This window comes from Oncorhynchus gorbuscha, unplaced genomic scaffold, assembly GCF_021184085.1.
Source record: "Oncorhynchus gorbuscha isolate QuinsamMale2020 ecotype Even-year unplaced genomic scaffold, OgorEven_v1.0 Un_scaffold_2396, whole genome shotgun sequence".
Classification (NCBI taxonomy): Eukaryota; Metazoa; Chordata; class Actinopteri; order Salmoniformes; family Salmonidae; genus Oncorhynchus; species Oncorhynchus gorbuscha.
The window spans coordinates 1999-74087 of record NW_025746921.1 but is presented as its reverse complement, the minus strand read 5'-3'; the positions used below and the strand labels follow the sequence as shown (position 1 = coordinate 74087).

The 72089-nt window shown below is 46.0% G+C and overlaps 3 protein-coding genes and 1 long non-coding RNA gene across 4 annotated transcripts in view; 3 read left to right on the top strand and 1 right to left on the bottom strand.

Moving 5' to 3' along the window:
* Nucleotides 1-9043, top strand: part of LOC124025736 (proto-oncogene vav-like) — an 11814-nt gene extending 2771 nt beyond the window's left edge. The window contains exons 3-7 of the mRNA XM_046339070.1: nucleotides 1-41; nucleotides 184-271; nucleotides 5422-5545; nucleotides 6072-6223; nucleotides 8226-9043. The exon at nucleotides 1-41 is cut by the window's left edge and continues 70 nt beyond it. Of these exons, the coding sequence (XP_046195026.1) occupies nucleotides 1-41; nucleotides 184-271; nucleotides 5422-5545; nucleotides 6072-6223; nucleotides 8226-8279 (459 nt within the window). The 3' untranslated portion in view covers nucleotides 8280-9043. The remainder of the gene's footprint in view (nucleotides 42-183; nucleotides 272-5421; nucleotides 5546-6071; nucleotides 6224-8225) is intronic.
* A 9199-nt stretch (nucleotides 9044-18242) lies between these two features.
* LOC124025733 (ubiquitin-like protein 5) lies at nucleotides 18243-27713 on the bottom strand (the record flags this gene model as incomplete). Its single annotated transcript, XM_046339068.1, has 3 exons — nucleotides 18243-18441; nucleotides 22933-22970; nucleotides 27547-27713. Coding segments are annotated over 3 exons (249 nt in total), but the record flags the coding sequence as incomplete, so codon positions are not given.
* A 2171-nt stretch (nucleotides 27714-29884) lies between these two features.
* Nucleotides 29885-43217, top strand: LOC124025734 (peptidyl-prolyl cis-trans isomerase NIMA-interacting 1-like). The gene is given in 6 exon segments (XM_046339069.1): nucleotides 29885-30268; nucleotides 31607-31669; nucleotides 37354-37439; nucleotides 37441-37489; nucleotides 42400-42510; nucleotides 43042-43217. Coding segments are annotated over 6 exon segments (483 nt in total). The 5' UTR covers nucleotides 29885-30204; the 3' UTR covers nucleotides 43152-43217.
* Nucleotides 43218-54460: 11243 nt separating this feature from the next.
* Nucleotides 54461-56862, top strand: LOC124025732. The gene is made up of 3 exons (XR_006837215.1): nucleotides 54461-54572; nucleotides 56082-56275; nucleotides 56745-56862. It is a non-coding gene; the product is annotated as an uncharacterized LOC124025732 (long non-coding RNA).
* The last annotated feature ends 15227 nt before the right edge of the window (nucleotides 56863-72089 follow it).

Below are 72089 nucleotides of genomic sequence, written 5' to 3'. Positions count from 1 at the left end.
GTCCGCCAGAAAGACGGAGGAGAGTTCGCAATCAGCCTCAAGTGAGCCTGCCTCTTTTCTGGCCAATCAGAAAGGAGATGTCTAACAACTGGCAATCTTCCTCTCTCACACACACACACACACACACATTCTTACTCTCTCACACACACACACACTGATTCTCATTCACTCTGTCTCCTCCAGGTTTAACATGGACATCAGACACATCAAGATCACGTCAACAGAAGGCCTCTACCGCATCAACGAGAAGAAAGCATTCAAAGGGTTAATCGTACGTCATTCCCCTTCTTTCTCTCCTCGTCTCTCTGTCTACCCTCCTCATCTCTGTCTACCCTCCTCATCTCTCTCCCTCTTCCTCCCATCTCTCTGTCTACCCTCCTCGTCTCTCTGTCTACCCTCCTCGACTCTCTGTCTACCCTCCTCATCTCTGTCTACCCTCCTCATCTCTCTCCCTCTTCCTCCCATCTCTCTGTCTACCCTCCTCGTCTCTTTCCCTCTTCCTCCCATCTCTCTGTCTACCCTCCTCATCTCTCTGTCTACCCTCCTCGACTCTCTGTCTACCCTCCTCGTCTCTCTGTCTACCCTCCTCCTCTGTCTACCCTCCTCGTCTCTCTGTCTACCCTCCTCGTCTCTCTGTCTACCCTCCTCGTCTCTCTGTCTACCCTCCTCATCTGTCTACCCTCCTCGTCTCTCTGTCTACCCTCCTCGTCTCTCTGTCTACCCTCCTCGTCTCTCTGTCTACCCTCCTCGTCTCTCTGTCTACCATCCTCATCTCTCTATCTACCCTCCTCGTCTCTCTGTCTACCCTCCTCGTCTCTGTCTGCCCTCCTCGTCTCTCTCCCTCTTATCTCTCTGTCTGCCCTCCTCGTCTCTCTCCCTCTTATATCTTTGTCTTCCCTCCTCATCTCTCTCCCTCTTATCCCTCTGTCTACCCTCCTTGTCTCTCTCCCTCTTATCTCTCTGTCTACCCTCCTCGTCTCTCTGTCTACCCTCCTCGTCTCTCTTTCTACCCTCCTCGTCTCTCTCCCTCTTATCTCTCTGTCTACCCTCCTCCACTCTCTCCCTCTCATCTCTCTGTCTACCCTCCTCGTCTCTCTGTCTACCCTCCTCATCTCTCTCCCTCTCATCTCTCTGTCTACCCTCCTCGTCTCTCTGTCTACCCTCCTCGTCTCTCTTTCTACCCTCCTCGTCTCTCTTTCTACCCTCCTCGTCTCTCTCCCTCTCATCTCTCTCCCTCTTCCTCCTCGTCTCTCTGTCTACCCTCCTCATCTCTCTTTCTACCCTCCTCATCTCTCTCCCTCTCATCTCTCTGTCTACCCTCCTCGTCTCTCTCCCTCTTATCTCTCTGTCTACCCTCCTCATCTCTCTTTCTACCCTCCTCGTCTCTCTTTCTACCCTCCTCATCTCTCTCCCTCTCATCTCTCTGTCTACCCTCCTCGTCTCTCTGTCTACCCTCCTCGTCTCTCTTTCTACCCTCCTCATCTCTCTCCCTCTCATCTCCCTGTCTACCCTCCTATTCTCTCTGTCTACCCTCCTCGTCTCTCTCCCTCTTATCTCTCTTTCTACCCTCCTCGTCTCTCTCCCTCTCATCTCTCTCCCTCTTCCTCCTCGTCTCTCTGTCTACCCTCCTCGTCTCTCTCCCTCTTATCTCTCTGTCTACCCTCCTCATCTCTCTCCCTCTTATCTCTCTTTCTACCCTCCTCGTCTCTCTTTCTACCCTCCTCGTCTCTCTCCCTCTCATCTCTCTCCCTCTTCCTCCTCGTCTCTCTGTCTACCCTCCTCGTCTCTCTTTCTACCCTCCTCGTCTCTCTCCCTCTCATCTCTCTGTCTACCCTCCTCGTCTCTTTCCCTCTTCCTCCTCATCTCTCTGTCTACCCTCCTCGTCTCTTTCTCTCTCCCTCTTATCTCTCTGTCTACCCTCCTCATCTCTCTCCCTCTTATCTCTCTGTCTACCCTCCTCGTCTCTTTCCCTCTTCCTCCTCATCTCTCTGTCTACCCTCCTCGTCTCTTTCCCTCTTCCTCCTTATCTCTCTGTCTACCCTCCTCGTCTCTCTCCCTCTCATCTCTCTGTCTACCCTCCTCATCTCTCTCCCTCTTATCTCTCTGTCTACCCTCCTCATCTCTCTCCCTCTTATCTCTCTGTCTACCCTCCTCATCTCTCTCCCTCTTATCTCTCTGTCTACCCTCCTCATCTCTCTCCCTCTTATCTCTCTGTCTACCCTCCTCCACTCTCTCCCTCTTATCTCTCTGTCTACCCTCCTCATCCCTCTCCCTCTTATCTCTCTGTCTACCCTCCTCACCTCTCTCCCTCTTATCTCTCTGTCTACCCTCCTCATCTCTCTCCCTCTTATCTCTCTGTCTACCCTCCTCATCTCTCTCCCTCTTATCTCTCTGTCTACCCTCCTCGTCTCTCTCCCTCTCATCTCTCTGTCTACCCTCCTCATCTCTGTGTCTACCCTCCTCGTCTCTCTTTCTACCCTCCTCGTCTCTCTTTCTACCCTCCTCGTCTCTCTCCCTCTCATCTCTCTCCCTCTTCCTCCTCGTCTCTCTGTCTACCCTCCTCGTCTCTCTCCCTCTCATCTCTCTGTCTACCCTCCTCGTCTCTCTGTCTACCCTCCTTATCTCTCTGTCTACCCTCCTCATCTCTCTCCCTCTTATCTCTCTGTCTACCCTCCTCATCTCTCTCCCTCTTATCCCTCTGTCTACCCTCCTCCACTCTCTCCCTCTTATCTATCTGTCTACCCTCCTCATCTCTCTCCCTCTTATCTCTCTGTCTACCCTCCTCGTCTCTCTCCTCTTATCTCTCTGTCTACCCTCCTCGTCTCTCTCTCCCTCTTATCTCTCTGTCTACCCTCCTCATCTCTCTCCCTCTTATCTCTCTGTCTACCCTTCTCGTCTCTCTCCCTCTTATCTCTCTGTCTACCCTCCTCGTCTCTCTCCCTCTTATCTCTCTGTCTACCCTCCTCATCTCTCTCCCTCTTATCTCTCTGTCTACCCTCCTCGTCTCTCTCCCTCTTATCTCTCTGTCTACCCTCCTCGTCTCTCTCCCTCTTATCTCTCTGTCTACCCTCCTCATCTCTCTCTCCCTCTTATCTCTCTGTCTACCCTCCTCATCTCTCTCCCTCTTATCTCTCTGTCTACCCTCCTCGTCTCTCTCCCTCTTATCTCTCTGTCTACCCTCCTCATCTCTCTCCCTCTTATCTCTCTGTCTACCCTCCTCGTCTCTCTCCCTCTCATCTCTCTGTCTACCCTCCTCATCTCTCTGTCTACCCTCCTCGTCTCTCTGTCTACCCTCCTTATCTCTCTTTCTACCCTCCTCGTCTCTCTTTCTACCCTCCTCGTCTCTCTCCCTCTCATCTCTCTCCCTCTTCCTCCTCGTCTCTCTGTCTACCCTCCTCGTCTCTCTCCCTCTCATCTCTCTGTCTACCCTCCTCGTCTCTCTGTCTACCCTCCTTATCTCTCTGTCTACCCTCCTCACCTCTCTCCCTCTTATCTCTCTGTCTACCCTCCTCGTCTCTCTCCCTCTTATCTCTCTGTCTACCCTCCTCATCTCTCTCCCTCTTATCTCTCTGTCTACCCTCCTCGTCTCTCTCCCTCTCATCTCTCTGTCTACCCTCCTCATCTCTCTGTCTACCCTCCTCGTCTCTCTGTCTACCCTCCTTATCTCTCTTTCTACCCTCCTCGTCTCTCTTTCTACCCTCCTCGCTCTCTCCCTCTCATCTCTCTCCCTCTTCCTCCTCGTCTCTCTGTCTACCCTCCTCGTCTCTCTCCCTCTCATCTCTCTGTCTACCCTCCTCGTCTCTCTGTCTACCCTCCTTATCTCTCTGTCTACCCTCCTCATCTCTCTCCCTCTTATCTCTCTGTCTACCCTCCTCATCTCTCTCCCTCTTATCCCTCTGTCTACCCTCCTCCACTCTCTCCCTCTTATCTATCTGTCTACCCTCCTCATCTCTCTCCCTCTTATCTCTCTGTCTACCCTCCTCGTCTCTCTCCCTCTTATCTCTCTGTCTACCCTCCTCGTCTCTCTCCCTCTTATCTCTCTGTCTACCCTCCTCATCTCTCTCCCTCTTATCTCTCTGTCTACCCTCCTCGTCTCTCTCCCTCTTATCTCTCTGTCTACCCTCCTCGTCTCTCTCCCTCTTATCTCTCTGTCTACCCTCCTCGTCTCTCTCCCTCTTATCTCTCTGTCTACCCTCATCTCTCTCCCTCTTATCTCTCTGTCTACCCTCCTCGTCTCTCTCCCTCTCATCTCTCTGTCTACCCTCCTCATCTCTCTCCCTCTTATCTCTCTGTCTACCCTCCTCATCTCTCTCCCTCTTATCTCTCTGTCTACCCTCCTCGTCTCTCTCCCTCTTATCTCTCTGTCTACCCTCCTCATCTCTCTCCCTCTTATCTCTCTGTCTACCCTCCTCGTCTCTCTCCCTCTCATCTCTCTGTCTACCCTCCTCATCTCTCTGTCTACCTTCCTCGTCTCTCTGTCTACCCTCCTTATCTCTCTTTCTACCCTCCTCGTCTCTCTTTCTACCCTCCTCGTCTCTCTCCCTCTCATCTCTCTCCCTCTTCCTCCTCGTCTCTCTGTCTACCCTCCTCGTCTCTCTCCCTCTCATCTCTCTGTCTACCCTCCTCGTCTCTCTGTCTACCCTCCTTATCTCTCTGTCTACCCTCCTCATCTCTCTCCCTCTTATCTCTCTGTCTACCCTCCTCATCTCTCTCCCTCTTATCTCTCTGTCTACCCTCCTCGTCTCTCTCCCTCTTATCTCTCTGTCTACCCTCCTCGTCTCTCTCCCTCTTATCTCTCTGTCTACCCTCCTCGTCTCTCTCCCTCTTATCTCTCTGTCTACCCTCCTCGTCTCTCTCCCTCTTATCTCTCTGTCTACCCTCCTCGTCTCTCTCCCTCTTATCTTTCTGTCTACCCTCCTCGTCTCTCTCCCTCTTATCTCTCTGTCTACCCTCCTCATCTCTCTCCCTCTTATCTCTCTGTCTACCCTCCTCGTCTCTCTCCCTCTTATCTCTCTGTCTACCCTCCTCATCTCTCTCCCTCTTATCTCTCTGTCTACCCTCCTCGTCTCTCTCCCTCTTATCTCTCTGTCTACCCTCCTCGTCTCTCTCCCTCTTATCTCTCTGTCTACCCTCCTCATCTCTCTCCCTCTTATCTCTCTGTCTACCCTCCTCGTCTCTCTCCCTCTACCTTTCATCCCTTTTTCTTGTAAATGTAAACATGTTTAACTTTTTTTTGTAAAGCACTTTATATCTTAATCTCTCCCTCTCTCCCCCCATCTCCCCCCTCTGTCTCCCCTTCCCGCATCTCTCTCTCCCCTCCCCCATCTCCCCCTCTCTCTCCCCCTATCTCTCTCTCCCCCATCTCCCCCTCTCTCTCCCCCTTCCCCTATCTCTTTCTCTCTCCCCTCATCTCTCTGTTAGGAGATGGTTCAGTTCTACCAGCAACATTCATTGAAGGAGTATTTTAAGGATGTGGACACCACCCTCCAGACCCCCTTCAACCAGCCTGAACAGAGTGGTACACCCTTCAACACACCCTCCCCAGGTACACATACACTCACCACCCTCCAGACCCCCTTCAACACACCCTCCCCAGGTACACATACACACACCACCCTCCAGACCCCCTTCAATCAGCCTGAACAGAGTGATACACCCTTCAACACACCCTCCCCAGGTACACATACACACACCACCCTCCAGACCCCCTTCAATCAGCCTGAACAGAGTGATACACCCTTCAACACACCCTCCCCAGGTACACATACACACACCACCCTCCAGACCCCCTTAAGTCAGCCTGAACAGAGTGATGCACCCTTCAACACACCCTCCCCAGGTACACACACACACACACACACACACACACACACACACACACACACACACACACACACACACACACACACACACACACACACACACACACACACACACACACACTCTCAAGACTTCCTAATAACCTCAACTTATATCCTTCCATAACCTCAAATATAAGTACTCTCAAATACTGTCTGTTTCAGCACACACATACCCACGCTCACCTCTCTCCCTCTCTCTCTCTCCTCCAGGTGGCAGTATGCGTTCGTTCGGCACAGCGAGGGCCAGGTATGACTTCTCAGCCAGAGACCGTACAGAGTTGTCTCTGAGAGAAGGAGACACAGTCAAGGTCCTGTCTAAGAAAGCTCACAATGGATGGTGGAAAGGAGAGGTCTATGGACGGGTGAGGAGCAACACACACCGTCCCACACACAGTACACACACACACACACACACACACAGTACACACACACACACACACACCGTCCCACACAGTACACACACACACAGTACACACACAGTACACACACACACAGTACACACACAGTACACACACACAGTACACACACAGTACACACACAGTACACACACACACGCAGTACACACACACACACACACGCACTACATACACACGCAGTACACACACACACACACACACACACGCGCAGTACACACACACACACACACACACGTAGTACATACACACACACACACACGCAGTACACACACACACAAGCAGTACACACACACACACACAGTACACACGCAGTACACACACACACGCAGTACACACACACACAGTACACACACACACACCGTCCCACACACAGTAAACACACACACACACCGTCCCACACACAGTACACACACACGGTACACACGGTACACACGGTACACACATACACACACGCACACACAGTACACACAGTACACACACACACACACACACACAATCAACACATTCACATATGCAGCACATGCAGTAGGATCCTCACACACCTGTCAACATGTTCACATGCAGTAGGATCCTCACACACCTGTCAACATGTTCACATGCAGTAGGATCCTCACACACCTGTCAACATGTTCACATGCAGTAGGATCCTCAAACACCTGTCAACATGTTCACATGCAGTAGGATCCTCACACACCTGTCAACATGTTCACATGCAGTAGGATCCTCACACACCTGTCAACATGTTCACATGCAGTAGGATCCTCACACACCTGTCAACATGTTCACATGCAGTAGGATCCTCACACACCTATCAACATGTTCACATGCTGTAGGATCCTCACACACCTGTCAACATGTTCACATGCAGTAGGATCCTCACACACCTGTCAACATGTTCACATGCAGTAGGATCCTCACACACCTGTCAACATGTTCACATGCAGTAGGATTCTCACACACCTGTCAACATGTTCACATGCAGTAGGATCCTCACACACCTGTCAACATGTTCACATGCAGTAGGATCCTCACACACCTGTCAACATGTTCACATGCAGTAGGATCCTCACACACCTGTCAACATGTTCACATGCAGTAGGATCCTCACACACCTGTCAACATGTTCACATGCAGTAGGATCCTCACACACCTGTCAACATGTACGGTCAGTTTGGACACACCTCCTCATTCAAGGGCTTTTCTTTATTTCTACATTGTAGAATAATAGTGAAGACATCAAAACTATGAAATAACACAAAAGTGTTAAACAAATCAAAATATATTTTAGATTCTTCAAAGTAGCCACCCTTTACCTTGATGACAGCTTTGAACACTCTTAGCATTCTCTCAACCAGCTTCACCTGGAATGCTTTTCCAACACACAAATTGTTAAACACTCCTCTCTCTGTCTGTAGGTCGGTCTGTTCCCAGCTAACTCCTGTCTCTCTGTCTGTAGGTCGGTCTGTTCCCAGCTAACTCCTGTCTCTCTGTCTGTAGGTCGGTCTGTTCCCAGCTAACTCCTGTCTCTCTGTCTGTAGGTCGGTCTGTTCCCAGCTAACTCCTGTCTCTCTGTCTGTAGGTCGGTCTGTTCCCAGCTAACTCCTGTCTCTCTGTCTGTAGGTCGGTCTGTTCCCAGCTAACTCCTGTCTCTCTGTCTGTAGGTCGGTCTGTTCCCAGCTAACTCCTGTCTCTCTGTCTGTAGGTCGGTCTGTTCCCAGCTAACTCCTGTCTCTCTGTCTGTAGGTCGGTCTGTTCCCAGCTAACTCCTGTCTCTCTGTCTGTAGGTCGGTCTGTTCCCAGCTAACTCCTGTCTCTCTGTCTGTAGGTCGGTCTGTTCCCAGCTAACTCCTGTCTCTCTGTCTGTAGGTCGGTCTGTTCCCAGCTAACTCCTGTCTCTCTGTCTGTAGGTCGGTCTGTTCCCAGCTAACTCCTGTCTCTCTGTCTGTAGGTCGGTCTGTTCCCAGCTAACTACGTAGAAGAGGATTACTCTGAATACTGCTGATGTCGCCTCACACCTTCACCTGTGTGACTACTGCTGATGTCTCCTCACTGTCACACCTGTGTGTGAAAGAGACAGTGTGTCCCAATTCAATCCCTACCCCTTCCAATGCCCCTAACCGGTGCAGTCAAAAATGTGATTTTACTGTTTAGTTAAAAAAATATATATCTCCACACTATGAGGTTTAAGTAACACTCTGAAATTGTATTTTTTTTATTTTGAAATCAATGCTTGGAATTTCAGCCTGTTCAGGTGGGATGGAGTTTTTGACCCACAGCATGACATCACAATCTGATCAGATTTTTCTGACCAATGACCAGTCATCTTTTATTTGCATATGTCTCCACCTACTTTGAAGGGGTAAGCAGGGTAGGCTCTAGTGCAGAGATGGGCAACTCCAGTCCCACTGTTTCCCTAGCAAACACAGCTGATTAGACTGGCTGTGTTCTGAACTGAAGAACGTGATCATTGCATTACTGGAGTCAGGTGTCTTAGCTGGGGCTGAAGTGTGACACCAATCAGGCCCCCGAGGACTGGAGTTGCCCATCCCTGCTCTAGAGTCTAGACAATCCTATCCGCCAATCAGAGCTGTGCATGTAAATATATTTACATTTTTATCAACACACCGACAGAGCATTCCGATGGCTGAAGGAGGCTCAGGGAAATAAATTATAAAACATTTATTTGAAGTTATTTTCATGAAGTAAACACAGTGATTTATTAGACATCCAGTGATGATTTAAAAAAATAAAAAATAAAAGACTGCGTGGAGGCGTTAAATGTTTGATCTGCAAGATAGAGGCAATATGGTGGAAGCTTTACCACCACCATAGAGAATGATAGAGGCTTTACCACCACCATAGAGAATGATAGAGGCTTTACCACCACCATAGAGAATGATAGAGGCTTTACCACCACCATAGAGAATGATAGAGGCTTTACCACCACCATAGAGAATGATAGAGACTTTACCACCACCATAGAGAATGATAGAGGCTTTACCACCACCATAGAGAATGATAGAGGCTTTACCACCACCATAGAGAATGATAGAGGCTTTACCACCACCATAGAGAATGATAGAGGCAATATGGTGGAAGCTTTACCATCACCATAGAGAATGATAGAGGCAATATGGTGGAAGCTTTACCACCACCATAGAGAATGATAGAGACTTTACCACCACCATAGAGAATGATAGAGGCTTTACCACCACCATAGAGAATGATAGAGGCTTTACCACCACCATAGAGAATGATAGAGGCTTTACCACCACCATAGAGAATGATAGAGGCTTTACCACCACCATAGAGAATGATAGAGGCTTTACCACCACCATAGAGAATGATAGAGGCAATATGGTGGAAGCTTTACCACCACCATACCACCACCGTAGAGAATAATAGAGGCAATATGGTGGAAGCTTTACCACCACCATAGAGAATGATAGAGGCAATATGGTGGAAGCTTTACCACCACCATAGAGAATGATAGAGGCTTTACCACCACCATAGAGAATGATAGAGGCTTTACCACCACCATAGAGAATGATAGAGGCTTTACCACCACCATAGAGAATGATAGAGGCTTTACCACCACCATAGAGAATGATAGAGGCTTTACCACCACCATAGAGAATGATAGAGGCAATATGGTGGAAGCTTTACCACCACCATAGAGAATGATAGAGGCTTTACCACCACCATAGAGCATGATAGAGGCTTTACCACCACCATAGAGAATGATAGAGGCTTTACCACCACCATAGAGAATGATAGAGGCTTTACCACCACCATAGAGAATGATAGAGGCAATATGGTGGAAGCTTTACCACCACCATACCACCACCGTAGAGAATAATAGAGGCAATATGGTGGAAGCTTTACCACCACCATAGAGAATGATAGAGGCAATATGGTGGAAGCTTTACCACCACCATAGAGAATGATAGAGGCTTTACCACCACCATAGAGAATGATAGAGGCTTTACCACCACCATACAGAATGACAGAGGCTTTACCACCACCATAGAGAATGATAGAGGCTTTACCACCACCATAGAGAATGATAGAGGCTTTACCACCACCATAGAGAATGATAGAGGCTTTACCACCACCATAGAGAATGATAGAGGCTTTACCACCACCATAGAGAATGATAGAGGCTTTACCACCACCATAGAGAATGATAGAGGCTTTACCACCACCAAAGAGAATGATAGAGGCTTTACCACCACCATAGAGAATGATAGAGGCTTTACCACCACCATAGAGAATGATAAAGGCTTTACCACCACCATAGAGAATTATAGAGGCTTTACCACCACCATAGAGAATGATAGAGGCAATATGGTGGAAGCTTTACCACCACCATAGAGAATGATAGAGGCAATATGGTGGAAGCTTTACCACCACCATAGAGAATGATAGAGGCAATATGGTGGAAGCTTTACCACCACCATAGAGAATGATAGAGGCTTTACCACCACCATAGAGAATGATAGAGGCTTTACCACCACCATAGAGAATGATAGAGGCTTTACCACCACCATAGAGAATAATAGAGGCTTTACCACCACCATAGAGAATGATAGAGGCTTTACCACCACCATAGAGAATAATAGAGGCTTTACCACCACCATAGAGAATGATAGAGGCAATATGGTGGAAGCTTTACCACCACCATAGAGAATGATAGAGGCAATATGGTGGAAGCTTTACCACCACCATAGAGAATGATAGAGGCAATATGGTGGAAGCTTTACCACCACCATAGAGAATGATAGAGGCTTTACCACCACCATAGAGAATGATAGAGGCTTTACCACCACCATAGAGAATGATAGAGGCTTTACCACTACCATAGAGAATGATAGAGGCTTTACCACCACCATAGAGAATGATAGAGGCAATATGGTGGAAGCTTTACCACCACCATAGAGAATGATAGAGGCTTTACCACCACCATAGAGAATGATAGAGGCTTTACCACCACCATAGAGAATGATAGAGGCTTTACCACCACCATAGAGAATGATAGAGGCTTTACCACCACCATAGAGAATGATAGAGGCAATATGGTGGAAGCTTTACCACCACCATAGAGAATGATAGAGGCAATATGGTGGAAGCTTTACCACCACCATAGAGAATGATAGAGGCAATATGGTGGAAGCTTTACCACCACCATAGAGAATGATAGAGGCAATATGGTGGAAGCTTTACCACCACCATAGAGAATGATAGAGGCAATATGGTGGAAGCTTTACCACCACCATAGAGAATGATAGAGGCTTTACCACCACCATAGAGAATGATAGAGGCAATATGGTGGAAGCTTTACCACCACCATAGAGAATGATAGAGGCTTTACCACCACCATAGAGAATGATAGAGGCTTTACCACCACCATAGAGAATGATAGAGGCTTTACCACCACCATAGAGAATGATAGAGGCTTTACCACCACCATAGAGAATGATAGAGGCTTTACCACCACCATAGAGAATGATAGAGGCTTTACCACCACCATAGAGAATGATAGAGGCTTTACCACTACCATAGAGAATGATAGAGTCTTTACCACCACCATAGAGAATGATAGAGGCTTTACCACCACCATAGAGAATGATAGAGGCTTTACCACTACCATAGAGAATGATAGAGGCTTTACCACCACCATAGAGAATGATAGAAGCTTTACCACCACCATAGAGAATGATAGAGGCTTTACCACCACCATAGAGAATGATAGAGGCCTCTAGTGGCCAAAAGGTTGTATTAGCACGGGGCAGCACCATTGAGGGCTTCCACCATTTCAATGTAGTCAACTGGCTGGGACTTCCAACTTCATTGGCTGATCCCTACTGGTGACCCAGTTGGGAGTCATGTGCAGCCCGGGTCATCAGGAGGTATCAGCCAATCGTGGAGAAGAAAATGGGACTACTTCAAAATGGCCTCAATGGCACTGCCCATGATGTCACAGACGCCGTAGTGGGACGGATACAATGGCGCTGCCCATGATGTCACAGACGCCGTAGTGGGACGGATACAATGGCGCTGCCCATGATGTCACAGATGCCGTAGTGGGACGGATACAATGGCACTGCCCATGATGTCACAGACGCCGTAGTGGGACGGATACAATGGCGCTGCCCATGATGTCACAGACGCCGTAGTGGGACGGATACAATGGCGCTGCCCATGATGTCACAGACGCCGTAGTGGGACGGATACAATGGCGCTGCCCATGATGTCACAGACGCCGTAGTGGGATGGATACAATGGCGATGCCCATGATGTCACAGACGCCGTAGTGGGATGGATACAATGTGATACGGCCTCTTTACAATCTCTATGACCCCCCACTACACTACACACAGATACAGCCCTGGTCAGACGTGTTAACGTGGAGGGACCCCTGGCTTCCTCCTGTGTGTAGAACTCAATGCACCGATTCAATGTTTCTGCTGTGAATAAAACCTCTGACGCACCACGTGGTCTGTCTCTGTCATGTGAGGGCTTCCACCATTTCAATGTAGTCAACTGGCTGGGACTTCCAACTTCATTGGCTGATCCCTACTGGTGACCTTGTTGGGAGTCATGTGCAGCCCGGGTCATCAGGAGGTATCAGCCAATCGTGAAGAAGAAAATGGGACTAATTCAAAATGGCCTCAATGGCACTGCCCATGACCACCATAGAGAATGATAGAGGCAATATGGTGGAAGCTTTACCACCACCATAGAGAATGATAGAGGCTTTACCACCACCATAGAGAATGATAGAGGCCTCTAGTGGCCAAAAGGTTGTATTAGCACGGGGCAGCACCATTGAGGTCTTCCACCATTTCAATGTAGTCAACTGGCTGGGACTTCCAACTTCATTGGCTGATCCCTACTGGTGACCTTGTTGGGAGTCATGTGCAGCCCGGGTCATCAGGAGGTATCAGCCAATCGTGAAGTAGAAAATGGGACTACTTCAAAATGTACAATGAGCGAATGCCTTTTTAAAAGCAACACGTCCCTTTGAAAACAGATACGAGTCAGTTATTATAGTGTCTAGATGGACTACAACGTGTACAGAGGATCATTATAGCTATAAAGTCAGGCTTGTCTAAGACGGAGTGTCACAATTGGTAAATGAAGGTTGTGTTTTGATTTGACAATGCCCCGTTCTCCCACTAACATGGGGTGAACCGCTGCGGTGACAGCTCTCTATCCAATGGCATAGATGGACCTGCCCAGCAGACAGACTTTGTGTACTTAAGACAACACGTCGCAATTTTTGTTACGAAATACTGCACCAAACACCTTCACGTAAAATTGCACTAAACTAAAACATCCCCAGCAAAAATGTACAAAATACAGATTTGTTTGAGTTGTCTTCAATTAATTCGGAGGATTTGACACAGGCTTCCGTGTGTACAGTATCTCATGGGGGACAAACCTCAATAAAACCAAACGCGGAATTGGTCAGGAAACACCTCCAAGACTGAATCTCGTTTTTCAAACGAGCAAAAGGGGAAAAAAAGACACGTGCCATTCGGCGTGTTCAATATTTAAACTCTGAAATGACGCTGCTACGAGCAGCAGCGCAGCTGAGACGAGCGAGATGGAAGTCTTCTCTCTCAGACAATCACACAGAGCAACGGTCACGGTCTCTACACGTACAACGCGGGAGCGAGACAGCAGAGAAGTGGAGCCTCGCTTCAACGCTTTTAGCTGATGCGGAAATGGACCCACTATGCCGTTTACTTTGTGAATCTTCGCCACATCGCTGAGTCTACCTTTAACATCGTTGCAGTTAATATTGTCTAATATTCAGAGGGTCTGTCCCAAATGGCACAGAACAGAGTCTGGTCTATAGTAGTGCACTATATAGGGAACCTCTTACCTAGACAGAACAGAGTCTGGTCTATAGTAGTGCACTATATAGGGAACCTCTTACCTAGACAGAACAGAGTCTGGTCTATAGTAGTGCACTATATAGGGAACCTCTTACCTAGACAGAACAGAGTCTGGTCTATAGTAGTGCACTATATAGGGAACCTCTTACCTAGACAGAACAGAGTCTGGTCTATAGTAGTGCACTATATAGGGAACCTCTTACCTAGACAGAACAGAGTCTGGTCTATAGTAGTGCACTATATAGGGAACCTCTTACCTAGACAGAACAGAGTCTGGTCTATAGTAGTGCACTATATAGGGAACCTCTTACCTAGACAGAACAGAGTCTGGTCTATAGTAGTGCACTATATAGGGATCTGGTCTATAGTAGTGCACTATATAGGGAACCTCTTACCTAGATGGAACAGAGTCTGGTCTATAGTAGTGCACTATATAGGGAACCTCTTACCTAGACAGAACAGAGTCTGGTCTATAGTAGTGCACTATATAGGGAACATCTTACCTAGACAGAACAGAGTCTGGTCTATAGTAGTGCACTATATAGGGAACCTCTTACCTAGACAGAACAGAGTCTGGTCCATAGTAGTGCACTATATAGGGAACCTCTTACCTAGACAGAACAGAGTCTGGTCTATAGTAGTGCACTATATAGGGATCTGGTCTATAGTAGTGCACTATATAGGGAACCTCTTACCTAGATGGAACAGAGTCTGGTCTATAGTAGTGCACTATATAGGGAACCTCTTACCTAGACAGAACAGAGTCTGGTCTATAGTAGTGCACTATATAGGGAACCTCTTACCTAGACAGAACAGAGTCTGGTCTATAGTAGTGCACTATATAGGGAACCTCTTACCTAGACAGAACAGAGTCTGGTCTATAGTAGTGCACTATATAGGGAACCTCTTACCTAGACAGAACAGAGTCTGGTCTATAGTAGTGCACTATATAGGGAACCTCTTACCTAGACAGAACAGAGTCTGGTCTATAGTAGTGCACTATATAGGGAACCTCTTACCTAGACAGAACAGAGTCTGGTCTATAGTAGTGCACTATATAGGGAACCTCTTACCTAGACAGAACAGAGTCTGGTCTATAGTAGTGCACTATATAGGGAACCTCTTACCTAGACAGAACAGAGTCTGGTCTATAGTAGTGCACTATATAGGGAACCTCTTACCTAGACAGAACAGAGTCTGGTCTATAGTAGTGCACTATATAGGGATCTGGTCTATAGTAGTGCACTATATAGGGAACCTCTTACCTAGATGGAACAGAGTCTGGTCTATAGTAGTGCACTATAGGGAACCTCTTACCTAGACAGAACAGAGTCTGGTCTATAGTAGTGCACTATATAGGGAACCTCTTACCTAGACAGAACAGAGTCTGGTCTATAGTAGTGCACTATATAGGGAACCTCTTACCTAGACAGAACAGAGTCTGGTCTATAGTAGTGCACTATATAGGGAACCTCTTACCTAGACAGAACAGAGTCTGGTCTATAGTAGTGCACTATATAGGGATCTGGTCTATAGTAGTGCACTATATAGGGAACCTCTTACCTAGATGGAACAGAGTCTGGTCTATAGTAGTGCACTATATAGGGAACCTCTTACCTAGACAGAACAGAGTCTGGTCTATAGTAGTGCACTATATAGGGAACCTCTTACCTAGACAGAACAGAGTCTGGTCTATAGTAGTGCACTATATAGGGAACCTCTTACCTAGACAGAACAGAGTCTGGTCTATAGTAGTGCACTATATAGGGATCTGGTCTATAGTAGTGCACTATATAGGGAACCTCTTACCTAGACAGAACAGAGTCTGGTCTATAGTAGTGCACTATATAGGGAACCTCTTACCTAGACAGAACAGTCTGGTCTATAGTAGTGCACTATATAGGGAACATCTTACCTAGACAGAACAGAGTCTGGTCTATAGTAGTGCACTATATAGGGAACCTCTTACCTAGACAGAACAGAGTCTGGTCTATAGTAGTGCACTATATAGGGAACCTCTTACCTAGACAGAACAGAGTCTGGTCTATAGTAGTGCACTATATAGGGATCTGGTCTATAGTAGTGCACTATATAGGGAACCTCTTACCTAGATGGAACAGAGTCTGGTCTATAGTAGTGCACTATATAGGGAACCTCTTACCTAGACAGAACAGAGTCTGGTCTATAGTAGTGCACTATATAGGGAACCTCTTACCTAGACAGAACAGAGTCTGGTCTATAGTAGTGCACTATATAGGGAACCTCTTACCTAGACAGAACAGAGTCTGGTCTATAGTAGTGCACTATATAGGAACCTCTTACCTAGACAGAACAGAGTCTGGTCTATAGTAGTGCACTATATAGGGAACCTCTTACCTAGACAGAACAGAGTCTGGTCTATAGTAGTGCACTATATAGGGAACCTCTTACCTAGACAGAACAGAGTCTGGTCTATAGTAGTGCACTATATAGGGAACCTCTTACCTAGACAGAACAGAGTCTGGTCTATAGTAGTGCACTATATAGGGAACCTCTTACCTAGACAGAACAGAGTCTGGTCTATAGTAGTGCACTATATAGGGAACCTCTTACCTAGACAGAACAGAGTCTGGTCTATAGTAGTGCACTATATAGGGAACCTCTTACCTAGACAGAACAGAGTCTGGTCTATAGTAGTGCACTATATAGGGATCTGGTCTATAGTAGTGCACTATATAGGGAACCTCTTACCTAGATGGAACAGAGTCTGGTCTATAGTAGTGCACTATATAGGGAACCTCTTACCTAGACAGAACAGAGTCTGGTCTATAGTAGTGCACTATATAGGGAACCTCTTACCTAGACAGAACAGAGTCTGGTCTATAGTAGTGCACTATATAGGGAACCTCTTACCTAGACAGAACAGAGTCTGGTCTATAGTAGTGCACTATATAGGGAACCTCTTACCTAGACAGAACAGAGTCTGGTCTATAGTAGTGCACTATATAGGGATCTGGTCTATAGTAGTGCACTATATAGGGAACCTCTTACCTAGATGGAACAGAGTCTGGTCTATAGTAGTGCACTATATAGGGAACCTCTTACCTAGACAGAACAGAGTCTGGTCTATAGTAGTGCACTATATAGGGAACCTCTTACCTAGACAGAACAGAGTCTGGTCTATAGTAGTGCACTATATAGGGAACCTCTTACCTAGACAGAACAGAGTCTGGTCTATAGTAGTGCACTATATAGGGAACCTCATACCTAGACAGAACAGAGTCTGGTCTATAGTAGTGCACTATATAGGGAACCTCTTACCTAGACAGAACAGAGACTGGTCTATAGTAGTGCACTATATAGGGAACCTCTTACCTAGACAGAACAGAGTCTGGTCTATAGTAGTGCACTATATAGGGAACCTCTTACCTAGACAGAACAGAGTCTGGTCTATAGTAGTGCACTATATAGGGATCTGGTCTATAGTAGTGCACTATATAGGGAACCTCTTACCTAGATGGAACAGAGTCTGGTCTATAGTAGTGCACTATATAGGGAACCTCTTACCTAGACAGAACAGAGTCTGGTCTATAGTAGTGCACTATATAGGGATCTGGTCTATAGTAGTGCACTATATAGGGAACCTCTTACCTAGACAGAACAGAGTCTGGTCTATAGTAGTGCACTATAAAGGGATCTGGTCTATAGTAGTGCACTATAAAGGGATCTGGTCTATAGTAGTGCACTATATAGGGATCTGGTCTATAGTAGTGCACTATAAAGGGATCTGGTCTATAGTAGTGCACTATAAAGGGATCTGGTCTATAGTAGTGCACTATAACGGGATCTGGTCTATAGTAGTGCACTATAAAGGGATCTGGTCTATAGTAGTGTTCTATAAAAGGGATCTGGTCTATAGTAGTGCACTATAAAGGGATCTGGTCTATAGTAGTGCACTATAAAAGGGATCTGGTCTATAGTAGTGCACTATAACGGGATCTGGTCTATAGTAGTGCACTATAAAGGGAATAGGGTGCTGTGTGGGACACTTCCAGATAAAGCCAGTTAGAGATGGAGACAAATTAAACTAATATAAATATTTGTTTTTATTTCCAAACAATATCAAAACATTTCATCACTAGAACATCATCAATGTCTCCGCAAAACCCTGATCCAATGATCAACAAACTCAAGCCTTGTTAATACATAGGTGTGTGTGTGGTGTGTCCTCAGTCTTCTACTGGTAGTACAGCTCCAGGTTCTGCCCATCATGGATCTCATCTGCAGACAGGTGAGTTAAGGAGGAGAACAGTGGTGGTGGTGGTGATGATCAATAGTCCCACATAAACACCATCCATATGCCAGATGTACCGTGTGTGTGTGTGTTTGTGTGTGTGTCAAATGTCTCGAGTTGCACAACCAAATCATTTCCCCGAGTTTCCCTCAATATAATGAACTAAACCAGGAAACTCCTCACTTTCAAGGCAATACTTCACCAACAGCATTTCTCAATAACAAAAACGTTGCTTACATGTAGAAACCCACTCTGACAATAACCATCAGATAAAGTGAGGAGGAGACATTCAAATGTTGCGGTTTGTTTCTCTCTCCTTACTATATCTAACAGTAGCAAAGCCTGGAAGGAAAGCAGACATGTTGGCTCAGTATCACCCAGTTTACAGATTCCTCCCTGGTCAGAGTGAAACTGCTGTTCTAAGGGCTCAATAGTGTTCTATTTCCTCTTGGTTAAACGGCTGTTTCAGCATTCTCCGTCATGAATGCTGTTCTAAGGGCTCAATAGTGTTCTATTTCCTCTTGGTTAAACAGCCGTTTGAGCATTCTTAGTCATGAATGTTGTTCTGGAGGCACCTCTACAGTGCTCACTAGCTGGCACAGCCACAAAGTCCTCCAATCTGATTTCACACTTAACCACCCTGTTGAACCTAATGCCTAACCAAACTGTTGAACCTAATGCCTAACCCTAACCACCCTGTTGAACCTAATGCCTAACCAAACTGTTGAACCTAATGCCTAACCCTAATTTAAAACACACTGTTGAACCTAATGCCCAACCCTAATTTAACCACACTGTTGAACCTAATGCCTAACACACTGTTGAACCTAATGCCTAACACACTGTTGAACCTAATGCCTAACACACTGTTGAACCTAATGCCTAACACACTGTTGAACCTAATGCCTAACACACTGTTGAACCTAATGCCTAACACACTGTTGAACCTAATGCCTAACACACTGTTGAACCTAATGCCTAACACACTGTTGAACCTAATGCCTAACACACTGTTGAACCTAATGCCTAACACACTGTTGAACCTAATGCCTAACCAAACTGTTGAACCTAATGCCTAACCACCCTGTTGAACCTAATGCCTAACCAAACTGTTGAACCTAATGCCTAACCCTAACCACCCTGTTGAACCTAATGCCTAACCAAACTGTTGAACCTAATGCCTAACCCTAATTTAAAACACACTGTTGAACCTAATGCCCAACCCTAATTTAACCACACTGTTGAACCTAATGCCTAACACACTGTTGAACCTAATGCCTAACACACTGTTGAACCTAATGCCTAACACACTGTTGAACCTAATGCCTAACACACTGTTGAACCTAATGCCTAACACACTGTTGAACCTAATGCCTAACACACTGTTGAACCTAATGCCTAACACACTGTTGAACCTAATGCCTAACACACTGTTGAACCTAATGCCTAACACACTGTTGAACCTAATGCCTAACACACTGTTGAACCTAATGCCTAACCAAACTGTTGAACCTAATGCCTAACCAAACTGTTGAACCTAATGCCTAACCAAACTGTTGAACCTAATGCCTAACCCTAACCACACTGTTGAACCTAATGCCTAACCCTAATTTAACCACACTGTTGAACCTAATGCCTAACCAAACTGTTGAACCTAATGCCTAACACACTGTTGAACCTAATGCCTAACACACTGTTGAACCTAATGCCTAACACACTGTTGAACCTAATGCCTAACACACTGTTGAACCTAATGCCTAACCAAACTGTTGAACCTAATGCCTAACCACACTGTTGAACCTAATGCCTAACCCTAATTTAACCACACTGTTGAACCTAATGCCTAACCAAACTGTTGAACCTAATGCCTAACCCTAACCACCCTGTTGAACCTAATGCCTAACCAAACTGTTGAACCTAATGCCTAACCCTAATTTAAAACACACTGTTGAACCTAATGCCCAACCCTAATTTAACCACACTGTTGAACCTAATGCCTAACACACTGTTGAACCTAATGCCTAACACACTGTTGAACCTAATGCCTAACACACTGTTGAACCTAATGCCTAACACACTGTTGAACCTAATGCCTAACACACTGTTGAACCTAATGCCTAACACACTGTTGAACCTAATGCCTAACACACTGTTGAACCTAATGCCTAACACACTGTTGAACCTAATGCCTAACACACTGTTGAACCTAATGCCTAACACACTGTTGAACCTAATGCCTAACACACTGTTGAACCTAATGCCTAACCAAACTGTTGAACCTAATGCCTAACCAAACTGTTGAACCTAATGCCTAACCCTAACCACACTGTTGAACCTAATGCCTAACCCTAATTTAACCACACTGTTGAACCTAATGCCTAACCAAACTGTTGAACCTAATGCCTAACACACTGTTGAACCTAATGCCTAACACACTGTTGAACCTAATGCCTAACACACTGTTGAACCTAATGCCTAACACACTGTTGAACCTAATGCCTAACACACTGTTGAACCTAATGCCTAACACACTGTTGAACCTAATGCCTAACACACTGTTGAACCTAATGCCTAACACACTGTTGAACCTAATGCCTAACACACTGTTGAACCTAATGCCTAACACACTGTTGAACCTAATGCCTAACACACTGTTGAACCTAATGCCTAACACACTGTTGAACCTAATGCCTAACACACTGTTGAACCTAATGCCTAACCAAACTGTTGAACCTAATGCCTAACCAAACTGTTGAACCTAATGCCTAACCAAACTGTTGAACCTAATGCCTAACCCTAACCACACTGTTGAACCTAATGCCTAACCCTAATTTAACCACACTGTTGAACCTAATGCCTAACCAAACTGTTGAACCTAATGCCTAACACACTGTTGAACCTAATGCCTAACACACTGTTGAACCTAATGCCTAACACACTGTTGAACCTAATGCCTAACCAAACTGTTGAACCTAATGCCTAACCAAACTGTTGAACCTAATGCCTAACCCTAACCACACTGTTGAACCTAATGCCTAACCCTAATTTAACCACACTGTTGAACCTAATGCCTAACCAAACTGTTGAACCTAATGCCTAACACACTGTTGAACCTAATGCCTAACACACTGTTGAACCTAATGCCTAACACACTGTTGAACCTAATGCCTAACACACTGTTGAACCTAATGCCTAACACACTGTTGAACCTAATGCCTAACACACTGTTGAACCTAATGCCTAACACACTGTTGAACCTAATGCCTAACACACTGTTGAACCTAATGCCTAACACACTGTTGAACCTAATGCCTAACACACTGTTGAACCTAATGCCTAACACACTGTTGAACCTAATGCCTAACACACTGTTGAACCTAATGCCTAACACACTGTTGAACCTAATGCCTAACACACTGTTGAACCTAATGCCTAACACACTGTTGAACCTAATGCCTAACACACCGTTGAACCTAATGCCTAACACACCGTTGAACCTAATGCCTAACACACCGTTGAACCTAATGCCTAACACACTGTTGAACCTAATGCCTAACACACTGTTGAACCTAATGCCCAACACACTGTTGAACCTAATGCCCAACACACCGTTGAACCTAATGCCCAACCCTAATTTAACCACACTGTTGAACCTAATGCCTAACACCCTGTTGAACCTAATGCCTAACACCCTGTTGAACCTAATGCCTAACACACTGTTGAACCTAATGCCCAACACACCGTTGAACCTAATGCCCAACCCTAATTTAACCACACCGTTGAACCTAATGCCTAACACCCTGTTGAACCTAATGCCTAACACCCTGTTGAACCTAATGCCTAACACACTGTTGAACCTAATGCCTAACACACTGTTGAACCTAATGCCTAACCCTAATTTAACCACACTGTTGAACCTAATGCCTAACACACTGTTGAACCTAATGCCTAACACACTGTTGAACCTAATGCCTAACACACGGTTGAACCTAATGCCTAACACACGGTTGAACCTAATGCCTAACACACTGTTGAACCTAATGCCTAACACACTGTTGAACCTAATGCCTAACACACTGTTGAACCTAATGCCTAACACACTGTTGAACCTAATGCCTAACACACTGTTGAACCTAATGCCTAACACACTGTTGAACCTAATGCCTAACACACTGTTGAACCTAATGCCCAACACACTGTTGAACCTAATGCCTAACACACTGTTGAACCTAATGCCTAACACACTGTTGAACCTAATGCCCAACACACTGTTGAACCTAATGCCTAACCCTAATTTAAAACACCAAAAAGCTCATTATTGTAAAAATGCATGAAAACAATATAGCCCCGTTTGACTTTGCCGCTGCTATGTCTAAGGGGAAATGGCCCAGTTGTGCCTCCAGGACGAGACTCACGACAATAAAACGCCATCCGGTGGTCAAACAGTGAAACTGCACTTCCGAGGGCTCAAAGGATACAGTCTCCCAGAGACACGTGGTCCTTGAATATGGTGTACCTGAGAGGAGAAAACAGGAAGTTAGTCACAGAGGAAGAACACGGCCTCGACCAGCTTCCTTCCGGAACGTTTCAGATAGAAATGACATGATTCCTTATTCTACATGTCACAGAGGAAGAACACAGCCTCGACCAGCTTCCTTCCGGAACGTTTCAGATAGAAATGACATGATTCCTTATTGTACATGTCACAGAGGAAGAACACAGCCTCGACCAGCTTCCTTCCGGAACGTTTCAGATAGAAATGACGTGATTCCTTATTCTACATGTCACAGAGGCTTGTAGGTTCTACATTTATACCTTAATATTCTAACACGTTACCCTGAATACAAACGTAGACGACACAGAGAACAGTCTGAAATATACACAGGAGGAAGAGAAGGAGAAGTGACTCGTCACTGGTTCCAAATATGCCACAACTAACAAGTTTCCGAGTGAAGCAGCGATCTAAATCAAAGTTTGTCACGTGACATATTTACAGGCTCTAACCAACAGTGACATATTTACAGGCTTTAACCAACAGTGACATACTTTCAGGCTCTAACCAACAGTGACTTACTTACTTACAGGCTCTAACCAACAGTGACTTACTTACAGGCTCTGACCAACAGTGACTTACTTACTTACAGGCTCTGACCAACAGCGACTTACTTACTTACAGGCTCTGACCAACAGCGACATATTTACAGGCTCTGACCAACAGTGACTTACTTACAGGCTCTGACCAACAGCGACATATTTACAGGCTCTAACCAACAGTGACTTACTTACAGGCTCTAACCAACAGTGACTTACTTACAGGCTCTAACCAACAGCGACATACTTACAGGCTCTAACCAACAGCGACATATTTACAGGCTCTAACCAACAGTGACTTATTTACAGGCTCTAACCAACAGTGACATATTTACAGGCTCTAACCAAGTGACATACTTACAGGCTCTAACCAACAGTGACTTACTTACAGGCTCTAACCAACAGTGACTTACTTACAGGCTCGAACCAACAGTGACTTACTTACAGGCTCTAACCAACAGTGACTTATTTACAGGCTCTAACCAACAGTGACATATTTACAGGCTCTAACCAAGTGACATACTTACAGGCTCTAACCAACAGTGACTTACTTACAGGCTCTAACCAACAGTGACTTACTTACAGGCTCGAACCAACAGTGACTTACTTACAGGCTCGAACCAACAGTGACATATTTACAGGCTCTAACCAACAGTGACTTACTTACAGGCTCTAACCAACAGTGACATACTTACAGGCTCTAACCAACAGTGACTTACTTACAGGCTCTAACCAACAGTGACATACTTACAGGCTCTAACCAACAGTGACATACTTACAGGCTCTAACCAACAGTGAATCACTTACTTACAGGCTCTAACCAACAGTGACTTACTTACAGGCTCTAACCAACAGTGACATACTTACAGGCTCTAACCAACAGTGACATACTTACAGGCTCTAACCAACAGTGAATCACTTACTTACAGGCTCTAACCAACAGTGAATCACTTACTTACAGGCTCTGACCAACAGTGACATATTTACAGGCTCTAACCAACAGTGACTTACTTACAGGCTCTAACCAACAGTGACTTACTTACAGGCTCTAACCAACAGTGACTTACTTACTTACAGGCTCTAACCAACAGTGACTTACTTACTTACAGGCTCTAACCAACAGTGACTTATTTACAGGCTCTAACCAACAGTGACTTACTTACAGGCTCTAACCAACAGTGACTTACTTACAGGCTCTAACCAACAGTGACTTACTTACAGGCTCTAACCAACAGTGACTTACTTACAGGCTCGAACCAACAGTGACATATTTACAGGCTCTAACCAACAGTGACTTACTTTCAGGCTCTAACCAACAGTGAATCACTTACTTACAGGCTCTGACCAACAGTGACATATTTACAGGCTCTAACCAACAGTGACTTACTTACAGGCTCTAATCAACAGTGACTTACTTACTTACAGGCTCCAACCAACAGTGACTTACTTACAGGCTCCAACCAACAGTGACTTATTTACAGGCTCTAACCAACAGTGACATATTTACAGGCTCTAACCAACAGTGACTTACTTACAGGCTCTAACCAACAGTGACTTACTTACAGGCTCTAACCAACAGTGACTTACTTACAGGCTCGAACCAACAGTGACATATTTACAGGCTCTAACCAACAGTGACTTACTTACAGGCTCTAACCAACAGTGAATCACTTACTTACAGGCTCTGACCAACAGTGACATATTTACAGGCTCTAACCAACAGTGACTTACTTACAGGCTCTAATCAACAGTGACTTACTTACTTACAGGCTCCAACCAACAGTGACTTATTTACAGGCTCTAACCAACAGTGACATATTTACAGGCTCTAACCAACAGTGACTTACTTACAGGCTCTAACCAACAGTGACTTACTTACTTACAGGCTCTAACCAACAGTGACTTACTTACAGGCTCTAACCAACAGTGACTTACTTACAGGCTCTAACCAACAGTGACTTACTTACAGGCTCCAACCAACAGTGACTTATTTACAGGCTCTAACCAACAGTGACATATTTACAGGCTCTAACCAACAGTGACTTACTTACAGGCTCTAACCAACAGTGACTTACTTACAGGCTCTAACCAACAGTGACTTACTTACAGGCTCTAACCAACAGTGACTTACTTACAGGCTCGAACCAACAGTGACATATTTACAGGCTCCAACCAACAGTGACTTACTTACAGGCTCTGACCAACAGTGACTTACTTACAGGCTCTAACCAACAGTGACATACTTACTTACAGGCTCTAACCAACAGTGACATACTTACAGGCTCTGACCAACAGTGACTTACTTACAGGCTCTGACCAACAGTGACTTACTTACAGGCTCTAACCAACAGTGACTTACTTACTTACAGGCTCTAACCAACAGTGACTTACTTACAGGCTCTAACCAACAGTGACTTACTTACAGGCTCTAACCAACAGTGACTTACTTACAGGCTCTAACCAACAGTGACTTACTTACAGGCTCGAACCAACAGTGACATATTTACAGGCTCCAACCAACAGTGACTTACTTACAGGCTCTGACCAACAGTGACTTACTTACAGGCTCTAACCAACAGTGACATACTTACTTACAGGCTCTAACCAACAGTGACATACTTACAGGCTCTGACCAACAGTGACTTACTTACAGGCTCTGACCAACAGTGACTTACTTACAGGCTCTGACCAACAGTGACTTACTTACAGGCTCTGACCAACAGTGACATACTTACAGGCTCTAACCAACAGTGACATATTTACAGGCTCTAACCAACAGTGACATACTTACAGGCTCTAACCAACAGTGACATACTTACAGGCTCTAACCAACAGTGACATATTTACAGGCTCTGACCAACAGTGCAATTTTTAAGTCCCAAAAATAATAAAAGGTATTAGGTGAACAATAGATGATTAAAGAAATAAGAAACTACATCTCAGTGCTAGAGGCGTCACTACAGACCCTGGTTCGATTCCAGGCCTCTACACCTGCATTGCTTGCAGTGTGGGGTTTTAGGCTGGGTTTCTGTACAGCACGTTGAGATATCAGCTGATGTAAGAAGGGCTTTATAAATACATTTGAATCACAACCTGACAGGAAGTGGAAGTCACGTGGGTGACGCACTACTGGCCCAGCCGGGTTTGGCCTCAGTCGGCCGTCATTGTAGATAATCATTTGTTCCTAACTGACTTGTATAGTTAAATAAATAAATAAATACGGAATAAAAGTCCGTAGGCTAGGGAAGTGACTCGTCACTGGTCCGTAGGCTAGGGAAGTGACTCGTCACTGGTCCGTAGGCTAGGGAAGTGACTCGTCACTGGTCCGTAGGCTAGGAAGTGACTCGTCACTGGTCCGTAGGCTAGGAAGTGACTCGTCACTGGTCCGTAGGCTAGGAAGTGACTCGTCACTGGTCCGTAGGCTAGGAAGTGACTCGTCACTGGTCCGTAGGCTAGGGAAGTGACTCGTCACTGGTCCGTAGGCTAGGGAAGTGACTCGTCACTGGTCCGTAGGCTAGGGAAGTGACTGGTCACTGGTCCGTAGGCTAGGGGAAGTGACTCGTCACTGGTCCGTAGGCTAGGAAGTGACTGTCACTGGTCCGTAGGCTAGGAAGTGACTCGTCACTGGTCCGTAGGCTAGGAAGTGACTCGTCACTGGTCCGTAGGCTAGGGGAAGTGACTCGTCACTGGTCCGTAGGCTAGGGAAGTGACTCGTCACTGGTCCGTAGGCTAGGGAAGTGACTCGTCACTGGTCCGTAGGCTAGGGGAAGTGACTCGTCACTGGTCCGTAGGCTAGGGAGTGACTCGTCACTGGTCCGTAGGCTAGGAAGTGACTCGTCACTGGTCCGTAGGCTAGGAAGTGACTCGTCACTGGTCCGTAGGCTAGGGAAGTGACTCGTCACTGGTCCGTAGGCTAGGGAAGTGACTCGTCACTGGTCCGTAGGCTAGGGAAGTGACTCGTCACTGGTCCGTATGCTAGGGACTGTTCATTTCTTTCTCACCATTTCTTGAGTACGATCTTGTCCCACCGTGTGCCTGTTTGGGCAGCGATGAGCTTCTTCAGGTCTCCTATAGTGTCTTCTGAGCTGGAAAGGGTTAAGGCTGTACACAGATGACTGCTATAACGACATGTTGGTATAGTGTGTCTATGCCTGCAACCTCTGAAGGTTCAGCATCTACAGACATCTATATAACCCTAACCCTCGAAAAAGATCTGTAGTAATTTAACCTTTACTTTTTTTAAATGATGTCTTGCTAATATCACAACGATGCATTTTAACGTTCAGAACGGAGCGTCTGGGATAAAATAAAAATTATGTGGACACCTGCTCGTCGAACATCTCATTCCAAAATCATGGTCATTAATATGGAGTTGGTCTCCCCTTTGCTGCTATAACAGCCTCCGCTCTTCTGGGAAGGCTTCCACTAGATGTTGGAACATTGCTGCGGCGGTTTGCTTCCATTCAGCCACAAGAGCACTAGTGAGGTCGGGGACTGATGTTGGGCAGTCGGCGTTCCAATTCATCCCATGGGGGTTGAGGTCAGGGCTCTGTGCAGGCCAGTCAAGTTCTTCCAAAACGATCTCAACAAACAATGTCGGTATGAACCTCGTTGTGCACGGGAGCATTGTCCAGCTGAAACAGGAGAGGGACTTCCCAAAACTGTTGAGACAGAGTTGGAAGCACAGAATCGTCTAGAATGTCATTGTGTGCTGTAGTGTTAAGATTTCCCTTCACTGGAACTAAGGGGCCCGAACCATGAAAAGCAGTTCCAGACTATTACTCCTCCTCCACTTTACAGTTGGCACTATGCACCAAAACGGTCGGACTGCCAGATGGTGAAGCGTGATTCATCACTCCAGAAAAGGCATTTCCACTGCGCCGGGTCCAATGGTGGCGAGCTTTCCACCATTCCAGCCGACGCTGGGCATCATGGTGATCTTAGGGTTATGTGTGGCTGCTCGGCCATGGAAACCCATTTCGTGAAGCTCTGACGAACAGTTCTTGCTGAGGCAGTTTGGAACTCGGAAGTAAGTGTTGCAACCGAGGACAATTTTTAACGCGCTGCAGCGGTCCCGTTCTGTGAGCTTGTATGGCTTACCACTTCGCGGCCGAGCCGTTGTTGCTCCTAGATGTTTTCACTTCACAATAACAGCACTTACAGTTGACCGGGACAGCTAGAGCAAGGCAGGAATTTGACTAACTTACTTGTTGGAAAGGTGGCATCCTATGATGATGCCACATTGAAAGTCACTGAGCTCTTCAGTAAGGTCATTCTACTGCCAATGTTTGTCTATGGAGATTGCATGGCGGTGCGCTCGATTTTATACACCTGTCAGGAGCGGGCGTGGCAGAAATAGCCGAATCCACTCATTTGAAGGGGTATTCACATACTATTGTAACAGTGTGTTACTATCGCCAATAGGCGCTAAATCAGATGCAGTCTGTGAATGGCGTAGGCTAGTCTGTGCTGTAAGACTAGCATGGTGGTCAGCTTAGTAAAAGGATACTTTTTGCACTTCACCCGGACCTTCTTGCCCAGCCGATCATTGCAAACCACCTCAATCATCCTGATCCGCAGAGAGAGACGAGGAGAGTTGGTTGAGACAGCGGTACAGTATGACGACACCGTCAACATACGATAAACACTATTTTCAAACAACTTCGATACGGAAGTGACTTTTTCGTAGCAGGTCAGAACTTAAAGCGGGTTAGGATAATTAACGTAGTCGGTTAGAGACTGAGGTTAAGACGGGTTAGCGAAAAATGCTCTCATGATAACCTGCTGCGAAAATCACTTCGTATCGAAGTGGCGAAACAGCACACAGTTTAAACTAACTTGCGAACTTTAGTTGTTTACAATACAAGGATGATGTTCCAGTTGTTTGTCATTACAACTCCAATAATGTAATGTTACTTAGCAGCTAACATAACAGCAAGGACAATAAACGTTATGTTGTCATGTGGAGTTGGCTAATGTTAGCAGAGCTAGTTAGCGCTTAATCAACAACCACTGAAAAAATAAAGCATTACGTCTTAGATATTGAAGTTTCCTCACGTTTATTGGTCTATACCATTGATAAAATATCGTATAAGTACAGATATTACCTTATTGATAGCTAGTCGTTAGCGAAAATCAGAATCGTTTCAGTCTGGGTAGTCGTAAAGCGTTCCGCTTTGTGTACAACGAGAAAACGCACCAATGAAACATCTAAACGGATGATTGACGTGGCTACGTCAAGGCCTCTCATAGGGTGACATGTCAAGAGAAGGCGGGCACTGCAATATTCAGCTATGCCGTAAATCAACCAGAAGTGCTGCAAATAGTTGCAATGATATAACAAATGCGGTCACATCAGTCTATAAGGGATTTTTTTTTTATACTGTAGATCAGTGGAATAAACAGCCGAAATGATATCAACATACCATTCGATTAAATCCAATGTAGTTTATCATGAGAAATACATGTCTAATGCAACAACAACAAAACACATGTAAAAGCAACCCTTCTAGAAAAGTGAAGAATATTCTAAACATGTCTCTTTGACACCTGGCGGATGGAAGGTGCAACAACAGAATCAGCAGCAGACGTTTTCTTACAGCCGCAATCTACGAGCCACCAGAGGAGTGACTTGCACAGTTTTGAAAGCAAGCAGGAAAATGGCAGACGGCGAGGACGAGAAGCTACCGTCCGGGTGGGAAAAGCGGATGAGCCGCAGTTCCAGTAGGTTGAGAGCGATAACTAGCTGTATCATCCCGAACAATTTGTCGCTGGTGCACAAACCACTTGCATGGCAAAGTACCGCCCGAACCCAAATGCTAGCGTTAGCGACGTAGCTAAATTACTAGCTAACTAGCTACTAGGTTGGTTGTAATCTTGTTGCATCGTTAGGTGGTGACTCATGTTTATTTGTGAATTGTGTCTTATGGTTATTCGTTTGACTAGTGCGTGTATCAAAAAGCTATCATCTGGTGTTGTTTAGTTAGCCAGTCATTACCCTCACGACTAACCCAGCAAGCTAGCCTAACTAGCAACGGCGCGTGCATGTTTGACAACTGTTCAACGTACTATGCATTGGACAGTAACTTATTTCATAATCAAATTCTTAGGAATATATGTATTGGAAGATAGACTGTTGTATGGGGTGTCGTCATTTTGAGTTGGTCAGTTTATTCATGAATGTCCATTCATTCATTTCACGCCAGCTCGCGAGGTAGCAGAAAATAACAAGGCCCATAACAATGACGTCATTTTGTCCCGCGCCTTGGGACCATTCCGACACCTGTGTTAGGATGGCGGGTTTCTGCCCAGTGAGCAGAAGTTAAATATTTATTTTCTCAACGCCTTCTTCAGCATAATATCATTAAAAGTGGCTGAAGACGACCAACTGAGATTAGACTAAAGCAAAATGCTTTTATCTGTGTAGGTTCATGGTTTTATCTGTGTAGGTTCATGCTTTTATCTGTGTAGGTTCATGCTTTTATCTGTGTAGGCTCATGCTTTTATCTGTGTAGGCTCATGCTTTTATCTGTGTAGGCTCATGCTTTTATCTGTGTAGGCTCATGCTTTTATCTGTGTATGCTCATGCTTTTATCTGTGTAGGCTCATGCTTTTATCTGTGTAGGCCCCTGCTTTTATCTGTGTAGGCTCATGGTTTTATCTGTGTAGGTTCATGGTTTTATCTGTGTAGGTTCATGCTTTTATCTGTGTAGGTTCATGCTTTTATCTGTGTAGGTTCATGCTTTTATCTGTGTAGGTTCACACTTATCTGTGTAGATTAATGCACATGAAGGAAAGGACTTAAGTTGTAGCATCAGCTCCCTCTTTCTCATCCCCCAAACCAACACCTCTCCTCTCTCTTCCCATACTCCCCGTCCTTTCTCTCCCTCCCCGTCCTTTCTCTCCATTCTCTCCCCTCCCCGTCCTCTTTCTCTCCCCCCGTCCTCTTTCTCTCCTCCCATCTCCCCTGTCCTCTCTCCCTCCTCTTCTCCCCCACCCCCTCTTCCTCCCCTCTCTCCCGCCCTCCTCTCCCATCCTCTTTCTCCCTCCTCCCTTTCCTAGGTAGAGTGTACTACTTTAACCACATCACCAATGCCAGCCAGTGGGAGCGTCCGGTGGGGTCAGGTAGGTCGCCCAGCAGCTAAGGGGATGGACCTGTAGCTGACAGGTCACGGTTAGAATCCCTGGTGGGCACTGTAAAATTAAACGGGGGGTTGCTGGCCCTAACCCAACAACATACTGGCTCCTAACCCAACAACATGCTGGCCCTTAACCCAACAACATGCTGGCCCTTAACCCAACAACATGCTGGCCCTTAACCCAACAGCATGCTGGCCCTTAACCCAACAGCATGCTGGCCCTTAACCCAACAGCATGCTGGCCCTTAACCCAACAGCATGCTGGCCCCCAACCCAACAGCATGCTGGCCCTTAACCCAACAGCATGCTGGCCTCTTAACCCAACAGCATGCTGGCCCTTAACCCAACAGCATGCTGGCCCTCTAACCCAACAGCATGCTGGCTCCCAACCCAACAGCATGCTGGCCCTTAACCCAACAGCATGCTGGCCCTTAACCCAACAGCATGCTGGCCCTTAACCCAACAGCATGCTAGCCCTAACCCAACAGCATGCTGGCCCTTAACCCAACAGCATGCTGGCCCTTAACCCAACAGCATACTGGCCCTAACCCAACAACATGCTGGCCCTTAACCCAACAGCATACTGGCCCTTAACCCAACAGCATGCTGGCCCTTAACCCAACAGCATGCTGGCCCTTAACCCAACAGCATGCTGGCCCTTAACCCAACAACATGCTGGCCCTTAACCCAACAACATGCTGGCCCTTAACCCAACAGCATGCTGGCCCTTAACCCAACAGCATACTGGCTCTCTCCATCCAGGGGCGCTGCACTATGGTTTGACCCTGTGCTCCTCTGCTGTGTGTGAAGTGTGCTGCTCCTCTACTGTGTGTGAAGTGTGCTGCTCCTCTACTGTGTGTGAAGTGTGCTGCTCCTCTACTGTGTGTGAAGTGTGCTGCTCCTCTACTGTGTGTGAAGTGTGCTGCTCCTCTACTGTGTGTGAAGTGTGCTGCTCCTCTACTGTGTGTGAAGTGTGCTGCTCCTCTACTGTGTGAAGTGTGCTGCTCCTCTACTGTGTGTGAAGTGTGCTGCTCCTCTACTGTGTGTGAAGTGTGCTGCTCCTCTACTGTGTGAATTGTGCTGCTCCTCTACTGTGTGTGAAATGTGCTGCTCCTCTACTGTGTGAAATGTGCTGCTCCTCTACTGTGTGTGAAGTGTGCCTCTCCTCTACTGTGTGAAGTGTGCTGCTCCTCTACTGTGTGTGAAGTGTGTCTCTCCTCTACTGTGTGAAGTGTGCTGCTCCTCTACTGTGTGAAGTGTGCTGCTCCTCTACTATGTGAAGTGTGCTGCTCCTCTGCTGTGTGTGAAATGTGCTGCTCCTTTGCTGTGTGTGAAGTGTGCTGCTCCTCTGCTGTGTGTGAAGTGTGCTGCTCCTCTGCTGTGTGTGAAATGTGCTGCTCCTCTACTGTGTGAAGTGTGCCTCTCCTCTACTGTGTGTGAAATGTGCCTCTCTTCTACTGTGTGTGAAGTGTGCCTCTCCTCTACTGTGTGAAGTGTTCCTCTCCTCTACTGTGTGAAGTGTGCTGCTTCTCTCTACTGTGTGTAGTGTGCCTCTCCTCTACTGTGTGAAGTGTGCCTCTCCTCTACTGTGCGAAGTGTGCCACTCCTCTACTGTGTGAAGTGTGCCTCTCCTCTGCTGTGTGAAGTGTGCCTCTCTGCTGTGTGAAGTGTGCTGCTCCTCTACTGTGTGTGAAGTGTGCTGCTCCTCTACTGTGTGTGAAGTGTCCTGCTCCTCTACTGTGTGTGAAGTGTGCTGCTCCTCTACTGTGTGTGAAGTGTGCTGCTCCTCTAGTGTGTAAAGTGTGCCTCTCCTCTACTGTGTGTAAAGTGTGCCTCTCCTCTACTGTGTGTGAAGTGTGCTGCTCCTCTACTGTGTGTGAAGTGTGCTGCTCCTCTACTGTGTGTGAAGTGTGCTGCTCCTCTACTGTGTGTGAAGTGTGCTGCTCCTCTACTGTGTGTGAAGTGTGCTGCTCCTCTACTGTGTGTGAAGTGTGCTGCTCCTCTACTGTGTGTGAAGTGTGCTGCTCCTCTACTGTGTGTGAAGTGTGCTGCCCCTCTACTGTGTGTGAAGTGTGCTGCCCCTCTACTGTGTGTGAAGAGTGCTGCTCCTCTACTGTGTGTGAAGTGTGCTGCTCCTCTACTGTGTGTGAAGTGTGCTGCTCCTCTACTGTGTGTGAAGTGTGCTGCTCCTCTACTGTGTGTGAAGTGTGCTGCTCCTCTACTGTGTGTGAAGTGTGCTGCTCCTCTCTACTGTGTGAAGTGTGCCTCTTCTCTACTGTGTGTGAAGTGTGCTGCTTCTCTCTACTGTGTGAAGTGTGCTGCTCCTCTACTGTGTGTGAAGTGTGCCTCTCCTCTACTGTGTGTGAAGTGTGTCGCTCCTCTACTGTGTGTGAAGTGTGCCGCTCCTCTACTGTGTGTGAAGTGTGCCGCTCCTCTACTGTGTGTGAAGTGTGCCTCTCCTCTACTGTGTGTGAAGTGTGCCGCTCCTCTACTGTGTGAAGTGTGCCGCTCCTCTACTGTGTGAAGTGTGCCGCTCCTCTACTGTGTGAAGTGTGCTGCTGTTTGGGGGGATGAGAAGAAGACACTTTGTTGGAGCATCATATGAACAATTAAGTTGTATTGGTGATGAGGGAAAAACTGTTTTTCTGTATTGTGGGTGAAGGGGGGACAATACATTTGTATTGTGGGTGAAGGGAGGGGACAATACATTTGTATTGTGGGTGAAGGGAGGGGACAATACATTTGTATTGTGGGTGAAGGGAGGGGACAATACATTTGTATTGTGGGTGAAGGGAGGGGACAATACATTTGTATTGTGGGTGAAGGGAGGGGACAATACATTTGTATTGTGGGTGAAGGAGGGGACAATACATTTGTATTGTGGGTGAAGGGAGGGGACAATACATTTGTATTGTGGGTGAAGGGAGGGGACAATACATTTGTATTGTGGGTGAAGGAGGGGACAATACATTTGTATTGTGGGTGAAGGGAGGGGACAATACATTTGTATTGTGGGTGAAGGGAGGGGACAATACATTTGTATTGTGGGTGAAGGGAGGGACAATACATTTGTATTGTGGGTGAAGGGAGGGGACAATACATTTGTATTGTGGGTGAAGGAGGGGACAATACATTTGTATTGTGGGTGAAGGGAGGGGACAATACATTTGTATTGTGGGTGAAGGGAGGGGACAATACATTTGTATTGTGGGTGAAGGGAGGGGACAATACATTTGTATTGTGGGTGAAGGAGGGGACAATACATTTGTATTGTGTATTGTGTGAAGGAGGGGACAATACATTTGTATTGTGGGTGAAGGGAGGGGACAATACATTTGTATTGTGGGTGAAGGGAGGGGACAATACATTTGTATTGTGGGTGAAGGAGGGGACAATACATTTGTATTGTGGGTGAAGGGAGGACAATACATTTGTATTGTGGGTGAAGGGAGGGGACAATACATTTGTATTGTGGGTGAAGGGAGGGACAATACATTTGTATTGTGGGTGAAGGGAGGACAATACATTTGTATTGTGGGTGAAGGAGGACAATACATTTGTATTGTGGGTGAAGGAGGGGACAATACATTTGTATTGTGGGTGAAGGAGGGGACAATACATTTGTATTGTGGGTGAAGGAGGGGACAATACATTTGTATTGTGGGTGAAGGGAGGGGACAATACATTTGTATTGTGGGTGAAGGGAGGGGACAATACATTTGTATTGTGGGTGAAGGAGGACAATACATTTGTATTGTGGGTGAAGGAGGACAATACATTTGTATTGTGGGTGAAGGAGGGGACAATACATTTGTATTGTGGGTGAAGGGAGGGGACAATACATTTGTATTGTGGGTGAAGGAGGGGACAATACATTTGTATTGTGGGTGAAGGAGGGGACAATACATTTGTATTGTGGGTGAAGGAGGGGACAATACATTTGTATTGTGGGTGAAGGAGGGGACAATACATTTGTATTGTGGGTGAAGGAGGGGACAATACATTTGTATTGTGGGTGAAGGAGGGGACAATACATTTGTATTGTGGGTGAAGGAGGGGACAATACATTTGTATTGTGGGTGAAGGGAGGGGACAATACATTTGTATTGTGGGTGAAGGGAGGGGACAATACATTTGTATTGTGGGTGAAGGGGAGGGGACAATACATTGGTATTGTGGGTGAAGGAGGGGACAATACAGTTGTGAAGGGAGGGGACAATACATTTGTATTGTAGGTGAAGGAGTTGACAATACAGTTGTGAAGGGAGGGGACAATACAGTTGTGAAGGGAGGGGACACTACATTTGTATTGTAGGTGAAGGGAGGACAATACAGTTGTGAAGGGAGGGGACAATACAGTTGTGAAGGGAGGGGACAATACAGTTGTGAAGGGAGGGGACAATACAGTTGTGAAGGGAGGGGACAATACAGTTGTGAAGGGAGGGGACAATACAGTTGTGAAGGGAGGGGACAATACAGTTGTGAAGGGAGGGGACAATACAGTTGTGAAGGGAGGGGACAATACAGTTGTGAAGGGAGGGGACAATACATTTGTATTGTAGGTGAAGGGAGGGGACAATACAGTTGTGAAGGGAGGGGACAATACAGTTGTGAAGGGAGGGGACACTACATTTGTATTGTAGGTGAAGGGAGGGGACAATACAGTTGTGAAGGGAGGGGACAATACAGTTGTGAAGGGAGGGGACACTACATTTGTATTGTAGGTGAAGGGAGGGGACAATACAGTTGTGAAGGGAGGGGACAATACAGTTGTGAAGGGAGGGGACAATACAGTTGTGAAGGGAGGGGACAATACAGTTGTGAAGGGAGGGGACAATACAGTTGTGAAGGGAGGGGACAATACAGTTGTGAAGGGAGGGGACAATACAGTTGTGAAGGGAGGGGACAATACAGTTGTGAAGGGAGGGGACAATACAGTTGTGAAGGGAGGGGACAATACAGTTGTGAAGGGAGGGGACAATACATTTGTATTGTAGGTGAAGGGAGGGGACAATAAAGTTGTGAAGGGAGGGGACAATACAGTTGTGAAGGGAGGGGACAATACATTTGTATTGTAGGTGAAGGGAGGGGACAATACAGTTGTGAAGGGAGGGGACAATACAGTTGTGAAGGGAGGGGACAATACATTTGTATTGTAGGTGAAGGGAGGGGACAATACAGTTGTGAAGGGAGGGGACAATACAGTTGTGAAGGGAGGGGACAATACAGTTGTGAAGGGAGGGGACAATACAGTTGTGAAGGGAGGGGACAATACATTTGTATTGTAGGTGAAGGGAGGGGACAATACAGTTGTGAAGGGAGGGGACAATACAGTTGTGAAGGGAGGGGACAATACATTTGTATTGTAGGTGAAGGGAGGGGACAATACATTTGTGAAGGGAGGGGACAATACAGTTGTGAAGGGAGGGGACAATACAGTTGTGAAGGGAGGGGACAATACAGTTGTGAAGGGAGGGGACAATACAGTTGTGAAGGGAGGGGACAATACAGTTGTGAAGGGAGGGGACAATACAGTTGTGAAGGGAGGGGACAATACAGTTGTGAAGGGAGGGGACAATACAGTTGTGAAGGGAGGGGACAATACAGTTGTGAAGGAGGGGACAATACAGTTGTGAAGGGAGGGGACAATAAAGTTGTATTGAATTGTAGGTGATGGGAGTGGCGAGCCAGACAAGGTGCGTTGTTCCCACCTCCTGGTGAAGCACAGCCAATCGCGTCGCCCGTCCTCCTGGAGGGGAGGAGAATATCACACGCTCCAAAGAGGAGGCCCTCGACCTCATACAAAGTGAGTAGTTGGGGGAAAGAGTTGGTGTGACAACATTTGATCTAATGTTTGACCATCTCTGGGTGTGTTGAGAGAGATGGTGAGACAGTTTGATAAACTACGTGCATGTCAAGTCAGATGTTATTGGTCACATACACATGGTTAGCAGATGTTATTGGTCACATGGTTAGCAGATGTTATTGGTCACATACACACAGTTAGCAGATGTTATTGGTCACATGGTTAGCAGATGTTAATGGTCACATACACACAGTTAGCAGATGTTATTGGTCACATGGTTAGCAGATGTTATTGGTCACATGGTTAGCAGATGTTACTGGTCACATACACACAGTTAGCAGATGTTATTGGTCACATGGTTAGCAGATGTTATTGGTCACATGGTTAGCAGATGTTATTGGTCACATGGTTAGCAGATGTTATTGGTCACATGGTTAGCAGATGTTATTGGTCACATGGTTAGCAGATGTTATTGGTCACATGGTTAGCAGATGTTATTGGTCACATGGTTAGCAGATGTTACTGGTCACATACACATGGTTAGCAGATGTTATTGGTCACATGGTTAGCAGATGTTATCGGTCACATACACACAGTTAGCAGATGTTACTGGTCACATACACACGGTTAGCAGATGTTACTGGTCACATACACACGGTTAGCAGATGTTATTGGTCACATACACATGGTTAGCAGATGTTATTGGTCACATACACATGGTTAGCAGATGTTATTGGTCACATACACACAGTTAGCAGATGTTACTGGTCACATACACACAGTTAGCAGATGTTATTGGTCACATGGTTAGCAGATGTTATTGGTCACATGGTTAGCAGATGTTATTGGTCACATGGTTAGCAGATGTTATTGGTCACATGGTTAGCAGATGTTATTGGTCACATACACACAGTTAGCAGATGTTAATGGTCACATACACATGGTTAGCAGATGTTATTGGTCACATGGTTAGCAGATGTTATTGGTCACATACACACAGTTAGCAGATGTTACTGGTCACATACACACAGTTAGCAGATGTTACTGGTCACATAGACACGGTTAGCAGATGTTATTGGTCACATAGACATGGTTAGCAGATGTTATTGGTCACATACACACAGTTAGCAGATGTTATTGGTCACATACACACAGTTAGCAGATGTTACTGGTCACATACACACAGTTAGCAGATGTTATTGGTCACATGGTTAGCAGATGTTATTGGTCACATGGTTAGCAGATGTTATTGGTCACATGGTTAGCAGATGTTATTGGTCACATGGTTAGCAGATGTTATTGGTCACATACACACAGTTAGCAGATGTTATTGGTCACATACACACAGTTAGCAGATGTTATTGGTCACATGGTTAGCAGATGTTATTGGTCACATACACACAGTTAGCAGATGTTACTGGTCACATACACACAGTTAGCAGATGTTATTGGTCACATGGTTAGCAGATGTTATTGGTCACATGGTTAGCAGATGTTATTGGTCACATACACATGGTTAGCAGATGTTATTGGTCACACGGTTGGCAGATGTTATTGGTCACACGGTTGGCAGATGTTATTGGTCACATGGTTAGCAGATGTTATTGGTCACATTCACATGGTTAGCAGATGTTATTGGTCACACGGTTAGCAGATGTTATTGGTCACATTCACATGGTTAGCAGAAGTTATTGGTCACACGGTTAGCAGATGTTATTGGTCACATTCACAGGGTTATCAGATGTTATTGGTCACATTCACAGGGTTATCAGATGTTATTGGTCACATTCACATGGTTAGCAGAAGTTATTGGTCACATGGTTAGCGGATGTTATTGGTCACATTCACAGTTATCAGATGTTATTGGTCACATACACACGGTTAGCAGATGTTATTGTGAGTGTAGTGAAATGCTTGTGCTTCTAGTTCCGACTGCAGTAATACCTAACATGTAATCTAACAATTCCAATACAACGGCCTAATACACACACATCTGAGTAAAGGGATGGAATCACAATATATACATATAAATACATGGATGAGCGATGACCGAGCTACATGGGCTAAGATGCAATAAATAGTATAGAATTAGGCAGTAAGGCCTGAGGGTTGTGGTATATGGCCAACATGAATATATACATATAACATGATGTTGCACTGTGTGTAATTACCATGTTGCACTGTGTGTAATTAACATGTTGCACTGTGTGTAATTACCATGTTGCACTGTGTGTAATTACCATGTTGCACTGTGTGTAATTAACATGTTGCACTGTGTGTAATTACCATGTTGCACTGTGTGTAATTACCATGTTGCACTGTGTGTAATTACCATGTTGCACTGTGTGTAATTAACATGTTGCACTGTGTGTAATTACCATGTTGCACTGTGTGTAATTAACATGATGTTGCACTGTGTGTAATTAACATGTTGTTGCACTGTGTAATTACCATGTTGCACTGTGTGTAATTACCATGTTGCACTGTGTGTAATTACCATGTTGCACTGTGTGTAATTACCATGTTGCACTGTGTGTAATTACCATGTTGCACTGTGTGTAATTACCATGTTGCACTGTGTGTAATTAACATGTTGCACTGTGTGTAATTAACATGTTGTTGCACTGTGTGTTATTACCATGTTGCACTGTGTGTAATTACCATGTTGCACTGTGTGTAATTAACATGTTGCACTGTGTGTTATTACCATGTTGCACTGTGTGTAATTACCATGTTGCACTGTGTGTAATTACCATGTTGCACTGTGTGTAATTACCATGTTGCACTGTGTGTAATTACCATGTTGCACTGTGTGTAATTACCATGTTGCACTGTGTGTAATTAACATGTTGCACTGTGTGTAATTAACATGTTGTTGCACTGTGTGTTATTACCATGTTGCACTGTGTGTAATTACCATGTTGCACTGTGTGTAATTAACATGTTGCACTGTGTGTTATTACCATGTTGCACTGTGTGTAATTACCATGTTGCACTGTGTGTAATTACCATGTTGCACTGTGTGTTATTACCATGTTGCACTGTGTGTAATTACCATGTTGCACTGTGTGTAATTAACATGTTGCACTGTGTGTAATTAACATGTTGTTGCACTGTGTGTTATTACCATGTTGCACTGTGTGTAATTACCATGTTGCACTGTGTGTAATTAACATGTTGCACTGTGTGTTATTACCATGTTGCACTGTGTGTAATTACCATGTTGCACTGTGTGTAATTAACATGTTGCACTGTGTGTTATTACCATGTTGCACTGTGTGTAATTACCATGTTGCACTGTGTGTAATTACCATGTTGCACTGTGTGTAATTAACATGTTGCACTGTGTGTAATTACCATGTTGCACTGTGTGTAATTACCATGTTGCACTGTGTGTAATTACCATGTTGCACTGTGTGTAATTAACATGTTGCACTGTGTGTAATTACCATGTTGCACTGTGTGTAATTACCATGTTGCACTGTGTGTAATTACCATGTTGCACTGTGTGTAATTACCATGTTGCACTGTGTGTTATTACCATGTTGCACTGTGTGTAATTAACATGTTGCACTGTGTGTTATTACCATGTTGCACTGTGTGTTATTACCATGTTGCACTGTGTGTAATTACCATGTTGCACTGTGTGTAATTACCATGTTGCACTGTGTGTAATTACCATGTTGCACTGTGTGTTATTACCATGTTGCACTGTGTGTTATTACCATGTTGCACTGTGTGTAATTAACATGTTGCACTGTGTGTTATTACCATGTTGCACTGTGTGTTATTACCATGTTGCGCTGTGTGTAATTAACATGTTGTTGCACTGTGTGTAATTACCATGTTGCACTGTGTGTAATTACCATGTTGCACTGTGTGTAATTAACATGTTGCACTGTGTGTAATTACCATGTTGCACTGTGTGTAATTAACATGTTGTTGCACTGTGTGTAATTAACATGTTGTTGCACTGTGTGTAATTACCATGTTGCACTGTGTGTAATTAACATGTTGTTGCACTGTGTGTAATTAACATGTTGTTGCACTGTGTGTAATTAACATGTTGTTGCACTGTGTGTTATTACCATGTTGCACTGTGTGTAATTAACATGTTGTTGCACTGTGTGTAATTAACATGTTGTTGCACTGTGTGTAATTAACATGTTGTTGCACTGTGTGTAATTAACATGTTGTTGCACTGTGTGTAATTACCATGTTGTTGCACTGTGTGTAATTACCATGTTGCACTGTGTGTAATTAACATGTTGCACTGTGTGTAATTAACATGTTGTTGCACTGTGTGTAATTAACATGTTGTTGCACTGTGTGTAATTAACATGTTGTTGCACTGTGTGTAATTAACATGTTGTTGCACTGTGTGTAATTAACATGTTGTTGCACTGTGTGTAATTAACATGTTGTTGCACTGTGTGTAATTACCATGTTGCACTGTGTGTAATTAACATGTTGCACTGTGTGTAATTAACATGTTGTTGCACTGTGTGTAATTAACATGTTGTTGCACTGTGTGTAATTAACATGTTGTTGCACTGTGTGTAATTAACATGTTGTTGCACTGTGTGTAATTACCATGTTGCACTGTGTGTTATTACCATGTTGCACTGTGTGTAATTAACATGTTGTTGCACTGTGTGTAATTAACATGTTGTTGCACTGTGTGTAATTAACATGTTGTTGCACTGTGTGTTATTACCATGTTGCACTGTGTTTAATTAACATGTTGCACTGTTTAATTAACATGTTGCGCTGTGTGTAATTAACATGTTGCACTGTGTTTAATTACCATGTTGCACTGTGTGTAATTAACATGTTGCACTGTGTGTTGTTAACATGTTGTAGTGTAAGTGTTACATAACATGGTGTGTGTGTGTGTTAACATGTTGCAGAGTACATAGAGCAGATGCAGTCAGGAGAGGAGGAGTTTGAGGCTCTGGCCTCTCAGTTCAGTGACTGCAGCTCCGCACGCAACGGAGGAGACCTGGGACTGTTCGGCAGAGGTAACACACACACACACACACACACACACACACACACACACACACACACACACACACACACACACACACACACACACACACACACACACACACACACACACACACACACACACACACACACACACACACACACAGTCAAATGGAAAATATACTCTCCACTCTCACACACACACACACGGTCAAATGGAAAATATACTATCCACTCTCACACACACACACACAGTCAAATGGAAAATATACTCTCCACTCTCACACACACACACACGGTCAAATGGAAAATATACTATCCACTCTCACACACACACACACACGGTCAAATGGAAAATATACTATCCACTCTCACACACACACACACGGTCAAATGGAAAATATACTATCCACTCCCACACACAAGCATGCAATCACAGACAGGCACAAAGTTTTCTGTTTTCGTTGTGACAGAGGTGTGTGTGTGTTTCAGGTCAGATGCAGGAGCCCTTTGCTCTGAAGGTGGGAGACATTAGTTGTGATAGAGGTGTGTGTGTGTTTCAGGTCAGATGCAGAAGCCGTTTGAGGATGCGTCCTTTGCTCTGAAGGTGGGAGACATGAGTGGTCCGGTGTTCACCGATTCTGGAGTTCACGTCATCCTTCGCACGGGATAGAGACAAGGCTCTGATACTCCCTGAATACCCCCGTCACACCCCATCACTCCCTGAATACCCCCGTCACACCCCATCACCCCCTGAATACTCCCTGAATACCCCCATCACCCCCTGAATACTCCCTGAATACCTCCGTCACACCCCATCACCCCTTGAATACCCCCATCACCCCTTGAATACCCCTGAATACCCCCGTCACACCCCATCACCCCTGAATACTCCCTGAATACCTCCGTCACACCCCATCACCCCTTGAATACCCCCATCACACCCCATCACCCCCTGAATACCCCCATCACCCCTTGAATACCCCCGTCCACCCCACCACTCCCTGAATAGCTCCATCACCCCTGAATACTCCCATCACCCCTGAATACCGCCTGAACACCCCCTCCACCCCGGAAAACCCCTCCTATATCCCACCCCCTCAAATACCCCTCTTGTCCTCCCTACTACCCTTAGAAGCCCCCCACACCGTTCTGTTCTATATGCAACTTTACACTGACACCATCAACACCCCTTATCCCCTGTATCCATTGCCATGGCTACATCGTTGTGTGTGTGAAAATAAGAGACCTGTCGTTAGTGACTGACTGACTGAGCGAATGAGTGTGAGTCTGTGTGTTCACATGGACCATTACCCCTCCACCCCCTACTTTATCGTGTCCCTTCTCTGTTTGCCAAGGCATTATTCTCTCTCGATGATAACATGTCAGATGGTTAGTGGTAGACCAGTGTTCAATACTCTCTCATAGGAGACCGACACGTAGAAGGCTGACTCATGGGATTATTTAAATGGCTTTCCCTTAGGTTGGAAAATAGTCAGGGCACAGTCCACTCTGTCTGCCATGTTTGTAGTCCCCCCCCCATTCCATTTACTGCTTCACTGTATCTTCTATGTTCCAGGGAACTACATTACCCAGTATGCATGTGGGGAAGTGTTTTGTAAGCTTGAATCTGCCAAGAGGCACTTCATATGATCTGTTCATCTCCCACCATTAAAGGACTCTTATTTTGTAAACCTGTCTCTGGACTTTTATTTTTTTGGGTGTCTGTCTGACGCTGCTGCTACTGTGTGTTCAGTTCAATAAACGTTGCATAACAGTTTGTATTAAATGACCCATTTCCCCTAAACACTGATCACCGTCCTTTTAATGGCCTTTCAGATGCAGTATGTTTGCTGCATTTGTGTCAGTGTGGTGAGGTTTGACCTGATCAATATGGGGTGGTGAGGTGTGACCTGATCAATATGGGGTGGTGAGGTGTGACCTGCTCAATATGGGTTATGAGGTGTGACCTGCTCAAAATGGGGTGGTGAGGTATGACCTGATCAATATGGGGTGGTGAGGTGTGACCTGATCAATATGGGTGGTGAGGTGTGACCTGATCAATATGGGGTGGTGAGGTGTGACCTGATCAATATGGGTGGTGAGATGTGACCTGATGTGGAGGCTATATACAGGGGATACCGGTACAGAGTCAATGTGGAGGCTATATACACGGGGTACCGGTACAGAGTCAATGTGGAGGCTATATACAGGGGATACCGGTACAGAGTCAATGTGGAGGCTATATACAGGGGGTACCGGTACAGAGTCAATGTGGAGGCTATATACAGGGGATACCGGTACAGAGTCAATGTGGAGGCTATATACAGGGGATACCGGTACAGAGTCAATGTGGAGGCTATATACAGGGGGTACCCGGAACAGAGTCAATGTGGAGGCTATGTACCTGTATATAGCCTCCACATTGACTCTGTACCGGTACCCCTGTATATAGCCTCCACATTGACTCTGTACCGGTATCCCCTGTATATAGCCTCCACATTGACTCTGTACCGGTATCCCCTGTATATAGCCTCCACATTGACTCTGTACCGTACCCCTGTATATAGTCTCCACATTGACACATTGACTCTGTACTGGTACCCCCTGTATATAGCCTCCACATTGACACATTGACTCTGTACTGGTACCCCCTGTATATAGCCTCCACATTGACTCTGTACCGGTATCCCCTGTATATAGCCTCCACATTGACACATTGACTCTGTACTGGTATCTCCTGTATATAGCCTCCACATTGACTCTGTACCGGTACCCCCTGTATATAGCCCCCACATTGACTCTGTACCGGTACCCCGTGTATATAGCCTCCACATGGACTCTGTACTGGTACCCCCTTTATATAGCCTCCACATTGACTCTGTACTGGTACCCCCTGTATATAGCCTCCACATTGACACATTGACTCTGTACTGGTATCCCCTGTATATAGCCTCCACATTGACTCTGTACTGGTACCCCCTGTATATAGCCCCCACATTGACTCTGTACCTGTACCCCATGTATATAGTCTCCACATTGACTCTGTTCCGGGTACCCCCTGTATATAGCCTCCACATTGACTCTGTACTGGTACCCCCTGTATATAGCCTCCACATTGACTCTGTACCGGTACCCCCTGTATATAGCCTCCACATTGACTCTGTACTGGTACCCCCTGTATATAGCCTCCACATTGACTCTGTACCGGTACCCCCTGTATATAGCCTCCACATTGACTCTGTACCGGTACCCCCTGTATATAGCCTCCACATGGACTCTGTACCGGTACCCCCTGTATATAGCCTCCACATGGACTCTGTACCGGTACCCCCTGTATATAGCCTCCACATTGACTCTGTACCGGTACCCCCTGTATATAGCCTCCACATTGACTCTGTACCGGTATCCCCTGTATATAGCCTCCACATTGACTCTGTACTGGTACCCCCTGTATATAGCCTCCATATTGACTCTGTACCGGTACCCCCTGTATATAGCCTCTACATTGACTCTATACCGGTACCCCCTGTATATAGCCTCCACATTGACTCTGTACCGGTATCCCCTGTATATAGCCTCCACATTGACTCTGTACCGGTATCCCCTGTATATAGCCTCCACATTGACTCTGTACCGGTACCCCCTGTATATAGTCTCCACATTGACACATTGACTCTGTACTGGTACCCCCTGTATATAGCCTCCACATTGACACATTGACTCTGTACTGGTACCCCCTGTATATAGCCTCCACATTGACTCTGTACCGGTATCCCCTGTATATAGCCTCCACATTGACACATTGACTCTGTACTGGTATCTCCTGTATATAGCCTCCACATTGACTCTGTACCGGTACCCCCTGTATATAGCCCCCACATTGACTCTGTACCGGTACCCCGTGTATATAGCCTCCACATGGACTCTGTACTGGTACCCCCTTTATATAGCCTCCACATTGACTCTGTACTGGTACCCCCTGTATATAGCCTCCACATTGACACATTGACTCTGTACTGGTATCCCCTGTATATAGCCTCCACATTGACTCTGTACTGGTACCCCCTGTATATAGCCCCCACATTGACTCTGTACCTGTACCCCCTGTATATAGTCTCCACATTGACTCTGTTCCGGGTACCCCCTGTATATAGCCTCCACATTGACTCTGTACTGGTACCCCCTGTATATAGCCTCCACATTGACTCTGTACCGGTACCCCCTGTATATAGCCTCCACATTGACTCTGTACCGGTACCCCCTGTATATAGCCTCCACATTGACTCTGTACCGGTACCCCCTGTATATAGCCTCCACATTGACTCTGTACCGGTATCCCCTGTATATAGCCTCCACATTGACTCTGTACCGGTACCCCCTGTATATAGCCTCCACATTGACTCTGTACCGGTACCCCCTGTATATAGCCTCCACATTGACTCTGTACTGGTACCCCCTGTATATAGCCTCCACATTGACTCTGTACCGGTATCCCCTGTATATAGCCTCCACATTGACTCTGTACTGGTACCCCCTGTATATAGCCTCCACATGGACTCTGTACCGGTACCCCCTGTATATAGCCTCCACATTGACTCTGTACCGGTACCCCCTGTATATAGCCTCCACATTGACTCTGTACCGGTATCCCCTGTATATAGCCTCCACATTGACTCTGTACTGGTACCCCCTGTATATAGCCTCCATATTGACTCTGTACCGGTACCCCCTGTATATAGCCTCTACATTGACTCTATACCGGTACCCCCTGTATATAGCCTCCACATTGACTCTGTACTGGTACCCCCTGTATATAGCCTCCACATTGACTCTGTACCGGTACCCCCTGTATATAGCCTCCACATTGACTCTGTACCGGTACCCCCTGTATATAGCCTCCACATTGACTCTGTAATGGTACCCCCTGTATATAGCCTCCACATTGACTCTGTACTGGTACCCCCTGTATATAGCCTCCACATTGACTCTGTACCGGTATCCCCTGTATATAGCCTCCACATTGACTCTGTAATGGTACCCCCTGTATATAGCCTCCACATTGACTCTGTACTGGTACCCCCTGTATATAGCCTCCACATTGACTCTGTACCGGTATCCCCTGTATATAGCCTCCACATTGACTCTGTACTGGTACCCCCTGTATATAGCCTCCACATTGACTCTGTACCGGTACCCCCTGTATATAGCCTCCACATTGACTCTGTAACGGTACCCCCTGTATATAGCCTCCACATTGACTCTGTACTGGTACCCCCTGTATATAGCCTCCACATTGACTCTGTACCGGTATCCCCTGTATATAGCCTCCACATTGACTCTGTAATGGTACCCCCTGTATATAGCCTCCACATTGACTCTGTAATGGTACCCCCTGTATATAGCCTCCACATTGACTCTGTACCGGTATCCCCTGTATATAGCCTCCACATTGACTCTGTACTGGTACCCCCTGTATATAGCCTCCATATTGACTCTGTACCGGTACCCCCTGTATATAGCCTCTACATTGACTCTATACCGGTATCTCCTGTATATATAGCCTCCACATTGACTCTGTACTGGTACCCCCTGTATATAGCCTCCACATTGACTCTGTACCGGTATCCCCTGTATATAGCCTCCATATTGACTCTGTACTGGTACCCCCTGTATATAGCCTCCACATTGACTCTGTACCGGTATCCCCTGTATATAGCCTCTACATTGACTCTGTACCGGTATCTCCTGTATATATAGCCTCCACATTGACTCTGTACTGGTACCCCCTGTATATAGCCTCCACATTGACTCTGTACCGGTACCCCCTGTATATAGCCCCCACATTGACTCTGTACCTGTACCCCCTGTATGTAGCCTCCACATTGACTCTGTACCGGTATCCCCTGTATATAGCCTCCATATTGACTCTGTACTGGTACCCCCTGTATATAGCCTCCACATTGACTCTGTACCGGTATCCCCTGTATATAGCCTCAACATTGACTCTGTACCGGTATCTCCTGTATATATAGCCTCCACATTGACTCTGTACCGGTACCCCCTGTATATAGCCCCCACATTGACTCTGTACTGGTACCCCCTGTATATAGCCCCCACATTGACTCTGTACCTGTACCCCCTGTATGTAGCCTCCACATTGACTCTGTACCGGTACCCACTGTATATAGCCTCCACATTGACTCTGTACCGGTACCCACTGTATGTAGCCTCCACATTGACTCTGTACCGGTACCCCCTGTATATAGCCTCCACATTGACACATTTACTCTGTACTGGTACCCCCTGTATATAGCACCCACATTGACTCTGTACCGGTACCCCCTGTATATAGTCTCCACATTTACTCTGTACTGGTATCCCCTGTATATAACCTCCACATTGACACATTGACTCTGTACTGGTACCCCCTGTATATAGTCTCCACATTTACTCTGTACTGGTATCCCCTGTATATAGTCTCCACATTTACTCTGTACTGGTACCCCCTGTATATAGTCTCCACATTTACTCTGTACTGGTATCCCCTGTATATAACCTCCACATTGACACATTGACTCTGTACTGGTACCCCCTGTATATAGTCTCCACATTTACTCTGTACTGGTATCCCCTGTATATAACCTCCACATTTACTCTGTACTGGTATCCCCTGTATATAACCTCCACATTGACACATTGACTCTGTACTGGTATCCCCTGTATATAACCTCCACATTGACTCTGTACTGGTATCCCCTGTATATAACCTCCACATTGACACATTGACTCTGTACTGGTATCCCCTGTATATAGTCTCCACATTTACTCTGTACTGGTACCCCCTGTATATAGTCTCCACATTTACTCTGTACTGGTATCCCCTGTATATAACCTCCACATTGACACATTGACTCTGTACTGGTACCCCCTGTATATAGTCTCCACATTTACTCTGTACTGGTATCCCCTGTATATAACCTCCACATTTACTCTGTACTGGTATCCCCTGTATATAACCTCCACATTGACACATTGACTCTGTACTGGTATCCCCTGTATATAACCTCCACATTGACTCTGTACTGGTATCCCCTGTATATAACCTCCACATTGACTCTGTACTGGTATCCCCTGTATATAACCTCCACATTGACACATTGACTCTGTACTGGTATCCCCTGTATATAACCTCCACATTGACACATTGACTCTGTACTGGTATCCCCTGTATATAGTCTCCACATTGACTCTGTACTGGTATCCCCTGTATATAACCTCCACATTGACACATTGACTCTGTACTGGTATCCCCTGTATATAACCTCCACATTGACACATTGACTCTGTACTGGTATCCCCTGTATATAACCTCCACATTGACACATTGACTCTGTACTGGTATCCCCTGTATATAACCTCCACATTGACACATTTACTCTGTACTGGTATCCCCTGTATATAACCTCCACATTGACACATTTACTCTGTACTGGTATCCCCTGTATATAACCTCCACATTGACACATTGACTCTGTACTGGTATCCCCTGTATATAACCTCCACATTGACACATTGACTCTGTACTGGTACCCCCTGTATATAACCTCCACATTGACACATTGACTCTGTACTGGTATCCCCTGTATATAACCTCCACATTGACACATTGACTCTGTACTGGTACCCCCTGTATATAGTCTCCACATTGACTCTGTACTGGTATCCCCTGTATATAACCTCCACATTGACTCTGTACTGGTATCCCCTGTATATAACCTCCACATTGACACATTGACTCTGTACTGGTACCCCCTGTATATAGTCTCCACATTGACTCTGTACTGGTATCCCCTGTATATAACCTCCACATTGACACATTGACTCTGTACTGGTATCCCCTGTATATAACCTCCACATTGACACATTGACTCTGTACTGGTATCCCCTGTATATAACCTCCACATTGACACATTGACTCTGTACTGGTATCCCCTGTATATAACCTCCACATTGACACATTGACTCTGTACTGGTATCCCCTGTATATAGCCTCCACATTGACACATTGACTCTGTACTGGTATCCCCTGTATATAACCTCCACATTGACACATTGACTCTGTACTGGTATCCCCTGTATATAACCTCCACATTGACACATTGACTCTGTACTGGTATCCCCTGTATATAACCTCCACATTGACACATTGACTCTGTACTGGTATCCCCTGTATATAGCCTCCACATTGACACATTGACTCTACTGGTATCCCCTGTATATAACCTCCACATTGACACATTGACTCTGTACTGGTATCCCCTGTATATAACCTCCACATTGACACATTGACTCTGTACTGGTATCCCCTGTATATAGTCTCCACATTGACACATTGACTCTGTACTGGTATCCCCTATATTTCACCCCACTATTGTTATTTACTGTTGCTCTTAATTTTTTGTTTTCTTTCCTCTTACTTTTTGTTATTTTTTATTGTTTAGATATTTTCTTTAAACTGCATCGTTGGTTAAGGGCTTGTAAGTAAGCATTTCACAATACAATTCGATTTGATTTGTAATGGCAGAAGGACGGCCTCATAGTAATGGTTGGAACGGAAGGAATGGAATCTAATACCTGGTTTCCATGACACCACTTCATTTTCTCCATTCCAGACATCCTCCCCTCACCAGCCTCCTGTGGTGGTGTACAGAAATTTAGCATTTGGGAAATACATTTTGATGTGATATGAAAGTAGAAGGCTTTATGCTTCTAGAACCGTATCATGATTCGAGAATCGATTCACATTTAGATGGAATAAACCTTGTTGTTTGAGATAGCAAGACCATCGTGATTCGAGAATCGATTCACGTTTAGATGGAATAAACCTTGTTGTTTGAGATAGCAAGACCATCATGATTCGAGAACCGATTCACATTTAGATGGAATAAACCTTGCTGTTTGATAGCAAGACCATCGTGATTCGAGAATCGATTCACATTTATATGGAGTTTACCTCTGAACATTGCAAAAGTCTGCTTTCGCAAGACCAGGTAAACGATGTAGCAACCAGAACAGTGGGGAATTGTACGCGATCAGTCGACATTATCTCTCTCTCCATCTGTCTCTCCTTTTCCCTCTCAGGTTGAGAGTGTGTCTGTGGGTTTGTTTGACTTGGTTGGGTTGTTGTTGATCTTTATCCAGAGCAGGGAACAATCTCCATCATCTGTCTGTCCATGATATCCCTCCACCTCGTTGTGTTGTGTTTCTCAGTTCAGTGACTCTGCAACTCTGCACGCAATGGGGGAGATGTGGCACTGTTCAGCACAGGTAACACATGAACACAGGCGAACACACACACACACACACACACACACACACACACACACACACACACACACACACACACACACACACACACACACACACACACACACACACACACACACACACACACACACACACACACACACACACACACACACTGTACTTCTGGCATTTGGAACATGATATCAACGTGTGTGTTTGTGTCCCTGTGTGTGTGTGTGTGTGTGTCCCTTTGTGTCCCAGTGTGTGTGGGTGTGTGTCCCTGTGTGTGTGTGTGTGTGTGTGTCCCTTTGTGTCCCAGTGTGTGTGGGTGTGTGTCCCTGTGTGTGTTTGTGTCCCTGTGTGTGTGTGTGTCCCTTTGTGTCCCTGTGTGTGTGTGTGTCCCTTTGTGTCCCAGTGTGTGTGGGTGTGTGTCCCTGTGTGTGTGGGTGTGTGTTTGTGTCCCTGTATGTCCCTGTGTGTGTGGGTGTGTGTCCCTGTGTGTGTGTGTGGGTGTGGGTGTGTGTCCCTGTGTGGGTGTGGGTGTGTGTCCCTGTGTGTGTGGGTGTGTCCCTGTGTGTGTGTGTCCCTGTTTGTGTTTGTGTGTGTGTAGGTGTGTGTCCATGTGTGTGTGGGTGTGTCCATGTGTGTGTGGGTGTGTCCCTGTTTGTGTGTGTCCCTGTTTGTGTTTGTGTGTGTGTAGGTGTGTGTCCATGTGTGTGTGGGTGTGTGTCCATGTGTGTGTGGGTGTGTGTCCGTGTGTGTGTGTGTGTGTGTGTGTGTCCCTGTGTGTGTGTCCCTGTGTGTGTGGGTGTGTGTCCCTGTTTGTGTGTGTGTGTGTGACCACTTTTTTATTGTGTGTGTGTTTGAAGGACAGGGTTGATGGTTGCTGGAGCAGGGTTCTCGTTGAGGTAGTATTACCCAGGGCTTCCAACTGGAGCAGGGTTCTCGTTGAGGTCAGTATTACCCAGGGCTTCCAACTGGAGCAGGGTTCTCGTTGAGGTCAGTATTACCCAGGGCTTCCAACTGGAGCAGGGTTCTCGTTGAGGTCAGTATTACCCAGGGCTTCCAACTGGAGCAGGGTTCTCGTTGAGGTCAGTATTACCCAGGGCTTCCAACTGGACCAGGGTTCTCGTTGAGGTCAGTATTACCCAGGGCTTCCAACTGGAGCAGGGTTCTCGTTGAGGTCAGTATTACCCAGGGCTTCCAACTGGAGCAGGGTTCTCGTTGAGGTCAGTATTACCCAGGGCTTCCAACTGGAGCAGGGTTCTCGTTGAGGTCAGTATTACCCAGGGCTTCCAACTGGACCAGGGTTCTCGTTGAGGTCAGTATTACCCAGGGCTTCCAACTGGACCAGGGTTCTCGTTGAGGTCAGTATTACCCAGGGCTTCCAACTGGAGCAGGGTTCTCGTTGAGGTCAGTATTACCCAGGGCTTCCAACTGGAGCAGGGTTCTCGTTGAGGTCAGTATTACCCAGGGCTTCCAACTGGACCAGGGTTCTCGTTGAGGTCAGTATTACCCAGGGCTTCCAACTGGACCAGGGTTCTCGTTGAGGTCAGTATTACCCAGGGCTTCCAACTGGAGCAGAGGTCTCGTTGAGGTCAGTATTACCCAGGGCTTCTAACTGGACCAGGGTTCTCGTTGAGATCAGTATTACCCAGGGCTTCCAACTGGACCAGGGTTCTCGTAGAGGTCAGTATTACCCAGGGCTTCCAACTGGACCAGGGTTCTCGTAGAGGTCAGTATTACCCAGGGCTTCCAACTGGAGCAGAGGTCTAAGGTCACTGCATCTCAGTGATATGTCACTACAGACAACCTGGATCAAATCCAGACTGTATCACAACCCGCTGTGATTAGGAGTTACATTGTCTACCCTTTGAATTCACTATAATAGATTATGTAACAGTTTGGCCAAAACCATGTAGGTACCAACTCATCCTCATTGCCGCCCATATAAATGTGCCTAAATTTAGGCTAATGTTTATATGTGCATTATACACTATGTTCTGGTAAAAAAAATCAGATTACAGTATAATGCTTCTATGGATGCCATCCCCAAAAACAATTTAATGTCATTATTAACAAACAACTTCCGACACCCATTTCTACCTCAGTAGCTATGTCACCCGTTTATTTGAAAGGGAGTTAGCATTATACCCCCCCCCCCACCCCCCCAAAAAAATGACACCAGAAAATGACAACTTCTAAATATTACGCAGCGAAAACAGCTGAATAAACATCACACTATAGTAACCTCATTATAGGCCCATTAGATAAATATTAAAACATTTAATTTAAAAACAATTAGATTAGATTATTACATACATTATGACTGATTTGACGGATCAGCTTCTTTGAATGGGTGACGGTGACTGGGTCCTTGTGCTACACCCCGCGGGGTTCCATTGATCTGTTACCATAGCTACACTATGTATCTCTAGCAATGAACACCACAGTCAAACTTTGACTTTCTCCCTCATGTACACAGGGTTTTGTTGTTGTTTTTCTGTGGAACAGGAAGAAGCAGTTGAGTTCCGTAATAGCTACAGCACACACACACACACACACACACACACACACACACACACACACACACACACACACACACACACACGCACACACACACGCAGGTACAGACATGTAGCACACTCAGCTGTAGTGTATAAAAGACCATCCCTGGCTGTAGGGAGAAGCAGACAGACAGAGAGGAGGGAGAGACAGACTTCATCACTGACTCCAGATCTGAGGAGAAACTCATCTGAAGAACCTCTCACACCAATGTAAAGAGGTGAGTGGATTTACAACTGGGAAAGAACAGGAAGACCCAGACCTGTAGACTGTCTGCTCCTCATTAATACCTTCTCATCACTGACTCCAGACCTGTAGACTGTCAGCTCCTCATTAATACCTTCTCATCACTGACTCCAGACCTGTAGACTGTCTGCTCCTCATTAATACCTTATCATCACTGACTCCAGACCTGTAGACTGTCTACATGGCACCATTTAGATCCAGATGAAACTTTGTCAGATTTGCGACTTTGCAGATGTTTTGAAAATGTACATTTTTTAAAAATCTCATAATTGTGTCATTCAATTCTACTAACCAAACAAAGGTTTGAGTTGTCACTCAAAAAAACTCTAAAGGTAAACACTACATTTAATCTCCCAATTTTCTTTTGAGTATTTTGGTTCACGTGTGTGTGTGTGTGTGTGTGTGTGTGTGTGTGTGTGTGTGTGTGTGTGTGTGTGTGTGTGTGTGTGTGTGTGTGTGTGTGTGTGTGTGTGTGTGTGTGTGTGTGTGTGAGAGAGAGTGTATATGTGCTCATCTCAGAGATTGTTTGACACAAGTATTTATTTTGATAACTATTTGATATTTTTTAGTCTCAAAAGACCTTAAATCTTAGTCACATTTGAATAATTTCATCCATCATTAGTTTTAGTTATCAGTTGAAGAAAACTCTGGAGAGTCGAGTTGAATCACATACATTTTGTTTTCATTAAATAATTCATAATAACCTTTTACTTACATCATGTGCACACTTAGATAGCCTTGTCCTACTAGGCCTACTATCGCCTCGTATACCATAGCTGGCAAACATTGTAACCAATGGCAAGCCATTATTAACCATACAGGAAGTGTAACCAATGGCAAGCCATTATTAACCATACAGGAAGTGTATCCAATGGCAAGCCATTATTAACCATACAGGAAGTGTAACCAATGGCAAGCCATTATTAACCATACAGGAAGTGTAACCAATGGCAAGCCATTATTAACCATACAGGAAGTGTAACCAATGGCAAGCCATTATTAACCATACAGGAAGTGTAACCAATGGCAAGCCATTATTAACCATACAGGAAGTGTATCCAATGGCAAGCCATTATTAACCATACAGGAAGTGTAACCAATGGCAAGCCATTATTAACCATACAGGAAGTGTAACCAATGGCAAGCCATTATTAACCATACAGGAAGTGTAACCAATGGCAAGCCATTATTAACCATACAGGAAGTGTAACCAATGGCAAGCCATTATTAACCATACAGGAAGTGTATCCAATGGCAAGCCATTATTAACCATACAGGAAGTGTAACCAATGGCAAGCCATTATTAACCATACAGGAAGTGTATCCAATGGCAAGCCATTATTAACCATACAGGAAGTGTATCCAATGGCAAGCCATTATTAACCATACAGGAAGTGTGGTGGGAAATGTTGTTGTCTGAAGAGAAAGCCTTGCATTGTACATCTTGTGCTTGTTCTCTCTCACTCTATTGTGGTTTGTGCAGGTGACTGTGATCTCCTCAGACCAATTGGCAGAACAGCCCAGTTCTGGCATCACAAACAGGATGATTGATTCTGCACATCCTATGGGAAGGCGTGAGGGAATTTCTCATCTGATGAAAAGACGACTGGGACCCGCCCAGACCATAGGAGACATATCATAAGTGAACAATAGAGGGACATATCTACTGACTTTTCAGTAAGTTAATTTAAATGAATTTTTATTTTAAAAAACATTTCAAAAAATAAAAAAATAAAACTAAACCTTAAAAATGAAGTAAATGGAAAGATACCATAGTCTTAGAGAGAAGGCTAAAGACGTGGGCAGGAATAGCCCCGTTGTCTATAGGCATTGACGTGTAGTGTCTACGTGGTCTGAGAGCCACTGGTAAATAGTAAATAGCGCAAGGTGTTATTATATATGCATAGGGGGTAGCTGCAAGAGAACCGTTGAAGATACAGATGGAGTAATACTGGGTGTGTTTGGGCACTAAGGGAATGTGAATGTATGAGTATGGAAATTACATGTTAACCCTTCAATGCTTCTCCCTAAAGCAGATGCCGGTGAAGACCATGACTGTGACCTAGCCATTGCCATTGACTGTAGCCCTAGGTTGGACTTGAGAGACACCACGTTAGACTAATGACTAATACACTTTTTCCCCCAGAACAGGTTGTCCCTGGAAGGAACGGAGGAAGACATTGTAGATAATTTAGTCCCCCTTAACAGTGTTCTTAAGACTCGTTTCCCACGGGTGAAGGCGTCTTTGCCGAACCTAGCAGGTGGAGCCGAACACTGTTTAAACCCAGGTCATTCCGTGGTGGTCAAAGACTTTTAGGAGAAAGAGTTGGAACGACGCCCGTCGATATCAAGTTCTTCAAGACCACCCCCCCCCACTGCGGTGAAGGTTGCTGAGAGAGATACCTGGATCCACGCGTCGCACTGCAGACGAGTTCCTGATCCAGGAGAAGATGAGGCCTCGCCAGTCCCGGCGGTGCCGTGTGGCCCTCCTCTGCTTTAGCACAGGAATGCTAATAGGAACAGTAGGCTGTCTTCTTGTAGGAAACCCGACAGAGGGTCAAATGAGTCCTGAGCCAAAGGGGCAAACACAGGCCTGGAGTAGTGGCCCAGAAGTAGATGGTCACCGTAGAAGGAGAGCCCTGCTTGGCCCTCACAACCATGAGGACAATTTGTTCTTATCTAGAGCACAAATGGTTGCCAACCTAACATCCAAAGGAAAGGACTGTTGGGTGTGTGGGTTGAGTCCGGTGAAGGTAGGGGCAGGCTTCCCCCTTGTAGGAGTCCCCATAGGGGTGAACTTTACTATAGCGTTGGCAGGAAAAATACCTTTTTACACTATGACCAACAATGTTAAGGTATATAATCAACCCAATGTATTCTGTTATGTGAGACCTGATAATGTATCACTCCCACCCATTTCAGTGGCTGGGGTGACGACTGCCCCTTGGTGTATTAGGGGATATGGAGATCACTATTTGGGGGAATTCAAATGTAATTGTACAATGAATATTAATGGATCAAATGCTTGCAATTTAAAGGTGATACAGGAGAATGGTCAGGTTGATAAGGAACCGTTTACAATTTGGTTTGACAAACATAGAACCATTCTGAGAGGAGCCCTAATGGCACCTACTGGCTGTGTGGTAAGATGGCTTACCAGAGCCTTCCCCTGAACTGGGGAGGTACTTGTACTGTTGGGTTTGTGGTGACAGCAATGAGAACCGTTCCAAACAATGACCAGAATCTGAAGGATCTCTTTAGAGACTACAACCCTCCTGGGACGAGGAGAGATGAGAGGTCTCTGGCTGACGGCACTCACACTCAGGCACCTGCCTCCAGGTTCTTTGACAGGTTTTTCCCTGGGTGTGGAGTTGCAGGTGCCCAAGACCAAATTCTTCATATCTCTAGACACGTGGAGAAAATTGGCAATGCTACTCGAAATGCCCTGGAACAATTGAATGGGGAACTAAAAGAATTGGCTGAAATGACTCTTCAAAACAGAGAGGCTATTGACTATCTTTTGGCAGCTCAAGGGGGCACTTGTGCAATCATTGGCGATGAATGTTGTACTTTTGTCCCAGGTCACTCTTCTAATGTGACTGATCTTGCCCAATACATTGCCACTGTTGCTAAAAATTATTCCCCACAACTAGAGCGGACGCTTGCAACTTGGTTGGAATCCCTGTTGGGAAGTTGGGGATCTCATATTGACCAATGGGCTGCAGCGTGTGTTTTTTGCTTAGTCTGCATAATTGTATTATTAACATGCTGTAAGGCTATCTAACAGGCTGTAAGGCTATCTAACAGGCTGTAAGGCTATCTAACAGGCCGTAAGGCTATCTACCAGGCCGTAAGGCTATCTAACAGGCCGTAAGGATATCTAACAGGCCGTAAGGATATCTAACAGGCCGTAAGGATATCTAACAGGCCGTAAGGATATCTAACAGGCCGTAAGGCTATCTAACAGGCCGTAAGGCTATCTAACAGGCCGTAAGGCTATCTAACAGGCCGTAAGGCTATTGTAAGGCTATCTAACAGGCTGTAAGGCTATCTAACAGGCTGTAAGGCTATCTAACAGGCTGTAAGGCTATCTAACAGGCTGTAAGGCTATCTAACAGGCTGTAAGGCTATCTAACAGGCTGTAAGGCTATCTAACAGGCTGTAAGGCTATCTAACAGGCTGTAAGGCTATCTAAGACGCTGTAAGGCTATCTAACAGGCTGTAAGGCTATCTAACAGGCTGTAAGGCTATCTAACATCCCGTAAGGCTATCTAACATGCCGTAAGGCTATCTAACATGCCGTAAGGCTATCTAACATGCCGTAAGGCTATCTAACATGCCGTAAGGCTATCTAACATGCCGTAAGGCTATCTAACATGCCGTAAGGCTATCTAACATGCCGTAAGGCTATCTAACATCCCGTAAGGCTATCTAAGATCCCGTAAGGCTATCTAACAGGCCGTAAGGCTATCTAACAGGCCGTAAGGCTATCTAACATGCCGTAAGGCTATCTAACATGCCGTAAGGCTATCTAACATGCCGTAAGGCTATCTAACATGCCGTAAGGCTATCTAACATGCCGTAAGGCTATCTAACATGCCGTAAGGCTATCTAACATGCCGTAAGGCTATCTAACATGCCGTAAGGCTATCTAACATCCCGTAAGGCTATCTAACATGCCGTAAGGCTATCTAAGATCCCGTAAGGCTATCTAAGATCCCGTAAGGCTATCTAAGATCCCGTAAGGCTATCTGACAGGCCGTAAGGCTATCTGACAGGCCGTAAGGCTATCTGACAGGCCGTAAGGCTATCTAACATCCCGTAAGGCTATCTAAGATCCCGTAAGGCTATCTAAGATCCCGTAAGGCTATCTGACAGGCCGTAAGGCTATCTGACAGGCCGTAAGGCTATCTGACAGGCCGTAAGGCTATCTGACAGGCCGTAAGGCTATCTGACAGGCCGTAAGGCTATCTGACAGGCCGTAAGGCTATCTGACAGGCCGTAAGGCTATCTGACAGGCCGTAAGGCTATCTGACAGGCCGTAAGGCTATCTGACAGGCCGTAAGGCTATCTGACAGGCCGTAAGGCTATCTGACAGGCCGTAAGGCTATCTGACAGGCCGTAAGGCTATCTGACAGGCCGTAAGGCTATCTGACAGGCCGTAAGGCTATCTAACAGGCCGTAAGGCTATCTAACAGGCCGTAAGGATATCTAACAGGCCGTAAGGCTATCTAACAGGCCGTAAGGCTATCTAAGGCTATCTAACAGGCCGTAAGGCTATCTAAGATGCTGTCTCAGCACTCGTGTTTACTGCTCTTCAAGAGGATGGTGAGCTGCCGATGCTGGATGAGCTTCCCTTTCCCACTGTAGATTGAGACGATGAGTAATAACTGAAGGTTGTTTTTGTTTGACAAGTTTAGAAGGTTTAAAGTTGAGTTAATCATCTATATTAACACCATTGTGTTAAGAGCTATGGAAACAATGGTTAAACATTGAGCTACAAATCCCTTGTGTGTGTATTTTTGATAGATTCACTCTCGTTGATAGAAGTATAACCTTGACTGTAGATTTCAGGTTTATTATGATGATAGTATTTCCGTAAATTAACTTGTGAAATGAAGCATGTGTGTAAGTGTAATGAAGCACGTCTATCGTTGTCTCTGATTGGGAACCATACTTAGGTGGCTTTTCCCCAACTATATGCACCTGACAGAACTGTTCGTTGTCGTTTTGCTTTTTGTTATTTTGTTTCAGTGTTCAGTTTAATAAATAAATAATCATGAACACGTATCGCGCTTTGATCCACTTCTTCACGCAACGACGAGCGTACAGAACTACCCACCACAAGCGGACCAAGCAGCGTGGTATGGAGGAGCAGAGGGTTCAGGACTCCTGGATACTGGACGGAAAGGGACCCTGGAGACAGGCTGGGGAGTATCGCCGCCCGAAAGAGGAACTGGAGACGGGCTGGGGAGTATCGCCGCCCGAAAGAGGAACTGGAGGCAGGCTGGGGAGTATCGCCGCCCGAAAGAGGAACTGGAGACAGGCTGGGGAGTATCGCCGCCCGAAAGAGGAACTGGAGGCAGGCTGGGGAGTATCGCTGCCCGAAAGAGGAACTGGAGACAGGCTGGGGAGTATCGCCGCCCGAAAGAGGAACTGGAGGCAGGCTGGGGAGTATCGCCGCCCGAAAGAGGAACTGGAGGCAGGCTGGGGAGTATCGCCGCCCGAAAGAGGAACTGGAGGCAGGCTGGGGAGTATCGCCGCCCGAAAGAGGAACTGGAGGCAGGCTGGGGAGTATCGCCGCCCGAAAGAGGAACTGGAGGCAGGCTGGGGAGTATCGCCGCCCGAAAGAGGAACTGGAGGCAGGCTGGGGAGTATCGCCGCCCGAAAGCGGATCTGGAGGCAGGCTGGGGAGTATCGCCGCCCGAAAGAGGAACTGGAGGCAGCTAAAGCTGAGAGGCGGCGATACGAGGAGGAAAGTCAGTGAAGCAGGCAAGAGAGGCAGGCCACGGGGAGATTGGCGGAGTCAGGCTTTTGACCTGAGCCAGCTCCCTGTGCTTACAGGAAGCAGCGTGGTACTGGTCAGGCACTGTGTTATGCGGTAAAGTGCACAGTGTCTCCAGTACGCGCTCATAGCCCGGTGAGCTGTAGGCCAGCCCCCCGCAAGTGGCATGCGAGAGTGGGCATCCAGCCAGGGCGGATTGTGGCAGCTCAGCGCGCTTGGTCTCCGGTGCACCGTTTTGGCCCAGGGTATCCTGCGCCGGCTCTGCGCACTGCCACCTCTCCACTTGGCTGAATGCCCACTTTAGTCCGGCACAGGCGGAGAGCAGGCATAGGACGAACTGAACAGTCCCAGCCCGTGCCGGGCTAAAGTGGGCATGCAGCCAAGTGGAGAGGTGGCAAGGCTGCGCACCAGATCTCCAGTGCTCCCCCACAGCCCGGTTCATCCTGTGCCTCCTCTACGCAGCAGGCCTCCTGTAGGTCTCCCCAGCGTGGTGGGCCCTGTGGCAGCCCCGCGCACCAGGCTATCTCTGTGTCTCCTCCCTCCAGCGACGCCCTCCAGTCCGGAGCCTCCAGTGTCGCCCTCCAGTCCGGAGCCTGAACAACGAGGGTGCCCAGTACGGGGCCCGCAACGAGCGTGCCCAGTCCGGGGTCGGCGGCGAGGGTCCCTGCACTAGAGGCGCCACCAAAGTGGGCCAAGCCAGAGGTGGAGCGGGGTCTACGTCCTGCACCAGAACCGTCATCGCAGAGAAATGCCCACCCGGACCCTCCCCTATAGGTTCAGGTTTTTAGTGGGAGTACTGTCACACCCTGACCTTAGAGAGCTTTTTATGTCTCTATTGGTGTGATTTGAGCACCCCCCCCCCATGCGGACGCCTCAGAATGGTTGGGTAAGCTGTTTGAAGTGTTCATCCGATTGGATAAAAAAAGAAAAAGATCCCCACTTCTGAAGCCAAAGCACATAAGACTTCTATGGTTCAATGTGGGTAGTGAGACAGGATGTCAACATCATACCACTCCTGTTTCCACTGCCCTTTCCATCATGTTCTCAAGGACAAACCTCAAATATTTCCTCCTGCACGTATGAGAGCATTAAATGCGAACCAGGCGGTAGGGCTGGAACATGCCAGTGTTTGTTTATGATTATTACAAACAACAAAACTTTTCAAAGAGAAAACAGAACTCCACTTTGGGTTTAAATAAAGGACTTACCAGAAACAGTAGAACATGTATAAATTAATAGCTATAAATAAAGTGCATACAAAATACATAAAACTACTTAATCATGGCCTGTAAAATGGCCATAAAGAGTGCCTCCCTGGCAGTCTCCTCCTTCTCCTGCCTCCACATCTGGACCCTTCTGGGAAGGAGGGAGGGAGGGAGGGAGGGAGGGAGGGAGGGAGGGAGGGAGGAGGGAGGGGAGGGAGGGAGGGAGGAGGGAGGGAGAGGAGGAGGGATGGGAGGGAGGGAGGGAGGGAGGGAGGGAGAGGGAGGAGAGGAGAGGAGAGGAGAGGAGAGGAGAGGAGGAGAGGAGAGGAGAGGAGAGGAGAGGATGGAGGGAGGGAGGGAGGAGAGGATGGAGAGGATGGAGGGAGGGAGGGAGGGACGTGGAGGCAACTGTTCCCGTTTGATTCCATGGTTATCCATTTACTTTCCACATTTTGTTCTGTAAGAAACATTTCAATTTAGCTCTATCAATATAGGACAATTCCCAATATCATAAAGGGTTAAGGACGTTACAGTGGGGAGAACAAGTATTTGATTTGATTTGACTGCCGATTTTGCAGGTTTTCCTACATAAGTATTTGATCACCTAGCGACCAGTAAGAATTCCGGCTCTCACAGACCTGTTAGTTTTTCTTTAAGAAGTCCTCCTGTTCTCCACTCATTACCTGTATTAACTGCACCTGTTTGAACTTGTTACCTGTATAAAAGACACCTGTCCACACACTCAATCAAATCAATCAGACTCCAACCTCTCCACAATGGCCAAGACCAGAGAGGGTGTAAGGACATCAGGGATACAATTGTAGACCTGCACAAGGCTGGGATGGGCTACAGGACAATAGGCAAGCAGCTTGTTGAGAAGGCAACAACTGTTGGCGCAATTATTACAAAATGGAAGAAGTTCAAGATGACGGTCAATCAGTCTCAGTCTGGGGATCTCATGCAAGATCTCACCTCGTGGGGCATCAATGATCATGAGGAAGGTGAGGGATCAGCCCAGAACTACACGGCAGGACCTGGTCAATGACCTGAAGAGAGCTGGGACCACAGTCTCAAAGAAAACCATTAGTAACAAACTACGCCGTCATGGATTAAAATCCTGCAGCGCACGCAAGGTCCCCCTGCTCAAGCGAGTGCATGTCCAGGCCCATCTGAAGTTTACCAATGACCATCTGGATGATCCAGAGGAGGAATGGGATAAGGTCATGTGGTCTGATGAGACAAAAGTAGAGCATTTTGGTCTAAACTCCACTTGCCGTGTTTGGAGGAAGAAGAAGGATGAGTACAACCCCAAGAACACCATCCTAACCGTGAAGCATGGAGGTGGAAACATCATTCTTTGGGTATGCTTTTCTGCAAAGGGGACAGGACGCACCGTATTGAGGGGAGGATGGATGGGGCCATGTATCGCGAGATCTTGGCCAACAACCTCCTTCCCTCAGTAAGAGCATTGAAGACGGGTCGTGGCTGAGTCTTCCAGCATGACAACGACCCGAAACACACAACCAGGGCAACTAAGGAGTGGCTCCGTAAGAAGCATCTCAAGGTCCTGGAGAGGCCTAGCCAGTCTCCAGACCTGAACCCAATAGAACATCTTTGGAGGGAGCTGAAAGTCCGTATTGCCCAGCGACAGCCCCGAAACCTGAAGGATCTGGAGAAGGTCTGTATGGAGGAGTGGGCAAAAATCCCTGCTGCAGTGTGAGCAAACCTGGTCAAGAACTACAGGAAACGTATGATCTCTGTAATTGCAAACAAAGGTTTCTGTACCAAATATTAAGTTCTGCTTTTCTGATGTATCAAATACTTATGTCATGCAATAAAATGCTAATTAATTCATTAAAAATCATACAATGTGATTTTCTGGATTTTTGTTTTAGATTCTGTCTCTCACAGTTGAAGTGTACCTATGATAAAAATTACAGACGTGCTTTGTAAGTAGAAAAACTTGCAAAATCGGCAGTGTATCAAATACTTGTTCTCCCCACTGTAGCTTTAAAATAGTTTTCTGGAAATGTTTGTCATAGTCAGAAAGTCAGCTGTTCTGTATAAAAGACCATCCCTGGCTGTAGAGAAAAACAGACAGACAGGGAGGAGGAGAGACAGACTTCATCACTGACTACAGATCTGAGGACAAAATCAGCTGAAGAACCACTCACACCAATTCAAACAGGTGAGTGGATTTAAAGCCTCTAATGACAAGGTTTAGATTCAGAGGATCTAGGTCAGATTTCCGACTTCACAGATTTAAATTGTGTTTTTTCATATCATAGTTGTGTATTTCAATTCAATCCAAAATCATTAGAGTGGTGTGACTTTTAAATTGTCACTAGTCTATTAACCAAAAAAAAGGCTTGGTAATTATCGAGATAATGGTAAAACGCTAAATATTTCATCTAATTTATATATTTTGGTTCAACAGCTCCGGTGTATGTGTTGTTGAGAAGACTATGTAATCCCAATGATAATTAATAATAATGAGACTCTGTCATTTTAATAATAAGTAATAATAATAATCTAATAATTGTTATTCTGTAATTCTGGAGACTTCATCTGGAGAAGGTATAAGACCGGCAGGAAGTCTGTTTTTTTAAAACTTCTGCCAAAAGTAAGGAGATTAGATTTTTTTGAGTGATTCAATATGTGAATGATTGATTCAATATGTGAATGACTGATTCAATATGTGAATGAGTGATTCAATATGTGAATGACTGATTCAATATGTGATTGAGTGATTCAATATGTGAATGAGTGACTCAATATGTGAATGAGTGACTCAATATCTGAATGAGTGACTCAATATCTGAATGAGTGATTCAATATGTGAATGACTGATTCAATATGTGAATGAGTGATTCAATATGTGAATGACTGATTCAATATGTGAATGACTGATTCAATATGTGAATGACTGATTCAATATGTGAATGAGTGATTCAATATGTGAATGAGTGATTCAATATGTGAATGAGTGATTCAATATGTGAATGAGTGACTCAATATGTGAATGAGTGATTCAATATGTGATTCAATATGTGAATGAGTGATTCAATATGTGAATGAGTGATTCAATATGTGAATGAGTGATTCAATATGTGATTGAGTGATTCAATATGTGAATGAGTGATTCAATATGTGATTGAGTGATTCAATATGTGAATGAGTGACTCAATATGTGAATGAGTGACTCAATATGTGAATGAGTGACTCAATATCTGAATGAGTGATTCAATATGTGAATGAGTGACTCAATATGTGAATGAGTGACTCAATATGGGTATATAACAAAGTATTGAGATAAACTTTTGTGATTGACCAAATACTTATTTTCCACCATAATTTGCAAATAAATTCATAAAAAATCCTACAATGTGATTTTCTGGATTTTTATTCTCATTTTGTCTGTCATAGTTGAAGTGTACCTATGATGAAAATTACAGGCCTCTCTCATCTTTTTAAGTGGGAGAACTTGCACAATTGGTGGCTGACTAAATACTTTTTTTGCCCCACTGTATGTGCCAACTGGAGTAGCCCCTCTCTCATTCCACGGAGGGCCAAGTGTCTACGGGTTTTCTCTCCTCTCTCATTCCACTGAGGGCCAAGTGTCTACGGGTTTTCTCTCCTCTCTCATTCCACGGAGGGCCAAGTGTCTACGGGTTCTCTCTCCTCTCTCATTCCACGGAGGGCCAAGTGTCTACGGGTTTTCTCTCTTCTCTCATTCCACGGAGGGTATCGAAGGTCCTCCTTGGAATGAGTTTGATCCTCCTCCTGTGGCAGGTCATCGTATTTGAATCTTTCCCGTTTGTTTCTAACTTCCTGTTTCTCTACCTGCTACAGGTACGCTGTGGTCACCTACGGTTCCAAGTCCATTGAGACCGATGTGATTCCGTCCAACAATCCTGTCTGGAATGTTACCTTTGACATGGGTCCCTTTGACAAAGACCTGAGTCTAAAGGTGGCAGTCTGGGATGACGATCCTGTGAATAAAGATGACAACCTGTTGGACTGTACCTTCGACCTCAATCAGGGGACACACAACAACGGGGAGGGATTTTATTTCCTGTACACCCTCACCTGTGACCCTCACCTGACCGGGGACAAGTGTGAAAAATATAAACCTTTCAGAGCCACAACACACAAACCCTCCACCCCCACAGTCCACTCTACTCCACCCCCACAGTCCACTCTACTCCACCCCCACAGTCCACTCTACTCCACCCCCACAGTCCACTCTACTCCACTCTACTCCACCCCCACAGTCCACTCTACTCCACCCCCACCACGACAGTCCACTCTACTCCACTCTACTCCACCCCCACAGTCCACTCTACTCCACTCTACTCCACCCCCACAGTCCACTCTACTCCACTCTACTCCACCCCCACAGTCCACTCTACTCCACCCCCACCCCGACAGTCCACTCTACTCCACTCTACTCCACCCCCACAGTCCACTCTACTCCACCCCCACAGTCCACTCTACTCCACCCCCACAGTCCACTCTACTCCACCCCCACAGTCCACTCTACTCCACTCTACTCCACCCCCACAGTCCACTCTACTCCACCCCCACCACGACAGTCCACTCTACTCCACTCTACTCCACCCCCACAGTCCACTCTACTCCACCCCCACCCCCACAGTCCACTCTACTCCACCCCCACAGTCCACTCTAAAGTAAGAGTGTGCTCCTCTTTCCTACCTTTCCTGTCCAGAGTTCAGCAGTCCTTTACCTGTGGGTCTTTTACATCTCTGTATAATGTAGACTTCACAACACACTGGAGTAAATGTATCCCAGGCAGTGGGTCTGTTGTACAGCTCACCAGGAACTAGGTTGGAAACAAGGGGAATAATTAGAATATGTTTCCCCCTGGGTTGTACTCGGTGCACCCCCCCCCCCCCAATCTTTCAATCAATCATGTCTTTATCTGTCATGTATAATCAGGGGAGTTTATAGGGTTCAGATGACTATATAATGATTATTCACATCAAAGCTTGTCTGTGACCTCAACAAATAACATTTTACCTTGTATTTTAATGGCGGCTGTCAAACAAATAAATACTGTATGTGTATTGTACATTAAAAAAACCTCTAAAACCTCTAAAGCCAAAGATGTCAATGGTTTTAATAAAGCATTCTTTAAAACACATGAAGATGTTTTAACTTCACCAATAACACATCAGATTAATCAGTAGTAATCTAAGTACTGATCAGTAGTAATCTAAGTACTGATCAGTAGTAATCTAAGTACTAATCTAAGTAATCTAGTATTAGAATTAGTCGGCTGCTGTTACCACCATGTTCAAGTCAATAATTATAGACCTAGAAGTATTTCACCAATTGTTTCAAAGGCTGTAGAGAGAGTAGTTGTTGCTGAGCAATTCACTGATCATTTGAATACTAGTGATTTATCATTGTAACCCATACAATTTGGCTTCAGAGATGTTATTTGTTGGGAGAAGGTTAACTAAACATTTGACAAAAGGGAAATTACAGGAGCTGTGTTTTATATATTTGCTAAAAGCATTTGATACTGTAAATCACAGAATACTACCCTCTAATCTAGGAAGGTTAAATTATTCCCCCAATGCTTTAACATGGATGGATTAGTTTATCTGACAGAATGCAGTGTTATAATCAACCAGAAAGTCTAATTGTCTGGCAACTGTGCAATGGGGTCCCACAAGGATCCGTTTTAGGGCCTTTACACTTTAGCTTGTATATAAAAGACATGCTTCATGTGTCACGGTGTTGATATATAATATGCAGATGATGTTGTTATATACACATGCAGCTAGTGAAAAATAATATCTGCACCAGGGACTACAGATAGACAGTTGTCTCAATCTGGCATGTTTATAGAAATGTTAATTGATGTGCTTTGTCCCTGGTAAATAAATATATAAATCAAATGACTGTAGTTGTGGTGTTGTACTAACTCAGTCTGTCCTATAGGTGGCAGCACTACTAAAGCTGCAGTAACTCAGTCTGTCCTATAGATGGCAGCACTGCTACAGCTGCAGTAACTAAGTCTGTCCTATAGATGGCAGCACTGCTACAGCTGCAGTAACTCAGTCTGTCCTATAGATGGCAGCACTACTACAGCTGCAGTAACTCAGTCTGTCCTATAGATGGCAGCACTGCTACAGCTGCAGTAACTCAGTCTGTCCTATAGATGGCAGCACAGCTGCAGTAACTCAGTATGTCCTATAGGTGACAGCACTGCTACAGCTGCAGTAACTCAGTCTGTCCTATAGATGGCAGCACTGCTATAGCGATACATCATATGGTATCCATCAGCCACAGATCTACGAGCAGTTAAGGGGGGGGGGTTGGTGCTTTTTGGGAAAAGGTCAAACAACAAAATGTCCTTAACACTGTAACAATGATGTGTTCTCTCTCTCTGTCCTCCCCCCTCATTCTTTCTGTCAGAATCAACCTCTATTTTACTCTCTCTCTCCCCCACTCCCTCTCTCCCCCACTCCCTCACTTTCCCTTTCTCTCTCTGTCTACCATTGTCTCTCTCCCCCACTCCCTCGCTGTCCCTTTCTCTCTCTGTCTACCATTGTCTCTCTCCCCCACTCCCTCGCTGTCCCTTTCTCTCTCTGTCTACCTGTCATGCAGGTGAAAGAGGACCCAAAAGCGACTTAACAGAAACAGAGTTTATTTAAGTCCAAACAGGGAATAACAAAAATCCTCTAGTCTGTAGGGGAATAACTGGAGAAGCGGCCACAGACTGCAGGTCGCCCGGGTAGGCGCAGGCCGTAGTTGACAGAGACACCTGCTCGCACGCAGCATCTGATGAAGGCAAAAAACACGACAGGACAGGGCGATACACAATCACAGCAAAAACACGACAGGACAGGGCGAAACGCAATCACAGCATGGTGAATACTAAACAAGGAACCGACGGGACAGGAACGGAACACAAAGGAATAAATAGGGACTCTAATCAGGGGAAAGGATCGGGAACAGGTGTGGGAAGACTAAATGATGATTAGGGGAATAGGAACAGCTGGGAGCAGGAACGGAACGATAGAGAGAAGAGAGAGCGAGAGAGTGAGAGAGGGAGGGGGAGAGAGAGGGATAGAAGGAGGGAAAGAACCAAATAAGACCAGCAGAGGGAAACGAATAGAATGGGGAGCACAGGGACAAGACATGATAATAAATGACAAACATGACAGTACCCCCCACTCACCGAGCGCCTCCTGGCGCACTCGAGGAGGAATCCTGGCGGCAACGGAGGAAATCATCGATGAGTGAACGGTCCAGCACGTCCCGAGACGGAACCCAACTCCTCTCCTCAGGACCGTAACCCTCCCAATCCACTAAGTATTGGTGACCCCGTCCCCGAGAACGCATGTCCATGATCTTATGTACCTTGTAAATAGGTGCGCTCTCGACAAGGACGGGAGGGGGAGGGAAGACGAACGGGGGTGCGAAGAAAGGGCTTAACACAGGAGACATGGAAGACAGGATGGACGCGACGAAGATGTCGCGGAAGAAGCAGTCGCACAGCGACAGGATTGACGACCTGGGAGACACGGAACGGACCAATGAACCGCGGAGTCAACTTACGAGAAGCTGTCGTAAGAGGAAGGTTGCGAGTGGAAAGCCACACTCTCTGGCCGCAACAATACCTTGGACTCTTAATCCTGCGTTTATTGGCGGCTCTCACCGTCTGTGCCCTGTAACGGCAAAGTGCAGACCTCACCCTCCTCCAGGTGCGCTCACAACGTTGGACAAACGCTTGAGCGGAGGGAACGCTGGACTCGGCAAGCTGGGATGAGAACAGAGGAGGCTGGTAACCCAGACTACTCTGAAACGGAGATAACCCGGTAGCAGACGAAGGAAGCGAATTGTGAGCGTATTCTGCCCAGGGGAGCTGTTCTGCCCAAGACGCAGGGTTTCTGAAAGAAAGGCTGCGTAGTATGCGACCAATCGTCTGATTGGCCCTCTCTGCTTGACCGTTAGACTGGGGATGAAACCCGGAAGAGAGACTGACGGACGCACCAATCAAACGACAGAACTCCCTCCAAAACTGTGACGTGAATTGCGGGCCTCTGTCTGAAACGGCGTCTAACGGGAGGCCATGAATTCTGAATACATTCTCAATAATGATTTGTGCCGTCTCCTTAGCGGAAGGAAGTTTAGCGAGGGGAATGAAATGTGCCGCCTTAGAGAACCTATCGACAACCGTCAGAATCACAGTCTTCCCCGCAGACAAAGGCAGACCGGTAATGAAGTCTAAGGCAATGTGAGACCATGGTCGAGAAGGAATGGGGAGCGGTCTGAGACGACCGGCAGGAGGAGAGTTACCCGACTTAGTCTGCGCGCAGTCCGAACAAGCAGCCACGAAGCGGCGCGTGTCACGCTCCTGAGTCGGCCACCAAAAGCGCTGGCGAATAGACGCAAGAGTGCCTCGAACACCGGGATGACCAGCTAACTTGGCAGAGTGAGCCCACTGAAGAACAGCCAGACGAGTGGAAACAGGAACGAAAAGGAGGTTACTAGGACAAGCGCGCGGCGACGCAGTGTGCGTGAGTGCTTGCTTAACCTGTCTTTCAATTCCCCAGACTGTTAACCCGACAACACGCCCATAAGGAAGAATCCCCTCGGGATCAGTAGAAGCCACAGAAGAACTAAACAGACGGGATAAGGCATCAGGCTTGGTGTTCTTGCTACCCGGACGGTAAGAAATCACAAACTCGAAACGAGCGAAAAACAACGCCCAACGAGCTTGACGGGCATTAAGTCGTTTGGCAGAACGGATGTACTCAAGGTTCTTATGGTCTGTCCAAACGACAAAAGGAACAGTCGCCCCCTCCAACCACTGTCGCCATTCGCCTAGGGCTAAGCGGATGGCGAGCAGTTCACGGTTACCCACATCATAGTTGCGCTCAGATGGCGACAGGCAATGAGAAAAATAAGCGCAAGGATGAACCTTATCGTCAGACTGGAAGCGCTGGGATAGAATGGCTCCCACGCCTACCTCTGAAGCGTCAACCTCGACAATGAATTGTCTAGTGACGTCAGGAGTAACGAGGATAGGAGCGGACGTAAAACGTTCTTTTAGAAGATCAAAAGCTCCCTGGGCGGAACCGGACCACTTAAAACACGTCTTGACAGAAGTAAGAGCTGTGAGAGGGGCAGCAACTTGACCGAAATTACGAATGAAACGCCGATAGAAATTAGCGAAACCTAAAAAGCGCTGCAACTCGACACGTGACCTTGGAACGGGCCAATCACTGACAGCTTGGACCTTAGCGGAATCCATCTGAATGCCTTCAGCGGAAATAACGGAACCGAGAAAAGTAACGGAGGAGACATGAAAAGAGCACTTCTCAGCCTTTACGTAGAGACAATTCTCTAAAAGGCGCTGTAGAACACGTCGAACGTGCTGAACATGAATCTCGAGTGACGGAGAAAAAAATCAGGATATCGTCAAGATAGACAAAAACAAAAATGTTCAGCATGTCTCTCAGAACATCATTAACTAATGCCTGAAAAACAGCTGGCGCATTGGCGAGGCCGAACGGCAGAACCCGGTACTCAAAATGCCTAACGGAGTGTTAAACGCCGTTTTCCACTCGTCCCCCTCTCTGATGCGCACGAGATGGTAAGCGTTACGAAGGTCCAACTTAGTAAAGCACCTGGCTCCCTGCAGAATCTCGAAGGCTGATGACATAAGGGGAAGCGGATAACGATTCTTAACCGTTATGTCATTCAGCCCTCGATAATCCACGCAGGGCGCAGAGTACCGTCC